Genomic DNA, 66,713 nt, shown 5'->3' on the forward strand with positions numbered 1-66,713 from the left:
AAGTGGGATAAAACACCCAGAAGCCACAAAGCCCCCAGCAATAGGGGCTGTACTACCCACAGGCTGGGGAAGAAAAATAGGGAGAAAAATGGAGGAACTTTAAATAAAGGACAATGAAATTAAACATGGTAGTGGATACTTTATTTTGTTGGATTTCAATCATCAAGTTTTGGGGTTATTTCCTCACGGTCCTCCTGCCCTTCCTCCTCCTCCCCCATTTTCCCATGATGTTGATTAACTGTTTTATTCCGTTTCCCATTTTTTCTTGTCCGAGTATCCAGGCCTTTTTTCTTTTTCCAGACATGATCCTTGGCACTTGTCTTTGAAGGACAAAAAGTTTTCCACGTGTTAGAGAAAGGTAAGATCTGGCAGGACTCCTGACAACATTGCTGGTGTTGACTCCTTCCTTTAGCTCGGGCATTCTCAACCAGCTGTCCTGCTTTGGGCAAATATCTGTCTCTCGCAAAACCCAGAACAGTTCATAAAGGCCTCTTGTCAGATTGGCAGGCATATGAATGGGAAACACCATATAAACAGTGAAAAAAAAAAAACCACATCTTTTCAAGTTGTTGGATTTTCTCCTTCATGGTCTTAAAAAAAAAAACAGTAACTAGACATCTTCCATTTAATAAACCAATGCACATACAATAGAAATGGGAAAATGATATTTATCCTTATAATGCTTCTCAAAAAACATTACTCAGGCCAGAGTTCATCTCAGCTACACTGAGAAGCGACCATCATTCAGTCAATAAATGACCTCATTTGTTTTCACAGTCCTAAAAAACAGGTTTGTTTGCTACGCTTGACATCACATGAAGATGCCAGCCTTTATACACATTTATAAAAGTAGAATATGTAAAGTATGATACAGTGGTACAAAGTTTTACAAATTAATACGGTAGAATATATAAATTACAATGAAATAGAGGAAGGTTGTGGTTCTGTCTTGGGGTGGTTCTTTTAGCAGTCATATCGCTGTAAAGAAAATGAGATAGGCATTAGGTCACCAGCAGGCTGAACGAGACGACGATGCCATTTTCGTCCTAAAATTTCCTGTTTGAAGCAGACATAAAACAGGCTGATGTCAACTTCAGCTGAGAGCCTAGACAATGCCCATGAAATGTTTCCTAAACAAAGGACACCCATTGTCCTCTCTGAGGAAAAGCTGCAGGAAAGGGCTATGAAAACGCAGCTTACCGGTGTTGAGTTGGCTCTGAATGTGTTTGGGGTAGGTTTTTAATCTTAGGGATTTTAGAGATAATGCCACGGGAGTTTCACCCAGGAGTGGGCTCAATGGAGGTAACTTTCCCGATTCAATGCTACCAAGTTACAGACTTGACTCATCTACACTAAAAAACCTTGCCCTTTGAAAGTGTCTTTTGTCTGAGGAATAAAGGTAGCAGATCTGCACTGGCATTTCTGGGAAGAAGACATCCCTATTGTGAATTTCGGATGGGAAACACAGTAGGACTATTTGCTCACCCCCCGACTCCCCCTACCCCCCACTCTCCTCACCCCACCCCCCAGCTCAGAGAGGAGGGTCACTCTGACAAACCACTGGCAGCAGCTGTGGTCACTGACATATTATGTCTCTTTCCAAAAATGCACAAGGGCTGATGTCCAGCGGGGCCTCATCTAATTTAAACTCTGCTTTGTACGAAATTCAAGGTTGAAGATAGGTTACATTAAAGTAATTCTGAGAGGATTCTTCTCTGCCTCTCCCCAACAATATTGCCTGGAAACAACTCCACACTGAAAGTTTCCCACTGTGTTGTTTTCTTGGAAATATGGCAAGCTCCCAAAGGAAATTTTTAATCTTGCTGTACTCGCCTGATAAGGAAAACTAGATTTTTATTTTAACTTCCCCTCAAAAATTTTAGAAAGTTTCCACTTATTTACAGCAAGGTTTTTCAGGGTAGCAGTGGACTTTCAGTTTTCATTAGGTTTTGTCTTATTTTAAGAGAAAGAGACCTTGAACCAGGGGAGTAAATGATTAGGAAAATAGAAATTAAGTTTCTGTTCACCTAATTCCGTTTTACAGAATAATGCATAAAACAAACAAGCTGGACTTCCATCAATTCATTAATACATGAGTTTTCTTTTTTAGGAAGATATAGAAACAAGAACTTTCCCTGCTACTAACAAATGCATACTTCTCTCTGTAATCATTTCCTCAGGAAACAAGTGCTTCCTGGTTTTCTTTCACCTTGAAAGGCTTTTGACAAGCTGCTATTCAAAGGTTACTAGTGATTCTCTGTGCTTAGCTGTCCCGGCATTTTTGTGATGCCTTTTTAGGAAGGAATTGTAAGAGATGCAACAGAACAGCAAGTATTGCATACAGGCTGAGAGCAGGGGTTGTGGCATAAGATGACCCAGGGTCCGAAGCCTGCTCCTTCCTGACTAAAGGATTGTAGACATATTGCTTAATCCCTGACTCATAGTGGCATCTGAAATGTGAGTGTAGCTGAGCGCCTAGTGCAAGGGACGTTGATTACTATTTGTGTACGCTAGTTGGGAACATGAGAGCAAACACAGTTGTATCTCTTTGGCTGGAGCCCGTGAAAGGGGTAGTGAGTTTGCTCTTGAAGGAACACTTTGTTTATGGACACCATTTTTCTTATATACACTTAGCCAACTACAAAAAAACAAGATAACCCAGGGACTATGACACTCAAGGAAGCTTATTACCCAGAGCAAAACCATATGCTGTAAATGCTTTTGCTACAAAGATGGTATAAGGACAAATGCTGGTAAGTTGAGCAGCTTTTAATTTTGCCTTTTTTTCTTTCTGATGAAAACAATGGCATATTATAGTCATTGAATACCCCAGGACCAGGCTGTGACATTTTCACACAGTTTCTTACCTGTTGGCGAGAGCAGCAATAACCACATACTCCTCCCATCACTCCGTTTATTACTTGAATGAGACACAAGATGAATTCAATTCCACCGAGGGCCAAAAGGATAGAAAACAGAGAGACATTCCATTCAACAACATGGCTGGGTTCAATGCACTGGGACCATGTGGAGGTATCCAGAAGGTACCTGCGGATAAAAAAAAGAAACTTCTGTCCCATGACCACACCTAATGGGATGTCTCATAAGCTACTTTCTGTGTGGTGCTTTTTCGTTCAGAGAAAAAAGAAATGAATTAATTCATTGACCTGTATCAAATTTTTCTAGTCCAAGTCATTTCACAAAGTGAGGAATTTAGCCCAGGTCATGTTGCAATGAGAAACACAAAATTCAGCAAATATTGGGCATTCACTGTGAGTTAGACACTAAGCCCGGGCTGGGGGTATAATGGTGAACATGGCATGGGCTTTGCCTTGGAAATGCAGAGACTCTAAGAGTGGAAACAAGATGCAATCGCATTGTGACAGGTATACTGATCAAATAAACCAAGTTTGAGGAAGGACACATAACCTAACCCAGGAGAGTACCTGCTTATATAACTATTCCACAGGTCTGAGCTCCATGAAAATAGGAAGCAGAACTTTCATCATTGTATATATAACCCCTAGACCAGTATCTGGCAAGTAGGTACTCAACACTTTTAAAAGTAATTGAGGGGTGCCTGGGTGGCTCAGTGGGTTAAGCCTCTGCCTATTGCTCAGGTCATGGTCTCAGGGTCCTGGGATGGAGCCCCGCATCTGGCTCTTTGCTCAGCAGGGAGCCTGTTTCCCCCCTCTCTCTCTCTGCCTGCCTCTCTGCCTACTTGTGATCTCTCTCTCTCTCTGTCAAATAAATAAAACCTTAAAAAAATAATAAAATAAAAGTAATTGAATGATAAATAATCTGAATCACTTTGAGAATTACTAGCAAACCATGCTGAAATCACATATGACTGACCATACACACACATAAGTCATATACATATATACGTGACTTAGGAGATTTCCTAAATACCTGAATATTCTTGCAGTCTGAAAAACTTCAATCTCTGATTATTCTCTTAGAATCTCAGCCTTTGCTACATCATAAAGCATGTGGATCCTTAATGAAATAGGATTCAATCATGTGGGAAAATCTGCAATTGACTTAATTCCACAAAGAGGTCTGGTATAAAACTCTTTTCTTATCAGTTTTTCTAAAACAGCAGAACAAAGGGACTTGGAATTAGAGACCTAACTTTGAAAGGCTCATTGAGCCCATCAGAAATTCAATTTGTTGATTTAAAAAAAGAATTCTGTCCTTATGACCCTGTCTTTCTGCCTATCAGTGGAGAAAAGAATTTGTCATTTTAGGACACAACGTAAAAAAATTCTTGAGCCCCACTTGCCAATTGAGCAATTAAACACCGGCTTGTGACCACTAGTTATTTCCCATACTGATCTCCTTGGACAGGTTGAAGTGAGGAATGATATAGAAGCAGAAGGTTTTTTACAGAAGCTGGGGTGGGCCAGGGGAGGGGCATACGCTCAAACAGCTGTAAAAATGTTTAGTGATACTTGCCCTTCTCCTCGCTTTCCAGCAACATTCATCATGATCAATTTTACAGGTGGATTTGTACAGTAGTTTGTATGCCTGTGCATATGTGAATAACCAATTTCTACTAATACATTCAGTAGGCTCTGAACAAAGTTGAATCATGATCAATAACCATTTTGACCACCGAAATTTCAAACCCCTCTAAGTGCTCTTAGAGCTCTAAGTGCTAATTTTCCTTCTGAGGCTACCTTGGCTGTATTCATTGTAAGTTAGGAGATAGTATTAACAGCTAACAAAGGCCATGGTCAGATTGTGTCAGTTTCTGTGACAAATACTTTATGTTTATTATCTCATTAATCCTCCTGACAACTACCCCTGGTTTTATTTGACAAATGAAGTAACTGAAAACACAGAGCTCAGTCCACTTTATCCTGGTTGCTGAGGGAAAAATGTAGAGCTGGGACGGAATCCAGGTCCATGGAATTCCATATTCATGATTTATGAACTCCCTATATGCTACACAATTCATGGGAGATAAACAGTCTTGATGATATAAAGGCAATCGAAATTCATTATTCATATTACTTTCACTCATGAATCTCATAACTAAGCTTTTCAAAATTCAAAGAAGGATGTCATTCATTCGTCATCATGTACATCAGTTTCTATCAGCTATTTCTGATCTTTCCTCAATAATGGATAAGATAGAAGCATCAACATAAAATAAAAGACCTTAAATTATCCTGATGTTAAAGTCGTGTATCAGACCTGTCTCCTACAGGCTGATCACTTTAAATAAAGAGTTTGTTGTATGTAGTTATTATCTTATATGTGAGTGTATGTATGGGAGTTCTATGATCTACCCTGGACTTTGGTTAAATTCATATGCTTTCCATCCATATTATGTAATGATTCCATAATATTTTTTTATAAAACAGTAAAATCAGCTAATCATTCTGGTATAGTGGACATACTGTATGAGCACAAACTCTATAGCCAGGCTGCATGGGTTCAAATCCTGACTGTCCATGTCCTTCCCAGCATTGTGACTTTGAATAAGTTCCTGCAACTCTCTATGCCTCCTTTACCTCATCTGTAAAATGGAAGCAATAGTGGAAGTCAACACATCCCTATTAAATTTATCCCTAAATTTATGATGAGGGCTGAATCAGGGAATCCATTAAAAAGCACGGAGAGCTTCTCCGGGTCGGGGATCCACGCTCTGACACCACCTGGTGCCTGAGTCAGTGCGAAGACACTTGGCTGAGTGGACAGACGCTGGGCTGACCACTGCCCGTCTAACCTGCTGGGTTTGCCACTGTACCAGGCGGCGGTGAGAACGCGTGGCCCGACGGGAAACCATTACTCACTGTCCATCGGTGTTGGCAAAGGTGTAGTTCCACTGGCCCGAAGAAGTAAGACACTGTGGTCCTTCCGCCAAGCCCAGGGCTGCCACGATGACACAGTAGCCAGATCCCGCGATTCCGATCAGAGCAGCCAGGACAGAAGAAAACATCTGGCGAGAGCAGAAAGGGAGGAAGTGAGCCCACAAGGCCCCAGCCGCCTCCCAAGGACTGTTTCCACCCTGGGAGCTGGAACACCTACCGCGCATCTCTTGCCGCAGTTGTCGTGGCCACAGCAGCCGCAGCAGTCGTCCTCTTCCAGCCCGATGAACACAAATGCCGGCAGGAACATCTGGTTGGAAAACAGGGAAACAAAGTTCACCGCCTTCCCCCCAAATCGAAGCCTGTCATAAGAGTCCAGCTAAGCATCTTTTGCTAGAATATATTTCTTTCTGACAGTAGTGGATGGCTTTGGGTTCGCTTGCCCGAGGCTCTCAAAGAATGTAAAACCAGAAGGAGCACAAAAGCCCTCTAAGTGGAGTGCTTGCTTGTTTGCCTGTAATGTGTCTTTAGGGTGAGCGTGCAGGACAGGAGAGCTCAAATAGTAACCTATGAAAGAGTTTCTTCTACAAGAGTTCCTAGCACTGTCCCTCAGCTCTGGATGAAACTCTTAAACTCTGTCTTCAAATCTGATTTTTTTCCCCCTTGCAAAACTTAGATGATACTAACAGTCTTTCATAGAATAACTGAAATTTTTCATAAATTGGAGAGATGAAGACACCATATAGTAAGTATGAACTGCTTCTTTGATGATACTATTTTACAATTGTGGCTTCACAATAAAGCTCTTTAAATAAAGTATGAAGTACTCTGAATTTGAGATCAAAAGAAGCTTAAACAGGTGCGATGTTACATGAAGGACAAATGATTATGTGAACATGATAATAAAGCTTCATAATAATGTATTCATTTTAAATGTTATAATGTCTTTTCCTGGCTAAGAAAAATATTCTGTGTGGTACTAGCGATTCCATAAAATGTCTTTCTAGAACTCTCAATCCCAGCATTTAAAGTGGCAAACTTGAGTTTGTCCACATTCTTTCCATGCTGTGGTTGAAGTTAATACTTTCAGCTCCCAGGTTGGCAGGCAAATTCCTCTCACTTCAATTAAAAACAAACCTTGGAAAAAACAACACATTCCACTGTGAGCTTCAGACCCTGATCTGCTGCTAACTGTAGGATTTTTCCTAGAAACCACACCCAGGATTACATAAAGGAGAAAATTTATAGTTCTTTCTGAATAGCAATGCACTCATAACTCATGATTTTTTTTCTGCCATAGATGCCTGAGAATAAACAGCAGAGAATTTGGATCCAAAACTGTTGATTTAGACAGAGAACCAGCGGCGTCCTCCACCCCACCAGAGTAAATGTTAAATGCCCACCCCGTCCAGTACTAGAAACTCTATAGTGTCTCAGATCTGATTTAAAAGCTAATATCTGTTTTCTAACTGTAAAGTAAGAGAGGATAGCAAAAAGTTAGTCCACTGTTAGTTGAAAGAGGAATTTGTAAACCGTCTAACAAAATTAATACACCAGACCTATCGCAACTTTGGTGTGATCTGCTTTCCAAAAAGAAGAACAAACAGAAATAACTGGATTTGGAAGGAGGCACTGTAGAAACATTTCCATGAGAACCCCTCATTAGCAGAAGAGAATAGTTTAAGCTTCTAATAATTCTGAACAACTTACCAGCAAGCCCCCTCCCACGATGCCGGAAAAGAACCACACGAAGCGGCTGAGATGGTTTTCAGAGGCATATTTTGTCTCCCCATTGGGAAAGTAAAGCACTATATTAGCCACAATGCAGAGGATGGCCAGCCACACCAGGGAATGTCCAATGCATCGTGCACATCTGCCGTAGCACATGGTGGCAGAGAGTCTGGGAGGCTTTCCCCCTTCCCTCTGCAGCTCAGCGAGGGCCCGAGTCAGAGGAGAGTGTGCCTGTCTGGGGAGAAAGCAGAAGCAGTTCTCAGCCCATTCCTGAACCTCTTAAATACTCTGAGTTCTTAGTCACTGGGTGGGTGAGGTACTTTGCTTTCATTGGTCCTGATCGCAGGCTCCCGTTGGGGTTGGTGAGGGGGGGAAGGCAGGGGGAATGTCCCGCCCTTCCGATGAAATCCTTGAGACAAGCGAAACCAGGGTAGGACGTGAGAAACAGCCTCAGTCATAGGCAAGGAAAAAAATGATTAATCTTCACCAAGACATTCACTGTGCTATTCCTTCACAGGACAAAGAGCTGACAGGAGCGTCTGATACGACTTTCCAGTAACTGTCAAGTGTCCGCAGCTGACAGAGCCGGTGGAGGCTTTGCGAGGCAGTGAGCTGGGATCCTTCCCCACACAGCTCTCTGGACAGCTTCCAGTTGGATGGCTCCGTGTCCACTTCCACTTTTACCCTGGCTTAATTCCAGACCTGGGGCTCTCCTGAGCCCTGAGCTTGTCTCCTTGTCTGTGAAAGACTAGGGGGCCGCCAGCCATGCCCCCACAGATTTGAGGAGGCTGTTGGGAACATTCCTGAGCCATCTTCTTTCCTCTGCCTACTGCGTGCTCTGCAGGACGGCTCCAACTGTCCAGCTTTCCCTGAGAGCTGCCTCTAACACAAATCTGGCACCAAAACAAAGGTGGCATTGGTCCACACAAAGGGCTCGGGCACCTTTTTATTCCTGAGGATTGCTCTCAGGCAAAGGGATCCCGGGAAGGGCCAAGGGAGGCCTAAAGCATGGGGAAAGGTTAAAAAGAAAAAGAAATTAAAAAAAAAAAAAAAAAGGAAAGGAAAGAAAAAGAGAAAGGAACAGAAGAGAAAGGGACTTGGCAAGCAGAGCAGAGGTGGGGGGCTAGACAGAAACTGGAAAGAGTGGGGATGCACAGTTGTTGGTCAGGACTCAGGGTCTCCCCGTGGTCCACCAGCCAGCCCCTGAGCCCGCTGTTGAAGGCGGAGGAAGGGTGTTACGCAGACTTTCTTACACAGCTGTCTTGCATCCTTGCAGAAGGAGGGGTCAGACTCTGAAGAAGTTCAGCCCTTGAATAGCAGGTTGTGCAGGTCAGATGGCTGGGGGAGGATGGAGTGACAGGTGGGGCCAGGACTAGAGGGGCCCTGTCCCCGGGACAGAAGAGGGAGTGAAGAGGCAAAAGGCCCAGATGGGGGGGGTGTTAGTTCCGAAGAGGAAGGTGAGCAAGGCGGGGGGATCTGGGAGCTCAGGCTGAGGCCAGAGGCTGAAGGATTTGGGCCAAAACTGGAGGGCAGGACACATTCCAAATGTGAGGAGGCTCGCTGGGGTTAGTCACAGAATCGGGACTGGGAGGAACATACTAACAAAGGTGGGACCATGATCCAGACTGGCCTGAGGAAAGAGGTGGATTGAAAAGAAAGCACAGGCGGGGAAGGCTGGAACCACCTGCCTGCTCAGGTATAGGAAGACAGATTTTTTTTTTTTTTAAGATTTTATTTATCTGACAGAGAGAGATCACAAGTGGGCAGACAGGCAAGCAGAGAGAGAGAGAGAGGAGGAAGCAGGCTCCCCGCAGAGCAGAGAGCCCGATGTGGGACTCGATCCCAGGACCCTGAGATCATGACCTGAGCTGAAGGCAGAGGCCCAACCACTGAGCCACCCAGGTGCCCCTAGGAAGACAGATTTTTACAAGAAACGTCACTCCGTTACCACCATGTACCTTCTGTCCTGGCTTTAGGTCCTCATGGAGCGAAGAGTCCACGTATCAGGGCCTGGGGTGGTATCCAGGTGAGTGCCTAGGCCCTTTGTTAAGGCATCATCATTGCAAACCTCCATTCTGCTGATCTCTCACACCTGGGGCCAAAATGGGGCAAGCAACCCTGTCACGACTTTGCTCCTATGTGCTTAATCGCTTCCCCCTCACCCCTACGGTCAGCAGGGTGTGAAGGAAAGAGTGAGGGGCAGGCAAAAAGTGTGGAGTGACAGCCCACCTCTGCTGTTTTCCTGTCTGGAGGCTCAGGCAAGTCATCACATTCGTGGGACCCTGTTTTCTACTCTATACAACACGGGGCAGGACTAGATCAGCTGTTCTTGAGATTTTGAGGTTATGGACCCTCTCCCCACAACCCAAAAATATACAGGTATGCAAGCACACACTCTTCATTCCATTTCAGGGGTTCCAGGGGTTCCCTGAAGCCCGTTAGTGATTTGCTTGCACACTCTGCCAGGTGGGCCCTGTCTGGAGACCATCTGCATCGCAGGTGCAGATACTTGGTCTGCTCTCAACACAGTAAATACGAATCATGGGGGACGAGGCCCCGTCATCTGAATTTCCTTACGAACATTCCAAATGAGTCTTGTGTTTCGCTCAGGTTGGGGATCACCAGCCTGGTCCTCGGGACAAGTAAATATCATGTGTAGTAGATGTTCCCCAAGGCCACTCCCACCTCCAGTGGTTCCTCAGCTCCGGGCAGAAATACAGAGTGTGCATGGATCATAGAGGACACATTACACATCCGTGTCAGTCCCTTGCAGGCTTGAGCTGACCAAATTCACTTGTAACATGGAGTCCGTCCACCGTGCCCAGACTCCTGTCATTCTACACAGTATCTTCTGCTTCTGCCCCAAATCAGGGTCCTTTTTGGGTTAGGTTCCTGGTTTAAGACCAGATATGTTTTTTAGGACAATTGTTTAACCCCTTGGCTCTCATCCTAGGCAGACTTTGCCCTACAGGCCTTTCTCCTGGCTGTGAACGCTCAGCCTCCTGGGCAGAGCTGTGATCTCCATGGACACTTTCTGGGCTCCATCCCATTCTCCAAACCCTCCCCAGCCCTGCCCCAACTTCTGCTTCCCCCACTCCCATCGTCTTTGTTCTAAGCATTATCTTCTCTCAGAGCTTCCTGCTGCAGGGTTCTGCTCATACATCCGCTCAAAGAGGCCATCTCCAAAGACCCCATCTAATAGTGGGAGGCCCCCTACCCCAGCTACTCTTCATCACATCAACTTGTTCTATAATCATCCCAGACTTTATCATCCCTGAAATGTTGCCGTATATTCATTCACTCGTTTCCTTTTCTGTTGTCTGTCTCCCCTCCTTTGAGTGGGGAACCCCTTTGGCCTTGTCCACCCTTGCTTCCTGTGGCCTGGAACAATGCCTGCTACATGGTAGAGAGTCAGTAAATGTTTGCTGAAAAACTAACTGAATAAATAAATGAACTGATGCATTCTTAAGCCTATTCTTACCAGGCTGATGCTCCAGACCCTCCACCTTCAATCCTGTTATGCTCCTTTGTGAGCCTCACTAAAAACCCCCTTTAGCTGTTCATACCATTGCTCCCAGGTCCTGCCACTGCTGGACTGGTTGGGGCAAGTTATTAACCCTTCTGTGTCTCAGTTTCTCTCCTTCTTTTCCAGCAAGATTTCTTGAGCTCCTACTATGTTTTCTAAGTTCTGGGTATATACATAGCAGTCAACAAAACAGACAAAAGTCCCTGCCCTTAAAGCGAGTTCGTTCTATCAGAAAGCAAGAGACAAGTACAACATAATATTAAATAAATAAAATACCGGGGAGCCTGGGTGGCTCAGTTGTTAAGCATCTGCCTTCAACTCAGGTCATGATCCCAGGGTCCTGGGATCGAGCCCCACATTGGGCTCCCTGCTCAGCGGGAAGCCTGCTTCTCCCTCTCCCACTCCCCCTGCTTGTGTTCCCTCTCTCGCTGTCTCTCTCTCTCTGTCAAATGAATAAATAAAATCTTAATAAATAAATAAAATACCTTGTGCATCAGTGATAAGTTCAGGAAAGGGGACTAGGTGAGGGAGGGAGACAGCCTCCTGAAACAGGATAATAATAGAACCTACATCACAGAGTTGATGCACAAAGTGAGTTGATGTGTGCAAAGCATGGAACACCTGGCATTTAGCGATCACTCAATAAATGCTACTTATTATTACTTACTCTTTTCATTAGCCCACTGTCCCAGGCAAGACGTCTCTACTCCCTTTATGATATAGCTACTTCTCTGGGATCCCATCACTCCAATATGTATTGGATCCCTTTGTTGTCCTTTGTGATTGATTTTTAGATACTGGAGTTCCCACAGTGTTATTAAAAGTTCACTTTTACCTACCTTGTTCCCTCTGAAATCAGCCTCAATGCACGAATGAATACCTTGGAAAGAGTGGTCTTTACTTTGCCACAGGACTGCCGGTCTCAGAACACTGGACACTGGTTCTCAGCCCCATGTTTTGGGTATGCTGTCCCACTGCCAGAAAGGCCCTGTTCTTCCTTCTCACCATGGTGCACCCCACCTGGCTTTGTTCCCTCCGCTGAACTCATCACTTTTTCCATGACACCTTCTATCGTACCCTGCCTGCCTCCTTCCTAGACCTGCTCATCACTCCTACGCTGTCCTTTTACACACACCCCTCCAGCACCAATCAACCACGATACACTGATGTGTATCTTTATCACCTTTCAATAATAAGTGCTAAATTTTATTCAAATAAATAGGGGAGTTGAATATGTTCTGTTCTAAGGTTATTTGCTTTGAAGCAAAGCTAAAATGTCTTATGGAAAGTTAAGCAAAATTGGCACTTGTTACATTAAACATTTTTTTGTAAGATTTTACTTATTGATTTGAGAGAGAGAGATCATAAGCAGGGGGAAGAAAGAGGGAGAAGCAGACTTCCTAATGATCAGAGAGTCAATGATGGACCCAGTCCCAGGACCATGGGACAATGACCCAAGCCAAAGGCAGATGTCCAATCGAGTTACCCAGGCACCTGTTACATTTAAGTTTTAAAGTGTTCAGTTTTGGGGTACCTGGTGGCTCAGTGGGTTAAGCCTCTGCCTTTGGCTCAGATCATGATCTCAGGGTCCTGGGATGGAGTCCCGCATCGGGCTCTCTGCTTGTCAGGGAGCCTGCTTCCTCCTCTCTCTCTCTGCCTGCCTCTCTGCCTACTTGTGATCTCTGACTGCCAAATAAATAAATAAAATCTTAAAAAAAAATAAAGTGTTCAGTTTTACCTGTCATTCACATGAGCAGCTGGTATGACTTCTTATGGTGAGCTCTCCTGACCATTTGATAAGTAGAATGTGGCTTCAAGAATAATCCCAAGGGAAATTCCTTTTGATCATATCAAGTACCATAGACACAGGGGTTTTAATGTTGGAAGAAACCTCAAGAGAGTGAATGGTTCTGCTCTTGAATCTTTATAGCCATATTATAGTTAAATCCACGAGGGTTAAAAACTCTTCCCAATATCATCTAGCTATGATATGGGGCAGTGGAAATGAGTTACTTTTAAGAACTAATGTCAATAGTCTATGATTCTGTGTAGTTGAGGTATTCTAAGAGGAAGATTTAAACCCCAACATCCTGCCCTTGGTTGCTTTCTTCCACACGTGTTTTGCCTTCTTCATTGAGAAAGCACTAGTCTCTCACTGGTTTGAACATGAAAAATATAATGATTCATACATGGTATCTATACTCATTAGAGCTTTTTTGATTACAGTTGACTCTTCAACAACAAAGGGGTTGGGGTGCTGAAATTGAAAATTCACATATTACTTTTGATTCTTCAAAATGCTAGTAGCCTACTGTTAAGGAACAGCTTACCGATAATATAAACAGTAGACTAACACATATTTTGGGTATTATATGTATTCTATACTGTATTCTTATAATAAAGTAATCTAGAGAAAAGAAAACGTTCTTAAGAAAATCATAAGGAAGACGGGGTGCCTGGGTGGCTCAGTGGGTTAAAGCCTCTGCCTTAGGCTCAGGTCATGATCTCAGGGTCCTGGGATCAAGCCCCACATCAGCCTCCCTGCTCAGCAGGGAGCCTGCTTCCTCCTCTCTCTCTTTGCCTGCCTCGCCATCTACTTGTGATCTCTGTCAAATAAATAAATAAAATCTTAAAAAAAAAGAAAATCATAAGGAAGAGAAAATACATTTACAGAGTTGTACTGTATTTGTCAACACAGTCCGAGTTAAGTGGATCTATGCAGTTCAAACCCTGGTGTTCAAGGGCCAACTGTATAAGTAGCAGAAGCCAGTTCCAGCTACATTAACAAAGGGCATTAATTATAAACTAAAAGGTACAGATGTAGATGGGGTAATAGCACACATGGACAGGGGAACCAAACTCTGTAGGAAATCTAGAATGTCTTCAGTCTCCATCTTGCCTCTTTTTGACTCTTCTATCCTTAACTGCATTCTTCCTGATGTGGGCTCATTTCTCTCTTTCACAGTTCACACAGAAGAATATGGCTCTTACAGTTCCCAAGTTGACATATTTCTCTGATCAAAATACCCATCAACCTCAGATTCTGAACGGTGGGAGTTACCCTGGACAAGGCTGGGGCGTGCCCAATATGTGGGGACTGAATAAACATGGTTGCTGGGAGCCATCTCTGCCCCCAAGCATCATCAAGGAAAGGTGAGCATAGGACCAGGCAGAGATGCTGGGAGCTGTACTTCATTTGAAACTGTAATCAGGGTGTACGACTGTTGCAACAGAAAGGCAGAGAGAAGGAACAGTGTTGAGCCATTGTAGCTACAATCTCCTGGCTTTCTCCCCATCTTTGCGTCAATCTCAATTCTTGGTTTATTCTTGGTTTAAAAATAAGCTTCTTGGGGCGCCTGGGTGGCTCAGTGGGTTAAAGCTTCTGCCTTCAGCTCAGGTCATGGTCCCAGGGTCCTGGGATCAAGCCCCGCATCAGGCTCTCTGCTCAGCGGGGAGCCTCTTCCTCCTCTCTCTCTGCCTGCCTCTCTGCCTCCTTGTGAGCTCTCTGTCAAATAAATAAATAAATAAAATCTTCAAATAAGCTTCTTGGCCCAAGATTGAACCAGTTTACCTTCACCCTCATGGACCTTTCTCCCTGATTCCCCATCCCCATCTGATAGTTGCAGTTCAGTGTTTCACAGCAGTCCTGTTACCCCCTCACCAAGGTCTCATTGCCATGTCCAAACAAGGCAGCTCCTGAGATGCCAGCCCCATGGTCTGAAGCTCAGGATGTGGGTCTGGCTGCTCAGAAGGGCTGGCCCGCTCCCTTGAGGGATAGGTGAGCTGAGGGCATCCAGAACATGCCGGTAACAGCCAGCACACAAATATGAACACTCAAAAATGAATGTTTTCTAGTTTGAGTATCTTTTCCTTGGGTTTTGTAATAAAGCCAGGCATATGAGATGGTGGAGGGCCTGAAAAAATTATCCGAGTCTCAATGGAGAGTGGCCTTTGGGTTTCTCAAACCACACACACTGATTCACCCCTGGGGAAACAGGGAATCTCTGGGGGTGGAGACAGGAATCTGCACTTTAAGAAAGTTCTCTAAGTGATTCTATCGCATAGCCAGAGTAGAAATCCACTGAAGGAGGTGGTCCAAGGAGGACACTGAGATCTAGAGGGATTCACTTCAGTTCGGAAGAAAAGCCACAGATTAAATGAAAACAAAACCAAAAATGAATGAAAAATTAAAACTAATCCGTCTGCTTCTGTATTTTGAACCTGATCCACCAAGTGGTTCTCTTTATCATTCTTTTGCTTCCCTGGATCCCAGATGCCTTTAGGGAGAATGACAAAACTGTTGTGCAGTTTCTGTACATTTAGGGGAAGGTGGAGAGGACAATTAAATAGTGTGCAGAATAGACACGTGTCAGTCCTTCCCACGTCATAATTGAACTTTACAGCTCTCCTGTGTGGAGCTGTCTCCAGGTGAGGAAACAGAGACTCAGATGGGTTAAGTATGCAGGCTAAAGTCACAAGGCTTGTGAGTGACATGCTCTGGATTCCTAGTCAGGTCTCTCTGACTCAGAAACTCATGCTCTTCCTTCACACATCTGGCTTACTTATATGACTTACTTATACTTATAAGTAATCTGGATTACTTATACGACTTCTGGCTTACTTATACTCACCAATGAAAAATCACCAAATTAAAGGACTGCCTTTTTTTTTTTTTTTAAATCTACTTATTTATTTGATAGAGAGGGAAAGAGAGCAGGGGAAGGGGCAGAGGGAGAGGAAGAGACAATGTCAAGCAGACACCATGCTGATTGTGGAGACTGACCCGGGGCTCAATCTCACAAGCAGAAATCAAAAGTCAGACACTTAACCGACGGAGCCACCCAGGCGCCCCTAAAGGACTTTTTATTCGACATTTTCAAACAACAAAATTCCAAGATATTAATCATTTGGGTTCTGCTTTAACTGGATAAATGATTTAAATTTAACCTGGTGTTTTTCAAATGAGAAGATGTTAAATTGTCAGAACTCTGGTGGATGGCACAGTACAAAGACTATGGCAGTATTCAATAAACTTAGATTTAATGTAGCAAAATCATACTGTCAACAATCAAGATATGAGCACAATTAGAAGGAAAAAATAGAGGCACCTGGGTGGCTCAGTGGGTTAAGCCTCTGCCTTCAGCTCAGGTCATGATCTCCGGGTCCTGGGATTTAGCCCCACATCAGGCTCTCTGCTCAGTGGGAAGCCTGCTTCCCCCTCTCTCTCTGCCTGCCTCTCTGCTTACCTGAGATCTCTCTCTCTCTTTCTCTTTGTCAAACAAATAAAATCCCTTTAAAAAAAAAAAGGAAAAAATAGTAACTAATTTTTCCCACATTTAGTATAGGAAAGAAATACTAAAGCTTATTTTCATTTCCTTTACTCCAGTCTAATGTGCAAAAGGATTTCCTTACCTGGCCTTGGAATTTATATAAAAAATATGTTTGCCTTTCTTCAGAAAGGTTAGGGCAAAACTCTCCCCCTTGTCTCTCATGCCAATTAAAATTCAATTCCATGGGGCTTCTATCAGTCTGGAGTCGAAGATCACACAAAAACAAGAAGTGAAGGCAGTTGACTTAGAGCGGAATTTCAGATATCACTTTCCAGGGATCCCTGGTGACAGAAGAGCTTTTGTGTGTGTGTGTGTGTGTGTGTGTGTGTGTGTGTGTGTGTGTGTGTGTGTTTGAGTTCCGAATAAAAAAATCTTCCTGCTGTACATTTGTTTGGTCGTCTCTATGACTTCAACACTCTTAGAGACTCAGACTGAAGCATACGGGGCAGTGTGAGCGTTCTCCAAGTAACCATTCCAAGCTGGTGAGTTAATACTCCACCTAGACCTTGTGGCCTTGCCACTCTCAGTCAAACTGGTTTTTGTGGCTGTCAGTCAAAGTCCAACATGGCACTTTTCCCACTGATACTGAATGAGCTGAAAACTCGGGTTACAGTTGATTTTGCCTTAGGGAATTTTACTGAGAAGGGCATTACAGCAGTGGAGCAACTGAGACCCTGTGTGTGCCCGTGTGAGACTGAGAGACAGACAGACAGACAGCAAGGAAACGTGATAGGTTTGAGTTGGCTACAAGGTTTGCTTCTGGTCAGGGTGGCTGGTTGACCTTCCTTCTACTTCTCTGTTCATAGTCTCTGCCTGGCATTGATGGAGGAGAATGGAAGCATTACTGTCCGTGTAAGCATTACCCTCGCATCTAATATAAACACCATGTCTCAAATTTCCTCCCCAGAAAGGGAGTTGAGATTCTAACTAGCTGAATCATCTAGTGACAACGCCTTTCATTGTGTTAGGTCACAAAAAACACAGTAGTAGCCTACTCTGGGAACCCTGATGGGAAATCCGTCCCATTTTTCATGTTAAATCATTAGTCTGGCCTGTTGCAAATGACTGAAAGATTCTACAGAGTCATGAGTTTTCAACAAAGTAATTTGGAAATTACTTTGTCAGACCTAGAAGATGAGGAAAAAAAACTTGAGCAAGAATTGCGAAGGGACTGAAATACCAATTGGAAGCGTAAAAATTAGGTAGAATATAGCTAATGCTTTTACTCCTGCCCCGTGGGAACCAAATAAGCTTCTCTGGTGAGAGACTTTAGAATAGCTGTCTCTATGAGTCATTAAATCAGGAATTTGGATAGAATGGGAGTTGTAAGTTGTCCAGGGAATGTTATTAAAAGCAAGCTGGGGATGTGGAGTCCCTGCTTTGCCTTATAGCTGCTTTTGCAGACAGCTCTCTCTCGGGCAGCGCTCACTCCCCCGCAAGGGACTACCAGGGAAAACTCACTGCAGGGCCTTGTCTTTCTAGAGCGCCCTCCTCTTCCACTTGCCTGACTGCCTATCCAGTGCTCCTGGTATGTTCTGTGATGACATGATGATCAGAATCCCAGATATAGCGTGATATCCAGGTTTGGCACCAGTTTTGTGTGTTTCTTTCTTTCTTTCTTTCTTTTTTTTTTTTTTACTAATTAGAAAAAAGAACATGAACATAAACAAGTGGAAAGCATTTTTTTTTTAAATATAGGGATAACGTCTCACGATATATTAAAAATAATTTAAAAATTATCATGGGGATGGGGCACCTGGGTGGCTCAGTGGGTTAAAGCCTCTGCCTTCAGCTCGGGTCATGATCTCAGGGTCCTGGGATCAAGCCCCGCATCGGGCTCTCTGCTCAGCAAGGAGCCCGCTTCCTCCCCTCTCTCTCTCTCTGCCTACTTGTCATCTGTCTGTCAAATAAATAAAATCTTAAAAAAAAATTATCATGGGGAATTTTTAAGGACCTCTGACAAGCTCATTTTTTATTTATGTTCTGAAAATGACATAAATCAGGATTTCCCTCTCATTTTCATTCTTCTGAGTTTCTGATCAACATGAGGATCATTCATTCCACAAATATTAACTGAATAATATCTCTGTGCCCTGCATGAGTCTAAGAACATTACCTGTATATCTCACTAAATTCTCACAGCAATGTTTTGAAGTAGGTATATACATACCATCATATAGGTGATCAAATGATAAGAGTTTAAACGACCTTCCCAAGGCCTCACACCTTGTGCATGGTGGCTAGGATTTGGATTCAGGCAGTCTGAGTCCAGCCACTCTCTTACTCATTATGCCATATTGCCTCCAACCTCGGGGCCTTGGTCAGATGAGAGCAAGTATTACGACAAGCATTGATACCCTTGTACATAAAATACACGTAGGGCCCAGATATTGGTTTCTAAATGCCATTCTCCAATAAAAGGAACCAAGACTCTTTGAAGAAATGGCTGATTCTAGAACTGAAGCAAGGAAAACACAAGATAATTCTGGAATATCTTGTTGTGCTAGTGTTCTATGTTCTTGTATGCGATGGTTGGTCAGGCATGGCCACAAAGACACAGAAGTTTGGGGAAACAAAATAGATGATGCTCACAGCCCTAGAAAAAGGAGGAGCAGGGCCACCTGGAAAAAACACCAGCATGGCGAGGAGGCAAAAGGGGCAGGAGTGGGGAAAGAGGCCAGGCCACCTCAGTTGAAACTTCAAGGGCAAATCAAAGCAGGACAGTCTAACCAATTTAAGATTAGCTAGTTTGAATCATTTCAGTGAGCTCTCAGCTACAGGGATGGTCCCTCGTTGTCTGGCATTTGGCCCTGGGGTGATCCAGGCAAAGTGATACTGCTTCATGCGTTCCTGGGCCTGAGAAAGGAGCTCTAACTCTGAATGGGCTAGTCTGCATATCAAAGACATGCTCGAGGCTGGGCCTTTGCTATCTCCCAGTATGACCACTTAGCCTCCCAGTATGAACCTCCTAGTATGAATTCTTTTTATTTAGTATTTCAGGTTAGCATTTTGTTTTACACTTCAGGCCACGAAGTTATTATCCTTACTGATGCTCTGGATGCTGTCTTTCTCAGTCAGCTGGGTCCTGCATTCTTTGGCGATGACCTACTAGCCTTTGGTAACTTCTTGCTATCTGGTATAACATCAGGCTCATTTTATACATTTCCTACTCTAGACCTGGAACCAGTTATTTCTCTCAGGAGCTCTGGATCTTAGAGAAAAGGTATTTCAAAATCACAATTTGGCTCAAGGAAGGATCCCCAGTATCATTGTTCTTAAAATTTCAAGGCTGGAAGGACATTGGAAAAAACTATTTATTTGTCAGAGAGCAAGCGAGCACAAGCAGGGGGAGCAGCAGGCAGAGGGGGAAGCAGGCTCCCTGCTAAGCAAGGAGCCTGATGAGGGACTCCAGGCCAGGACTCTGGGATCATGACTGAGCCAAAGGCAGACACTTAACTGACTGAACCACCCAGGTGCCCCAGAAAAAGAGGTTCTTTTACTGTTCTTTGTATATGCTTCTGTGTTATTTGAATTTTCATCACGTATATTCATTCTTATCATTTATTTGTTGCATACAAATAATACATAATTCCGGCATTGAAAAAAGTCAAAGTAAAAATTATTTTACCCCCTTTCCATGCCCCTCTCCTTGCCAGAGATAACAGCAGTTATCAAATTGCTGTGACTTCTTTCAGATTTGTCCTGGACACGTTGTCACCTAAGTAAGACTAGTGCCCTAACGATTCCAGATGCTATTTTAATCTATTTAGATGTCTCAAAGAAACAATAATCTGAGGTAAAAACACAGTGGAGAGCAAAGTAAACCTTCACCGGCACCAGCAAGTAGGGCCTCCGTGTTTAACTCTAGGGGGCGCTGTTCACATCGCTGTCTGTGATTCACGCCCCAACAAACCTGCCAACAAACCAACGAAACAATAAGCAAAGGACCTGAACAGACAGGAAATGTCTCTTAAATATATGGGAAAAAATGCGCAAGTGTGCTTTTAATAAGACAAATACAAAAGAAAGCTACAGCAGGACATTATTTTTTCATCTCTTAGATTGGCAAATGCTCGCTAACACACCCTCGTTCGACGCTGGTTAAGTGCCTGTATTTCTGGCAACTTGACAATAGGCATTCAATGACAAATGTATTAGTATATGCTAATTTAAAACACTTCTGGAATTTTCAACTATATACAAACATATCTTAATATTTAGGAAATGATATCTGCATAAGTCAGGGCTTCTTAATAAGAGCTGCAGAGGAAAATCTAGGGGATTCAACAAACAGGATGGAGGAAAAACTGTGTTTTTGTTTTCATTAAAATCTAACTGAAGTTTGTCATTTCCTTTAATAATGAAAGTAGGCAAGAAACCGCAATAGTATCAGCCTGCGCCTCTGTTACTAGTAAAAATCAGACCTTCTATTACAGATATTCTGAAATATCATTTATGTTCATTCATACTTTGAAATTAGAGTAGTTATTAGTACCACTGCTAGATCTTGTTACTTAAGTCATTAATAAATAAGTGCATTTATTTTTAAACAAAAAAATTTTGATAACTATATTTCAGTATAATTGGATTTCATTTAATCTGAAGGATTTTATTTTATACACTTGAAAGAGAGCTTTACAGTGAAAAGAGATTCACAGGCTTTATCAGACTGCCAAAGGGGTGCCTGGTGCAAAATAAGTTAAGAATAGAGTAGTTCAGGGACGCCTGGGTGGCTCAGTTGGTTAAGCAGCTGCCTTCGGCTCAGGTCATGATCCCAGCGTCCTGGGATCGAGTCCCACATCGGGCTCCTTGCTTGGCGGGGAGCCTGCTTCTCCCTCTGCCTCTGCCTGCCATTCTGTCTGCCTGTGCTCGCTCGCTCTCCTCTCTCTCTGACAAATAAATAAAATCTTAAAAAAAAAAAAAGAATAGAGTAGTTCATTGCATCATGTATATAATCATGGCAAATAATGGGAAGCCTCCAAAAGTGTGAACTAGCTAAAGAATATTTGTATATTGCTACAATGGAATACTCTGCAGCTTCCAAAAAAGAATGAGGAGTCTACCTAATAAAATGAAAAGATATCCCAAATATTGTAAAGACATAAAGCAGCACACCGAAGAATTTGTGTACTGCACTACCGACTTGTATTAAAAGTGAGGCAGAAAGTTATATAATATGAATGCCTATCTGCTTGTATGTATAAAATACCTCTGGAAGATAAACGAGCAGCTGGTGATATTGGTGGCCTCAGGGATGAAACCTGGGTGGCTGGGGACCTGGAACATTAGAGAGACTTTTTTCCTGATAAACCTCAGTATATTTAATTTTTGAGCCTTGTAAATGTATAATCTATTCAAAAATTAAGTAAAACCTAGCATTTAAAATTCCTTGCTAGACTCTGTCAAGGGAATTGCTACAGAGCCATGAGAATACTTCTCAAAGTCCAGTTCCCACCCGTCTTTGGAACCACACCCAGCCTGACCTGGAGCAAAGCCCTAAGGGCTCTTTCATTTCAACCCCATCCTCCGCCCAAACCCCCAATAAAACATTTCCAAGACTTCCTTGGCTCTTGCCTTTCCTTACACCTTCAACATTTTCTCTTCCAGAAATAATATCTAGCCTATTGCAATTCAAAGCAGACACTACAGTCTTGGCCCTACTTTTGTTGCATGGCAAACACTCATGAAGTAAGCTGGCACTGCCGGGATTATTCCTAATGGGCAGCAAAGGGAAGTACATGAATATTCACCAGTGATACATTTTTAGTCTCCAATATTTTTTTTTAAAGATTTTATTTATTTATTTGACAGAGAGAGATCACAAGTAGGCAGAGAGGCAGGCAGAGTGAGAGAGGGGAAGCAGGCTTGCCGCTGAGCAGAGAGCCGGATGTGGGGCTCGATCCCAGGATCCTGGGATCTGAAGGCAGAGGCTTTAATCCACTGAGCCACCCAGGCGCCCCTTCAATATTATTTTTTTAAAGATTTATGTATTTGAGAGAGAGAGAGAGAGAATGAAAGAAAGAGCACGAGCAGGGGGACAGAGGGAGAGGGAGAAGGAGGCTTCCTGCTGAGCAGGAAGCCCGACTTGGGGCTCGATCCCAGGACCCTAGGATCATGACTGGAGCTGAAGACAGATGCTTAATGGACTGAACCCCAGGCGCCCCTAGTCTCCAATATTATTTGTTCATGTTTTCATAATACGTTTATTTTTAAATGAAGTCAAACACACTGAATGGGGTAGATTCTTAGTGTTGTTAGAAGTGAAGCCTAGTTACTACTATTTGTAAGACAGCATAAATATTATGGAATGAGATCACTAAAATATTTCATCTTCCCAAAACTTCTCTCATGAATTTCCTACTGTTTTTGAAATGAAGCCAATTTTCAGGACAATACACTGGTGACCATGCTTGTCTAGTACGTCTTTGGCAATATAGGGTATATTTATACTACCAGAGTAAAATATTTTGAAGAAAACATTAATGCTGAGTCCAAGTAACAATGCTAGCATGAGTACTGATTGCCAAAATCATGCAAGTTACAAAACAATTGTGCTTATAAGTATTTGTTTAGAGCATTATGACAACAAATGTTAATTTTCTTGAGATTTGGCTCAGCAGAGGGAAGCCAGCATTAGTCTTTGGAAACCATTTTGTTTAGAAGCAGACTTGAGGCTCTTTGCAGGATAAACAAAACTGTAGCAGAGTCTGGCCACAAGAACTTGAACAAATCGTTTAAAATTACAACATAACCTTATTATTTTTATGGTGGACTCTGGGAAAATATTTGAGGTCTCAACAGAAACCTCCGGCTTGTTTTTGAGTCAGAAATGTGTTTTCCTTGGAGTCATGAACAGGATAAAGAAAACTGGGACAGTTGCCAAGGCTCTGTGTTTTTGAGCTCTTCCAAACTGCAAAGAGAAAGAGTGGTTGGACTGCTAGCGGATTGGGGTCAGGGCTGGGGTGGACTTTGGGAGGAGGAAGATAAAACTTTCTCTTACTTCTGAAGACTGGTGTAGTAAGGTGAGGTTGTTAAGAAAGGGATAAGGGTATTTCCAGCTCCCTTTTTGCCCTGTGACAACACCCAGTACAAAAATTTCTCCAGACTGTGTTCCCCAGAGGACAGCATGGAGGTTAGGGCTTTGGAACTGAAGCCACACAAGCTACCTATTTGAAGATGGATGGTTTTCTTCAGTCTCATTAGAGATTCTGAGGCCCCAAGGGTCTCTGTGGGTCTGTGTGCAGTAGAGGAAGGGACCACCGTGATGGGCATCTCTGGTCTTCCTGATCACACTGCCTGACCAGTGCCTTGGAAACTGATGAGTCACAGCAGATGGAGTATTTGATAAGGACTCTGCAGGCTATGGCATCTCAAATACCAGGAGAGCCTTGCATGAACCCCAGGAGAATGAGAGAGAATTCCCAAACATGATCGAGGTTGAATTTCTTCTGCCATCATGTAGGTGGAAGTACAGAACCAATTTCTCTAATTTAGAGAAATGTAGCATTTATAGAAGGTAAATATCAGGCTCAGATCATGGCAGAGTGACATTCATGCTTGCTACATTGACAGTATTTATCCACAGTTAAGTATAAATCTCACCTCCCCTGTACTACCACTACTCCCATGCAAACACGGCACCTGCATGCATACATGCGTGCACACACACTCCTATTAAACATCTTACAAGTGAGATGACCTGGGACCAGCTTGCCTCTCCACCCTTTCTCACCCACCCTTCAGTCTTCATGTTACCTGCCACATTAGTCTTGTTTGTTGGTTTCATTAACTTAGTCATTCAATTGATTCCACAGAAAAATCTTGAGTGCCTGTTATTGACCTGTAACTCAAAGACAGAATTCTAGTCCCAAGACATTCATTGTCTGTAGCATAATGTTTAATACAGAGTGGGAAGGTATGGGTAGGAGGAATGAGAGCAGTTCCCACCCCTAGAAGATGGGCAGAGGAGTTTAATGGTACAGAGGGGCAGGTAACCCAACCTGGAATGAGAGGAGGGGTCAGAGTAAGTTTTTGCAAGAAATGATGACTTAGCCAAACTTGAGGTTGCAGAGAGTAAATGAGAACAAAATAACATTCATGGGAGATGAACCAGCTGGGGCAAATGTTTGGGGTCATGAGAAATAGGGTGTATTTTATGAGCCACAGAGTTGGGCCCTGTAAGAATATAAGCTGTAAGGGGAGCAGCCACACATTTGTTCTGCCTATTACTGTTTCTAAACATTATGCTCTACATGCTTCTCTTAATGATGATCTAATTTGTCACAGATTCTGCCCAGTTGGAATACAGGTCAGAAGAAATAGCAAGCCAAGCAAAATAGTCTCTAGTAGCAAAGAAGAGATGGACACTATTAAGAGAGTTCTACGAGAAAAATCATATGGAAGTTGTGAGTTCCTTCTGATATATATGAATCATCAAAATAGGCTAGTCGAACGCTTAGAACTTTTCACTTCTGTGTCTAGATTAAGAATTGTAATATAGTGGTTTCCTGAGAATAGTATATATTAGGAGATGTTACCGCAACAAATATCTTCCTGTATGTGAACCGATTTAACATAAAATTTAGTGCTTGCCAACTGAAATAAAATTATTTAATAGTTTCATGCATGATTGGATTACCTCCGGTGGAGAGGATACAGAAAGGTTAGTTCATGGCATGGTTTTCCACAAGAAGACAAATGTGGTTTTCAGACTCAATGCAGAAAGCCTTGTTCAAGGTAAGACCTTGTCCTTGGCTAATTCCTTTATGCAGGTTTTCTTTCCCCTTCTACTTTACTCTCCATCTTAAACCATCTCTCCTCCTTTTGGGAAACGTCCCGTGAATCAAACTCACTGTGTTTTTAGCAGTGTGCTCATTCACCGAGGCGGTTCAGTTGGGTAAAGCATCAGTCTCTTGGTTCCAGCTCAGGTCATGATCTCAGAGTCATGAGACTGAGCCCTGAGTTAAGCTCTGTGGTGAGTATGGAGCCTGCTTAAGATTCTCTCTCTCCCTCTGCTCCCCTCTAACCTCTAGCCTGCACTCTCTCTCTCTACCTCTTTTTCAGTAAATGAATAAATAAATAAATCTACTTTTATAATTCTGGAGACTGCTAGAGGTTCAAGAAAATAATGAAAAAAAAAAAAATTTTTCCTTTACCCAAGCCCATGGACTTCTGAACTCTATCCCTGGACCCTGACAAAGAACACTTGTTTTACCCTGGGATCAACACATTGACTCCACTGTTACTGTTTATATAGATATCACCCCAATAAGACCCATCCCTCCATGAGAAAACAAGGGGCACCTTCATTCCCAGTTTGGAGATATAAGAAGGAAGTGGAGATCTACTATTGCCTTGTTCCTTAAGTTGTAAACTCATTCTACACTCCTTCCTTTATTCTTTATTATGTCAGACTTTATTTTAAAAAGATAAAAATGAAAGGGCACCTGGGTGGTTCAGTCAGTGAAGCATCTGTCTTTGGCTCAGGTGTTGATCCTGGAGTCCTGGGATCCAGTCCAGCATCGGGCTCCTTGCTCAGCGGGGAGTCTGCTTCTCCCTCTGCCTCTCACCCTGTTTGTGGTCTCTCTCTCTCTCACTCTCACTCTCTCTCGCTTTTATTAAATAAATAAAAAATCTTTTTAAAAAAGTAAGCTTTGTCCAGAGACAGCCCAGAAAAAGCAAACAGCCACATACCTTCCAGAGGACTCGGACCCCAGCTTCATCTCCTGCATGACCTTGGTAAGTGTCTTAACTCACTCACCATAAAAATAGGCACAATAATACCAACCTAGCCATTATGGTGATGGTCAAAAGTGACACCATCTTTGAAATGTTTTGTAAGCTCTGATGAGCTGTGCGAACATGACAGAAGTCCACCCTACATTTATAGAGGACGGGGTCTCCTCTATGTCTTTTTCTCGCCATTGTACAAGACACTGGGGCCAGAGAAAGGCAAGTCACTGACAACACATCCAGGAAGAAGTGTCCCTGGCTGGAACCTGGTACAGAGCCTGAGAAAAGTACAGTTTTCTCTTCATGGGGAGCAAGTCAGAGTTTCTTTCCCAGCCTGACTACTAGCCTCCGTGAGAACAGCAAAAGTTCCCCAGGTTTGCTTTAACTGAAACATATCATCCATCCACCCACAAATAGTGATGAAAGGATGTTAGAAATGGCTTTGAGGTGCCAACTAATTGGAATTGTATAGCAATCCAGGAATATAATGGTCCTTCTGTTTTGGAATAAATATTTAAAACTACAAATATTTGTGGGTGTTAATTGCTAAGTCCCAGTGCACATTCCTTGCTCTTCAACCCATATGCAACCGAACTCTACTGACACTGAAAACATATCCCATTTTATGCAAATAGTTATTATTTGAAGATTTATATGTGTCTTTTAAAGAAACATGCTGATATATTTTATTTTATTTTATTTTATTTTTACTTCTTTTCAGCGTAACAGAATTCATTGTTCATGCACCACACCCAGTGCTCCATGCAATACATGCCCTCCATAATACCCACCACCTGGCTCCCCCAACCTCCCACCCCCTGCCCCTTCAAAACCCTCAGATTCTTTTTCAGAGTCCATAGTCTCTCATGTATTTTAAATGAAATGAGCTCGGCCACTCGTTAATAGTTAATCAAAGGGGTGCCTGGGTGGCTCAGTGGGTTAAGCCTCTGCCTTCAGCTTAGGTCATGATCTCAGGGTCCTGGGATCGAGCTCCACATCAGGCTCTCTCTTCAGCAGGGATCCTGCTTCCCCCTTCCCCCCTGCCTGTCTCTCTGCCTATTTGTGATCTCACTCTGTCAAATAAATAAAGTCTTTAAAAAAATAGTTATTGAAGTCACATGATGAGTGCATGAGGTTTTCTCCTACTATTGTATCTTTGTGTATGTTTGAATTTTTCCATCACAAAAATAGTTAGAAGCTTTACCTGTCCAAAATAGAAAACAAAGGTATTCCATGCTTATGTTAAATAAATGCAAACAAATTAACGTAAATTAGTATATCCGCATATTTATATTCTTTCAGGTTCATCTGGAGCGATGAGTGCTATGCATCTTAGTTTGTCCTAAAATGCCTTTTACTGATAGCGATGCCATTATGTAACAGAAGATAACAATAAACATTACATCTGGCAGAAAGACACTTAAAACATGATTTTTTTTTCCCCCTCTACGCACCTTTTTCAGCTAGATTGATTTGCCTGCCAATGAGAATATCCTCTAGTTGTATCTGCTCAAATATTTGCTGGTCTTTCATAGTTAAAAGCCTAGGTTAACTATTTATTTAAAAAACGTATGTGGGGGGCACCTGGGTGGCTCAGCAGGTTAAACCCTCTGCCTTCAGCTCGGGTCATGATCCCAGGGTCCTGGGATCGAGCCCCACATCGGGCTCTCTGCTCAGCGGGGAGCCTGCTTCCCTCCTCTCTCTCTGCCTGCCTCTCTGTCTACTTGTGATCTCTCTCTGTCAAATAAATAAAAAAAAAAATATGTGGGTAATCAAGAAGGTGATTGATTGAAGGGCCTTGTGTCAAAAATACATGGCATATATTGGAAGTAGAAGTAAAATCATAATAGAGATGCTGTATTATTTACTGAGTATTTGAGGGAATCATCATCTCTTCAATACAGGAGGCAAATATGGCAGCCTCAGTGCCATAAAGAAACTTTCGATAGCCAGTTACAAGTGAATCACAATCTGAGATAAAGTATCTTTATGTAAATAAATCACCGCTTTATCTTATAGCTAAGCCATGGATCCATCTGGAAGAGAGTCATCTCATATTTAAAAAAAAAAAAAACAAACCTCTGGAGGTTGTTCCCTTTCTATTTTCCTCAGGATCACCAAAATTTTACATTAGGACAAATATATCTCATTTAGGAGTGGTTGTTAAGATCAAAAGGAAGTGACTTAGCAGAGAGAGTCAATTATCGTATGGTTTCACTTATTTGTGGAGCATAACAAATAGCATGGAGGACAAGGGGAGATGGAGAGGAGAAGGGAGTTGAGGGAAATTGGAAGGGGAGGTGAACCATGAGAGACTATGGACTCTGAAAAACGATCTGAGAATTTTGAAGGGGTGGGGGGGTGGGAGGTTGGGGGCACCAGGTGGTGGGTATTGTAGAGGGCACGGATTGCATGGAGCACTGGGTGTGGTGCAAAAATAATGAATACTGTTATGCTGAAAAAATAAAAAAATAAAAAAATTTAAAAAAAAGGAAGTGACTTAATTTCTGCATGTTGTTTTTTAAGTCGTAAGAAAGGAATACTTACTTCTGTCATTTTTATAAGTCTCTCTATGAATGGTATTTATGAATTTTGTTCTTTATTTCCATGAAAACTAGTCTTAAATATTATTGTGGTATGCGATACAATAAAAACTAAACAATGGGGGCGCCTGGCTGCCTCAGTCTGTTAAGCCTCTGCCTTCAGCTCAGGTCATGATCTCAGGGTCCTGGGATCAAGACCCATGTCAGACTCCTTGCTCTGTGAGGAGCCTGCTTCTCCCTCTGCCTGCTACTCCCCCTGCTTGTACTATCTCTCTCTGTTAAATAAATAGGTAAAATCTTAAAAAAAAAAAAAAAAACTAAACAATGAATACCATGTTAACTCTTCTTCCACTCTGTGTCAAAACACTCACCTTTTGATCAGAGCATTGGTGACCGGCTCCCTGTGTAAACAGTGCCTCTTCTCTGAGAATGGAGAAAAGTCTTTCTGCACCCCAGGATGTGATTCATGACAGAAACAGACAAGCTGGGGTGCCTGGGTGGCTCTGTCTGTTAAACGTCTGCCTTTGGCTCAGGTCATGAACCCAGGGTCCTGGGATCAAGTCCTTTATCAGGATCCCTGCTGCTTCTCCCTCTGCCGCTCCCTCTGCTTGTTCTGCCTGCAGCTGTCCCAGCTTCTGCTCGCTCTCACTCGCTCTCTCTGACAAATAAATAAAATCTTTTTAAAAAGAAAAATTGTTAGACAACCTCTCTTCATCCTGCTCAGGGTCTAATGGGGGCAAACTGGGTCAAAGGTAGTCGCCCCAGTTTTAACTTCTGTAAGAAAACACAATGAGTCAGAGAGAAATCACAATGTCTATATCTTTATCAAACGCTGGCTTGATTCTGCTCTGAACATTTTGTCCAGTTTATCCCATAAAAAGTGTCCAAGAAATAAGTCAGTTTTGCCATTATCTAAATAGTTCAATCACATGTGCATAGTATTCAAGGTATGTTTGCTTGATTGCCTACAGCGACATTTTGCTCAGTGCAAAAAAAAGTGAAGGAAGAACACAAAAGGAGAATGGTGGGCATACTCCTTACTATTAACACCTCCATTTATGTACCTTTTGGTCTTATATCCCTTCTAAATTCATAACCAAGATGTCGAGAAAAGGAGTATACGATTGTTACACTTACCGACCAGAATTGAGCTATTTTGTTTGATGCTCAAAAGAGAGTTGTGATATGGGCAGAGCAGGTATTATTGTCACCATTTTACAGCTGGGAAAATTCAGAATCAGAGAAGTCATATGCCAGGCCCAGGATCACAGAAAATTGGCAAGTCTAGAAGCAAACCTATGGTTCCTAGATCCTAACACTCTTTGCCTCCTAGCATGCCAGAGTTTTTAAGATAGATATGAATGATGATTGACCTTAAGTCATTTATTTGCCTTCAGAAAGTGACTTTCTCTCCTGACCCATAGCTGCCTGGCACCAGCCCTCTGCTCGAGCTCTTGGAGTCGTGACTGACTGGAGGAGAACAGGTGGCAGCTTGGCCACCTGCCATGCAGAAAGACTAGATCTCTTCTTTTTGTAGAGGGTTTCCAGGCTCAGCTTTGCAGGCATTCTAAAGCGGAAAGAAAAACAAATCCATCTCTAAAGCAAATGGAAAAATAAACACCAAAGTCAGTATTTTGTGTTCCAAATGAAAGTGTCATTCTAAAGATAATTAGTTGTTATTTTTAGAAAAAGAGATTACAATTTCAGGTCTATGTCCCCAAATTATGGCCTCATCCACTAGGGACGCTGATGGAGAAGCAAGTAGAGATTGTTCAAAGTCTATAGTTCCTATATGAGTAGGTAATGCTTAAATAAGTGATCAGTTCCCATTATACAAATCAATGTTTAGCCAAGTCCAAACATGCTGCTGGCAAGAGTTTTGAGTCAACACTGATATCTAAGGTAAACACGGGCCGACTAACACACACTGGTACTTTAATGAAAATAAATTGTGAAATAGCTCCTTGCCAAGAGAGGTTCTTGGGCTCTTCCCTGGGTAACTGTTGATTAGTCAGAAGAGTATTAAGTTCCCTAAACACTTGTTTAAAATTAATTCATTCAACACACTTTCCCTTTGAGCACTTATTCTCAAGAACTGTGAAGAGTACAAGATTTTACCTTGCTTTCATATTAGCAAGTTAGCTTGACATAGCTTAGAAGCTGGAAGAAAGTCCTGGGTCAGAGACAAAGGACTTCATTAATCACAGCAGTTTCAGTAACCAGTGTCTGCATTTGAGCTGCTCTAAGCTCAGGGAAACCAGGTCTTTTGTACTGAACAGTAAGTATGTCTGCTCAAGGCTGTTGAAGGAAACACGCTTGACAACGCCTCTTCTCCAAAGATGTGTGGAAATTTGAGAAATCCATGGAAAACTGTTTCCTGACACTTATTCTTTACAGACACTGTGATAGAGGCAAAAGGTACGAAGATGAAAAGAAACAAAGTACTATCTTGATCCTGATGAATCTATTATCGCAATAATATCAACCATAAAGTTGAACTCTCAAATTCTGTTCATAGCAAATGTGGGAAGTACAGTTTGCTCAGTATCCCTCCCTAACTTGATTCTTATGATCAGGAAGAGTGGTAGAAGATCCACAAGGCAGAAATCTTGTTCTTCAGTTCCCAAACAACTTGTTTGCTAGTCGTGTCAAAGCCATGAGCGCCGCCAAAATGGAACCAACATGTTGCAATTGCATTTCCAAAGCATCCAGTCTGTAGCATAATGACTCAAATGACATAAAGCTAAAGGTCATTGGCGGGGGAAGTAGATAGCAGTGTTTAAAGAAAGAAGTGCAAGCTGATAGAAAAAATATTATGAGGGAAACCTCTCTTAATTGCACTGGCAGAACTTTGTTAAAAAATAAATTAGAGTCAAGCCACACTAAAATAGTTGGTTCTAGCAAATGAATCAGTGACGAATGACCTTTAAAGTGCATTTTAGAGGTGAGTTTTTCTACGAGGACTTGAGTATTACCACCAGAACGTATTGAAAGGAGAAGTTGTAAAATTCCTCTGAGAATATACAATCTGTGCCTCTGAAAAAGACATAAACATTTTATCCAAATCGTTTCAATTTTTGTGGATTGTTTATAATGGCACTGCTCATTAAGATGATCCGGCTCCCTTTATTCCGACTTGGTTTTTACCAGGCACTTTTTCATAGTCATTTAACTTCCCAGACAAAGACTTCCCCAGAAATAAGAGAAAATATTGTCTTGAGTACATTAAAATTCCAGACCTCCTAATAGCTCTATTTTTTCCCACTTCAAATTAGTTAATTGGCAACCTGTTTTTAGCAACCAGGCTCTTGTAAGTTTAGTTAGTATAAACCAGTCCCCTCAGACACTGATTTCCCCTGAGCAATATGAAAATAACTAACGGGGTTTTTGAAAATTCAAACACACCATCAAGAAATACTTATGTTCGTCAATGGGCTCATCCTGCATCCCCACTGATGAATAATACAATTATTCTGGAAAACTCTGAATGATGAACCAAATAGCTTTTCCCCCTTTGACATCTTTTCAATGTAATAATCATTCTATTTGTCCTTTTCCTTAGACTTCTCCATAAAAGTTAAAATTTAAGAACTCTTTGAATATCTATCTGTAGTCTTTAGTACACAGCACCATTTCCTATGCTTGAGTATTAACTGTCAAACTGATACTATTTTCTTAGACTACCTACAACAATGAAAATCTCCAAATCATTGTATAGCATTATGTCTGTAATTCTTTGATCTCAGAAATATTTCCTCTAAGCTACATATATATATATAAAATATATGTTTATGTATATGTGTGTGTGTTATATATACATGTGTTTGTGTGTTTGATCTTGAGACATAGTAGAATAATATTGGATAAAAAAGGCCTAAATGCATGAAAACACAATGTGCATTTAGATGACAGATCTATTTAGTTATAATGCTACAATGATCTCCAAATTAGTTTATCATTCCAAAATATTTGAATTCCCTAACACTGAAGAAATTACAGGAAATTGTTCAATTTCCTAGGGCCTTGGGCACTTCTCCTATGATTATTGCCTCCAGTATACTTTGATTGTGGGTAAAGAACCGTGAGGGAGGCATTTTGTCACCTCTTTAGATGTACCCAATATTCTGAAGCTTTTAGGAAGAACATATTATAAAAATCATGAAATTTAACCACTGCAAAAAAATAAAACCAACTCAGTAATAAACATCATTTGTAATTTCTACTGTGTCTGAAGGAGTTACTCTGCTACATGTGGTGTGGGGGTGAGGTGAGTTCAGTGGGCAGAGAGGCGAGAGGCCCTGGTGAGACACTTTCAGGAGAGCCTACCCAGCCGATGCCTATACTCCGGCACAGCAAAATTTTCAGAGCAAAATTTCCTGGGATGTGTAAGGAGGAAAGAAGCAAAAATATAACAGAGCCAGGGGTGCCTGGGTGGCTCAGTTGGTTAGGCAACTGCCTTCAGCTCAGGTCATGATTCTGGAGTCCTGGGATCGAGTCCCACATCGGGCTCCCTGCTCAGCAGGGAGTCTGCTTCTCCCACTGAACTCTCTCCTCTCATGCTCTCTCTCATGCTCTCTCTTTCTCAAATAATTAAATAAAAAAAATCTTTAAAAAAAAAATATAACGGAGCCAAATGTGTTTCTCTATTCTTTGCCGTTGGTCCCTCTCAGTCCGCGAGGGTGTACATTTTCCCAGTTGTCATACCCGGAGTCATGAGAGAAGGTAGACAGCAGACCACTCAGCAGAATTGAAAAGCCATAAGCCAATCCATTGAAATAGAGAGAGTTGCCGACTTTTTACTTGGAGACAGAGGAGATATGTCCATGAAGGGAGGGGATCTGCCACCTACCCCAGATGGGATTTCCAAAAGTTGCACTTTTTAAGACAAAAATTGCACATTTTAAAAGGTTTAACATTTCGAAGGAGTGACTTTCAACAGCGTTTGCGAAGGGTGTGATGAAAAGAGGAGACAGGCAGGAGCGTGAAGGCAGGAGCCTGAGACCATGGGAAAGAGCAGCCCCTTCCTGGGCTGTCTGTGTTTGCTCCTGCCAACCAGTATCAGCCTGTGCTTGCCAGCCAGCCACCACCCCAGGTTGTAGCCTCTCAGGTTAGGGGCTGGTTATTACCATGAGCCAGGACTAGAGCAAGGGATCTTAAAAAAATAAATATATAAAATAAAAGTACATGTCTACCAATGAGAATTTTCGCTACCATTCCCCTGTCTTGACTCGGTTACTTACCTTGGTGTTTTCACCCACAAAATGGAGTTTTTAACACCAAACTCAAGGAGTATTATAAAAATTAAATAAGATAAGGTTTGTGTCTTAGTTTGGGTCCCCAGAGAGACCTGAATCAGGGGGTTGGATGTACGTCGTTTATTTGGAAGGTGAAGGGAGTACTCAGGGAGGAGGGAAGCGAAGCCAGAAAAGACAGCGGCCCCAATACGTGGGTCAGCAAGCAGCTGCCCCTGGGCGCCGCCAGAGCTTAGTATGTCTCTAATAATCATGTAAAAAAGGAAAAATGGCAAACTGACTGGGTGACACAGGGTGAATTCTACAAAGATTCATGGAAGAGGAATTCTCTCTTTTAAACCGGTTGTCATGTGGGTCCCATAGCTCAGGATCTGTCTTTTTGTTTTATTTAACTGCAAGCTATCTAACACAAGTAGAACAAATAGCAAATACTAATGTGTCAATTCTGACATCTTATTGACATAATGGATTATTGACCCCAGGGGGGCTGAGCAATGCTCCTGGTTTTCGTTGCCAGCCCTAACCAGATTACCATCTGTACTCTGCGTGTTCATTTACCCAGACCTGACGGACCTTCATCCTTGTATTGACCTCCCTTTCTGTGAAGACTTTAAAACAATAGTTTAGTTATCTTTTAGTATATTAAAGCTAGAGTATTATGATTAGTTTGTAATAAGAAAAAATAAATTAGGCCAGGAGTCAAGATGGCGGAGAAGTAGCAGGCTGAGACTACTTCAGGTAGCGGAGATCAGCTAGATAGCTCATCTAAAGATTACAAACGCCTACAAATCCAATGGGAGATCGAAGAGAAGAAGAACAGCAATTCTAGAAACAGAAAATCAACCACTTTCTGAAAGCATATTTTCCTGGGGTTGTTGCCACCCTTTTAGTATTTTACTTGCTCCTTCATATACTCTTATCTAGACAAAATGACAAGGCGGAAAAATTCACCACAAAAAAAAGAACAAGAGTCAGTACCAAAGGCTAGGGACCTAAACAATACAGACATTGGTAATATGTCAGATCTAGAGTTCAGAATGACGATTCTCAAGGTTCTAGCCGGGCTCGAAAAAGGCATGGAAGATATTAAAGAAAAAATAAATTAGTTAAAACTACAGGATCACTTGTTTCCTTACAGATTGGCAAATGTTAAAAAAACGTGGATGAGGGGCACCTGAGTGGCTCATTGGTGAAGCATCTGCCTTCAGCTCAGGTCATGATCCCAGGGTCCTAGGATCCAGTGCAGCATCAGGGTCCCTGCTCAGCGAGGAATTTGCTTCCCCCTCTCCCTCTGCCTGCTGCTCCCCCTGCTTGTGCTCTCTCTCTCTCTGTCTGTATCAAATAAATAAATAAAATTTTTAAAAAATCACGGATGATCAAATGTATTTTGAGGTATGCTCATCACAAAAACATTAGTGGTAGCAAAGATTGGAAGTAACCTAAATACCCATCGCTAGGAGAGAAGTTACATCAGTGATAGTACATTCAGACAATGAAACATTGGGCAACGGCAAAGAGTTAAGGAAGATACTCTATGTAATGATATTAAAGGGAAATTTTCATGATAAGTTGTTATTAAAGGTACAAAATTATTTATTATGATAGAGTTTATATAAAAAAGAAGAGGAAGTATATACATGTGCGAATATATGTGTGTATTTGTTCATGCAAAGTGAACAAGTAATCTTAATGAGAAAAGAAGGAAAGATGGAAGGAAGGGAAGGAGAAAGGAAGCGGGGGGAGGGAAAATCATTCTTATTCCCACCACTCAAAGAAAATCATCACTAACATTCTGGGTTAATATTTTGGCATATTAATATTACCATCCAGTCTTTTTTCTCCGCATGAATATTTTTTTGCCTTTTTAAATTAAGGGGAAAAGGGGCGTCTGGGTGGCTCAGTGGGTTAAGTCTCTGCCTTTGGCTCAGGTAATGATCCCAGGGTCCTGGGATTGAGCTCTCTGCTCAGCAGGGAGCCTGCTTCCCCCTCTCTCCCTGCCTGCCTCTCTGCCCACCTGTGATCTCTGTCTGTCAAATAAATTAATTAATTAATTGGCACGTGCGTTCCTCAGGTTCACGTTGCAGTAGCCATGGACGCTTTGGATCGAGTTGTAAAGCCCAAAATGAAAAGAGCCAAGAGATTCCTTAAGAAGAGAGAACCAAAACTCAGTGAAAATATTAAAAATGCTATGCTGATTAAAGGGGGAAATGCAAATTCCGGTGACACAAGTACTTAAAGATGTGTATGCCCTGAAAAAAATCGTATGGCGTTCTCTATAAAAAGAAAAACATTACAAGACCATTTGAGGATCAGATGTCATTGGAATTCTTTTCAAAGAATTCAGATTGCTCTGTATTTATGTTTGGCTCCCATAATAAGAAGCGGCCAAATAATCTAGCAATAGGTCGTATGTATGACCACCATGTGCTGGATATGATTGAATTAGGTATCGAGAAATTTGTCTCTCTAAAAGATATTAAGAATAGTAAATGTCCCGAGGGAACAAAACCCATGTTAATATTTGCTGGTGATGATTTTGATGTAACAGAAGACTACAGAAGGCTAAAAAGTCTTCTTATTGATTTCTTCAGAGGCCCCGCAGTACCAGATATCTGCCTGGCTGGTTTAGAGTATGTTCTGCACTTCACTGCACTGAATGGGAAGATGTATTTTCGGAGCTGTAAGTTGCTGTTGAAGAAATCTGGTTGCAGAACACCAAGGATTGAATTGGAAGAGATGGGACCCTCATTGGATCTGGTTCTGAGGAGGAAACATCTGGCATCAGATGCTCTTTATAAATTATCTATGAAAATGCCAAAAGCCCTCAAGCCAAAGAAGAAGAAAAATGTCTCCCATGATACTTTTGGTACAACTTATGGAAGGATTCATACGCAGAAGCAACACCTGAGCAAACTACAAACCAGGAAAATGAAGGGGTTGAAGAAGCGACCTGCAGAAAGGATAACAGGAGACCAGGAGAAAAAAATCAAAGAGAATTAAAAAAAACTGATGGAACTTAGCCAATGACTATAATGTTATTGTAGTCTGTTTACTTAAAAGAATTATCAATCATCAGTCATTTGTAAGTTTCTTATAAGATGTTATTAAATGTTTTTATAGTATGGTAAAAAGTTAATTAATTAATTAGTTAATTAATTAATGGGGGAAAACGGCATCATATTGTACATATGTTTGTATCCTCTGGTCTGTTCTCTTAATATGCTGGTTTTTGGTGTCATTAAATATTTTTCTACAATATGATGTTTAATGCTATTTTGTACTCCAGAGCATGGATACCCTATAAACTATCCAATTCCTCCCTCAAATGTTAAGCACTGAAGCACGCAAAGTTGTTGCTGAGAGCTGAAAGCACATGTACTATAATCATGCAACTGATTTTTTGTGTGTGACTTGAGGTACTAGTTTTTTATCCTCTGGTTACACACCTTATTCATAGAGTAACACAGTTCTACTACTTTCTAACAACCCGGGCACCTCCTTTAGCCAGAATCGTACATGGAATCTTTTATTTGTAAAGAAGCCTTTTGCAGAAGGAGTGAGTAGCTGGAAAACAACTCAGTGCCTTAAAACTATTTTGCAAATGACTTACTCATGATTCTGACATGAATTGGAACTAAGAGAATTAGCATACTTTACAACTAAACTGAAGGGGGTATCTTTTTAAAACAAAAGATAAGGAGATGTTCATCTTATTTTACAGAAGTCGTAATAGAGTTAGAGTCAATTTTTCCAGAAACCAGAACATTTGCAGAGCAGAAATCCTGGGAGGAATGGAGCATGTTTATCAAATAATGCAAATAAATTCATCAGTGGTTTGTGGCTTATGAAAACATGACAAATGCTTGCATTTAACAAAACCACCTGTTTGAGAACCACAGTTCCATACAAGGTCAGGTTTATGAAGGTATAAAGGTGAAAGGAAGTTTATAGACTTAAGTTCCCACTTTCCTGTAGTGTCTAAACCCTGAGCGCTTGGAGGGAGGCTAAGGTCCTGGGCACGTCTCAGCAAGTGGGACTTGAGCATAGCAAACCCAGCCCTTCTTTTTGCAGACTTGGAGGGTGAGGAGGTGCTGCTCTCCCATGAGCAGAGTGGTGCCCTTGGGGCTAGCTTCTTAAATGTATAATAGAAATCACTGAAAATTAAACATTTTTAGAAACTTGATATTGTGATGGACATTTTCATATATACTACATTTGACCCAACTGTTTGTAAATCTTTTGATACGTATTTTGCACCTTAAATGCAATATTAACATATGCTATTTATTAATTCATTATTCACTAACATATGTTATTCATTCATTCAACAAATCTTTACTCAGAGCTTGGTGCCAGACAGCCTTTTCAGCTCTGAGGATACAAAGATGAACAGTCTTACAGTCTCATGGTAGGAGCTATTAATAAAATAAATGAGCCAAAAGAAACCAACTGCAACAAAAAGCAACAAGTGCTATGAAGAAGACAGAAATGGGCTGAGATTGAGAAAAACCAAGGTTGACCTCCTCTAGGTAGGCAGCCAGGAAGGAATGTTCCAGAAAGGTGATGCTTAAGCCGAGATCATGCACAGGAAGACATGGATCCAAGCTGGGGACTGTGGGAGGAAGGGCATATGAGCAGAGGGAGCAGCCTCCCGGAGCTCTGAGGACAGAAAAGACTTGGCATTTCTGAGGAACTGAAAGAAGTCAAGCATGGCAGAGCATGGTGATGCAGGAAGAGAAAAAGATGAGGCTGAGGGACCAGGGGTGGAGGGTCTTACATGAGACCTTATGCGCCAAGTAGAAACCAGAAATTTTTTTCAGAGTGTGAGGCCAAGCATAGTAATAAAGTAATAATACTGGGGCGCCCAGGTGGCTCAGTCAGTTAAGTGTCTGTGTTCGGCTCAAGTCAAGATCCCAGGGTCCTGGGATCGAGCCCCACTTAGGGCTCCCTGCTCAGCGGGAAGCCTGCTTTTCCCTCTCCCTGCTGCTCCCTTTGCTTGTACTCTCTGTCAAATTAATAAATGAAATTTAAGAAAAAAATTTAAAAAATAAAACAATAATGCTTTACTAAAGGTCCTGTTCCAGAAGTGAAATAAACTCAAAAGTCAACGAAATTTCTCTCTCTGACCTTCTCCTCGCTCATGCTCTCTCTATCTCTCTCTCAAATAAATAAATAAAATCTTAAAAAAAAAAAAAAAAAAAAAGGGACGCCTGGGTGGCTCAGTTGGTTGGACGACTGCCTTCGGCTCAGGTCATGATCCTGGAGTCCCGGGATCGAGTCCCGCATCGGGCTCCCGGCTCTGCGGGGAGTCCGCTTCTCTCTCTGACCTTCTCCTCGCTCATGCTCTCTCTGTCTCTCTCTCAAATAAATAAATAAAATCTTTAAAAAAAAAAGTCAACGAATTGTTTTACTTTAAGAATAAAGACAGAGGAGGGTTTATCTAATGATGACTCAGAAAGATGACAACATCATGTAGCCAAATCCAACTAGAAACCATTGGTCATTCTAGGGAGATTGCACGTCCCAGTTCGCTCAGGAGAGTTCCAGTTTTCACCTACATTCTCAGCATTCCCTTGGTATAGCATTTGTCTCAAATACTTCTTTTTTTCATGAAGTGTTTTTATTAGTAGCAGTGTTGAGATGAGCCGGAATGGGTTGGGCAGACGGCCACTTTGTATTTCCAGCTTCTGCCATAGTCTCATTGAATAGCATATGGGTTGCTTGGGCGATGTTGAATTTTCACTTAAACATATGGTAAAATCTGAAAGAAACCACCAATAACCCAATTCCCTTTTCCCAACTTTCCAGAAGCAATGTAGCTGATGCTTCCTCTTCCCAGCCTCCATGCAGGGCTCTCACGGATAAAATGAAGTATAGCATCGTAAGCTGCTGGGGACAAATAACTCCTTCTGGGGTCAGGTGATGGCAAGAGAAATATCCTGTGTTGCCGAGCCTGCCAGCCACTTGGTGTATCAGCTTGTGACATTCTATGTAGATGTACAAAGTCTCCAAGTCACCAAGTCACCAGATTAATGGAAAACATGTCTAACTTTGGATTAGGTATGGACAGATCACATGCAGGAAATAGAACGTAAGCGGCCCTGTCTAGAACTCTGTGTCCTGTGAACGCCATGGTGCCTTTACCTTTTACGGGATGGTTTAAGTCCACAACTGTTTGTTTTATTGTTCGGCAATGCTTTTGTTTTTTTAATTTTTGAGTAAATCCTTTCAATAGCAATGACCTCAAGGAAATGAGTTGAATGGAAACAGAAGCACAAAATTTCCACTTCACGAGAAAGTTAGTTAAGAAAGTGAAACTTGCACAAAACATGAACATCTACCATCAATTATGGACAACAGTGGTAGCACTGGCCACTCGAAAGTAAGGAGATATAAATCCTCTGAAAAGTCATCAGATTCTACTTCACAAGTTAATAGTTCATTTAAGAAGATGGGAATTGAATACAACAGTCGAACAGGTGCAACTTGAGAAGGTTTATTTGCACAACCCCTTTGGAAACATGTCTTTTGATTTGGATCAAATCCTCTTTCTATTTTAATTTGGCACTTCTTTAATTTCAAGTTTCTTCATGTACATATGCTTGTAAAGTGAGAGCTGAAAAGGGTTCCGCTCCATTAGTATACAAAGAACTTGACAAACTGGGGCAACTGGGTGGCTCAGCTGGTTAAGCGGCTGCCTTTGACTCAGGTCATGATCCGGGGGTCCTGGAATCAAGCCCCACATTGGGCTCCGTGCTCGGTGGGGAGTCTGCTTCTCCCTCTCACTCTGCTGCTCCTCTTCCCCCCAGAACCCCCTGGTTGTGCTCTCTCACTCTTGCTCTCTCTCAAATCAATCAATCAATCAATCAATAAAATCTTTAAAACAAAACGAAGAACTTGCCAAACTACTAAATGATGCCAATTTTATATCAATGTCATCAGGTGACTGACATAAAAATCCAGTGAACTCTAGTAGTTGAAGGTTTTCATACAATATTTCCTGGAATCAAAGTAGAACTTCTAGCATTTTGTTTTGTTGGAAGTGAAACATCTGAAATTCAGTTCAGAGTTCAATTTAGGATTAAATTATTTGTTTTTGTAGGCACAATATGTTTACAAATTTTGGTGGTAAGTGCCAAAACCAATGCACTTACTAAATTGAAATCGCAGAGCAGAAATGTACTGGAATTGATTGACAGGCACATGATTTGTAAATGCATTCAAACAAGCTGCGATATTCTAGCAGTTGTAACAGAAGCTGTGTTGTCAACATTTACAAATATTTTTACGAAGACACAGACAAAATAACTGAACTACATAATACACAGAGACACTGATGTTGAAGCAAGGAAATACTTGAGTATGGCAGTATGTGAATTTACTTTTTGCTGTCTAACATTAATTAGATTCTAGAACCCTGGAGTCTTTCAAGCACAAATTTCTAACTCAACAAACTGAGCGCATGTGCCCTGTAATGGTATTGAATACTTTTTGTAAATATATCCTTTAGATTTTGGTTTGATTGTATTTTTCTCAAAATCAGTTGAAACTCTTTAAAGATTTGTTTGTTTGTTTATTTATTTCACAGAGAGAGAGAGAGAGAGCGTGTGAGCACACAAGTAGGGGGAGTGGGAGAGGGAGAAACAGAGTCCCCAGGGAGCAGGGAGCCCTTACTGAGGGCTCAATCCCAGAATCCTGAGATTGTGACCTGAGCCACAACCAGACAGTTAACCGGTTAACCGACTGAGCCACTCGGGGGCCCCTGAAAGGCTTTAATCAATGTGTTCAATGAGTGGAGCACTCCAAAACTTCAGCTTTTATGTTCTAGCAAATTGCAACTATTGAGCTTGTAAACAAAGAAGCTGGCAAACAAGAAGATCTTGAAATTAAGTGGGGAGCAACTGAACAAAATAAACAATGAGAACTTGAATGTTTTACAAAGTTTAATTTTAAAATTCCATGACTGTACCTTGGACTATTTTGACTTATATGAAGAAATGTTGGATGGACCTATTATTTTTAATTGCCTAAGTGTGTATTCTGTACCATAATAGAATGAAACAGAAAATGTATGTATTTCTGCAGAATCTATATTTGTTAAAACACTTTTGAATAGAACTACTTTATACTTATAAAGTAAATTACTTAAGTAAACTACTTACAAAATTGTTTTGAATTTTCAAAAAAATTCAAGATTTTTTTGAATCTGTAATTCAAAAAAAAATTTGAGACTGTGTAGAGCTTTAATTATTTTTAGCAATCTCTTTTCTTCTTTTTTGCTTTTCTCTTCTATTCTTAAAAATGTCCCGGTCTGTATGATAAGTTATATAGTCACCATAATCAGGGCAGTGTCTCCTTGCAGGAATGAGTGTCAGGCACAGGGACTGAAATTTCTGGGTGACCAAGCCTGTGGGAGCCCCTCAATGGACGTTAGGCCTCAGGAGCACAAAGGCTCAGCTCCTACTTGCTCTCAGGTCTTCTGCATTTAAAACATCCCCCCTGTTAAACTTTCCCATGATGCATGGCTCTTTCACAAGAGGAGCTTGAGGAATACTGGTCAACTTCTGTCTCTGCAGGGCTGACTCTCAACCTACAGTAGATGTAGATCACGCACCCCAGGTCCCTCATTAATTAAAGAGCAGATGGTAGGCAGATCTGCCTCCCTGTGTCAGATCTCCCATGCAAGTAAGGAGAATGAGAGAAAGTATGCCAATGAAAAGCAGGCAGGAATCCCACAAAACTCTGCTTTGAAAGTATCAACAAAAAAAGGTTTTTGAAAAAGGCCAAATATAAGAAAAAAAAAAAAAAACAGTAATCGTGGGAGTGCATTGCTGATCCTTGCTGAAAGTTTCTGAGCTGAGTTTGGAAGTGATTAAGGAGAATGAGGGAAACAAAATTTCCCTCATAAGCCATTTGATTCTTCAGAAGGTCTTGCTTCACAAGTCACGTATGACTCCAGTGTTTTCTCAACGACAAGAAGTCAGAAAGTCTTCTTCCACAGAGTGGAAGGGTACGTCCCGCTCCACCCTGAAATAGCAGAGTTCAAAGGTTCATAGCACTTTGCATTTCTCACGGTTTCTGTCTCTCAAAAGTGGAAACTCGGATAGATGAGTCATGATCCCTATGAAGGAAAACAAAAATTAGCTAAAGTTAAATGTTCCAGAAGGTCAGATAAATCACATATAAATCCTATGTTTAAAGGAAAGGAGAGGTCAAATACACCCTTCATCCCGTCATTCCTACAAAATGACTCCAACTTGCTTTAAAATATGACTTTGGAGACACTCTTTTTCTATGCTTTCCATAACATGGCCTTCCGCACTTTTGTGTCCTCCTAATTCTTCATCGTGAACTCTCACTGTTGTCATCTGGCCTCCTCACAGTCTGTCCTCCCTCATGCCCTACTTCTCTTTCCTTGACTGGAGGTTCTGCTCCTGATGACTTTAGTTCCACCTGATTACTACCCTTCCTCCAAATATTAACTCCAGACCACCATAATGTTTTCTCAATCTACACCAGCTCATAAGGATTTTTCATTTTTGAAAATTTATCGCACTTTCTAACAGGTCAGTTCACCTCTGGTGGTCCTCATTTCTTTATCTGCAAACAGTGACACCATCTTCTTCTTCATGTGATTTTTGAAGAAGGAATCAGATGATAAAGACACCTGTGACTAGCCATGCTATGTCAGCCAATACCTTTGCATTGGGGAAAGACTGATATTGTGGAGGGTCAGAAGGATATTGTGGAGAGAATTTTCTGGCTCTGCCAGTATTGGGTTCTAACATCATTTAACCCCCTGATCTTATAACATAGGAATAAGAATTCCTGTCTCATAAAGTTGTGTGCAAACCAATGAAGAGAATGTAGGCGGAGGTCCTCCTGGCCCTCATACGCTCAGTTGGCTTTTCCCCCTCATTGCCTCAGAGGTTATTCATTCACCAGCTCATTCCCGAAGCATTTGCTAAGGGCTTGGGATTCAACTGTGAAAAGGACATAAACAGTTTCCTCTCCCTTGACCTGACAATGGTGATGCTGTGAGGGAGACGCATGATGCCCATAAGAAGAGCCTCCGAACCAGACCTAGGAGGTCAGGGAAGCTGGAAACTGAGGGAGCAAAGGAAAGCTGTGTGTTCCAGGTAGAGGCACACTCCAATTACTGAGTTTTTATACCAGTAGCTTTTAACTTTTGCAAGCTTCACAATCAGCTCTTGTGAGTCTGTACGAGGCAGCTCCAGCACGCTGCTGCTTGTAGGGGAAGAGAAGGTCACCTTGGGTTGATGGAACCATCCCCAAATATTTCCCTATTGGAGAAGCATGTTAAGCATGTTAATGGGTTTCAGTAAAGGGGTATCAGCATTTAGCTAGCAGACAAGCACCTGCTGACTTCACTCTGCATAAGGAGAAATGCCTAATTCTTATCGATCACAGTTTGAATCTCAACACCAAGCAGATTTTAAAATGACCCAGTCAAATACTGCAAGAAGCTTGTATTAGACATTCATTATTTTAAATTCATGGTAAAAAATCCTGGGAATTCTTCCCTTTTAGTGGCTCTGCCCACCCTTTACACAAGTTCAGCAGATACTTGTATAATCCACTGTTCGCTAAAGTTACAGACTTTGTGTCTGGGAAAGAAAAACAAAAATGTATATGACTAAATCAAGTGACAAAATTGGCTAGAGTCAGTGTCCCTAAAGATCCACGCCATTCAATTATGTATATACAAGTTATACTAATGAATATATATTTTTATTATATATTATATGGTTGTATAAAATAAATGTAATCATATTTATATACCTAAAATTAAATTTTATATTTTTGAAGTAATATAGTCACATGATACACACTTAAAAATACAAGAGGGCTTGGGCGCCTGGCTGTTTCGGTCAGTAGAGCATGTGACTCTTAATCTCAGGGTTGTAAATTTAAGCCCCATACTGGGTATAGAGATTACTTAAAAATAAAATCTTAAGAAAAAAAAATACAAGAGGGTATATGATGAGAAGCCTGAGTCCTGCTCCTGCCATTTCTGACCCTTCCCTGGTGGTAACCGACAATAACAGATTTTTGTTGTGTTTCCAGATATATATGGGACTACAGATACGTATGTATATTCTTCACTCCCCACTTTTAAAACCCAGGTTAACTGTGTTTTAACAAGCCCTCCAGGAGATCCTATTGCACACCAAAATTTGAGAACCACTGACCTGACAGGACCTTATTTCCTTGGGTTTTTCGGTCCTAAAAGGTGGATATCTTTGCCCAAATTTCTTGAAACAAGAGTTATAAAGCCTAGTCCTGAGCTGGAAATGGGGCTCAGATACAGATGACAGGACAAATCAAGGGGGTTTCAATGGACCACCCCACTCTTACTCACTTAGTACGGTTGTCCGAACAGGTGGGCAGCCACGTGTGAGAGCAGAACCTGAGGTCAGTCATGTACCTAGAAGACAGATGGCTTGACAGTAACACATCCATCCTGATTCATAGGACTCCTGTGAAGTGAGCTGTGGAGTTGGGGCCAAGCTGTGGAGTCTGTGGAGTCTGGGGCCAAGCTCAGAAAGGGAGAGTGGGAACAGTAAGGTCAGGATACCCACCGGGCCTGAGAGCTAAGGTTCAGAGCGGTGCTTGTTCCTGAAGAGGGGGATTGTGCTGAACCTCTCATGAGAATGAGAGACAGCCTGTCTGATGACCACTCCCCATGACACCCCATCGCTCCCCTACTGGGGTTCCAGTTAAGACTAGACCAGTTTCAGGCTGGAAATGAATTCAGGCCTGAATTAAGACAGTAGTGGCAGGGATGGAAAGAAGTCACCTGTAGGTAATATTGGTATGAGATGTGGAAGGAAAGGGGGGAATATAAAGAAATTTCCCCTGCTTCTCTGCTGAGAATGAAATGAGGAGACTGACAGACATACAAAATTCCCAGCCCCTTCCCTGAGATTCTGATGCAGTGAGTCTGGGGTGGGACCCGGGAAACCTGGATATGTTATTCTCACTGTTGGAAAAGGACCTCTAAGTCTGGCTTGGAGGGTTGGATAGGAGGAATGTAATTCACTGAATTCAGTTTTAGGTGATGTTGAGTTTAAAATGCCTTTGGAACAATACAATAATTGTGACTAAATCTATCGAGTACTTACTCTATACCAGCTCTTTATGTGGACCATTTAACCCACACAACATCCTAATGAGAGAATTAACTATCATCATACTCATTTTATAAATGAGTACACTGAGTTATAGAGACATTAAACCATTTGCTATTATTTACACAGGTAATAAAGGGCAGATCTGGGTTTTAAACCCAGGCACACCTTATTCCAAAGTCTTTGTTCTTTGCTCTAGTGCCTGCTGTATGTATTAAACCCTGAAACAATGATTTGAAATGAAAATTGGTTTTAGACTGCTCAAGGAGGGCCTGCAGAGAGAGGAGATGGTCAAAGATGGAGCTGTGTTCCTGTTTTAAGAGATGGACAATGGATGAAGAGGTCTTGAGAGTCAGAGAGGTTCAAAGAGAACCAGGAGAGATGAGAGTTTTATAAACTAAGCAAGTTGAGTTGCCTGAGAAGTAAATTTAAATACCTCAGAGAGCTCCCGTAGACAAATTATCCACTGAATGTGGCAAAGGGGAGTAATTTTTGACCTGGCCCAGGAAGGTCGGGGAGAGGCTCCAGCCGTGTCTCTGCAGACTGAGGACAAAGAAAGGAGAAAAGGAAGACAGTGAGGGAAGACCAACTTTCCAAGAGGCTCGGCTCTGACAAAATAAATCTAGAAAGATCTGCACAAAATGTTAACTGTGCTCATCTCTGAGTAGCAGGATTATAGGTAACTTTCATCTCCTGCCTTCATTTCATCTTTCTCAGGCTGCAGAATGCACTTTATAAAGCCTCATCTTAACTGAGAGGAGCAGGGCTCCAGAAGGAGCAAGTTGTGGAGAGCAGGTCTGCCTCACAGAGCCCATGATGGGTGTGTAAAGGAGAAAAACTGTGGTCCTCCTCTCCCAGGGGCAGACAGACCACGGAAACTGAAAAGAATATGCAGTCTTTCAAAAAAGTTTTTTAAAAAAAGATTGTTGCATGTATTGACTATACTTTTGTTTTAAGATTGTATTTATTTATTCATGAGAGAGAGAAAAAGAGGGGGAGTGGCAGGCAGAGGGAGAAGCAGGCTCCATGCAGAACAAGGACCCTGATGTCAAACTCGATCCCAGGACCCTGGGATCATGAACTGAGCCGAAGGCAGACACTTAACCGACTGAGTCACCCAGACGCACTGGAAAATAATTTAAGAAGAAAAAAGTATTTGGGATTCAAGAGCAGAAAGGACATAGAGTCATGGGTAGAGGGTCTTGCAAGAGTTTTTCAGGTCAGGGCTCCAGACCCAGGGAAGGGAGCCTGGGAAGATCCTTGTTGGATCAAGATGTCTCAAATGTATTTAGGCTGAGAAAATGGGCCTGGGACAGAGAGGAAGCCAAGCTCCAGGGCACAATAGTATCTCTTTGTCACTCCATGACTTGTGGGTAATCCCTCTCCCCTTTTCAGCTTCTACTTCCGGTCTGGTTTCCACATATTTATGTAAAGTGTTTTCAGTATAAAACTGATCTTTTTGTAACGTGAACTTTTTCACTTAATATTATAGTGTTTAATTATGTCCTTAAATATTGTTTTAAATAATATGTTAGTACCTAATAATCCCTTAGTTGCTACATTTGGGGGCTCCTGAAACATATCTTCAGATTACTTTTTAGAAGAATTATATCAGTTCCTTTCCCACCAGGAATATATCAGTCCCATTTCGCCATACTCTTACAAGCTGTGGTGTTAGCAATTTTTTCATCGTTGCCAATCTGATAGGGAAAATAGGGTGTGGCATTATTTCTTTTAATTTGCATTTCTTTGGTTATCTTCAAGGTTAGCCATTTTTATGAGTTTATTAGTCATATATATTTCCACTCTGAAATATTCATGTCCTTTTTTCCTTTGTTTGTTATGGCAATCTGCTTTTATTAACTTGAAATAAATTTTAAAATATTAAACAAATTAATATTTACTTGTCCTCTTGAGCATATGTTTTTAATTAAAATTTTTTTCTTCTGGGAATGGCCAAACCTCTATGTTTATTATGATATTATACCTGCATGTCACAGATATTGAAAAGTGATGAATGATAATATTTGTAAATATTTTTATGTGTTCTTCTTTGTTGACTACATGTTTTAAATGCCAGCAGCCATCATCATCATCATCATTTCACATTCTGGTATTTACTCCAGGTATTCTTTTCCTTATTTCTCACTTGAGCTGAATACTTTCTACTGTCATCATTGTATGGCATTTCACAAATGCCAATAGAAAGTGGGTTTCTTTACGGAATGCCAAGGGTTGAGAAGTGAGCAGCAGATGAGCTGTGTGGCTTTTCTATGAAATATCTAATTCTTTCATGAATTAAAATGGGAAGAAAAGCAATATTTTGTAATGATTAAGAGTGGCTTTGGGGGCGCCTGGGTGGCTCAGTTGGTTAAGTGTCTGCCTTCAGCTCAGGTCATGATCCCAGTGTCCTGGGATTGAGCCCTGCATTGGGGTCCCTGCTCAGTGAGGAGCCTGCTTCTCTCTCTCCCTCTGCCCCTTCCTCTGCTTGTGTTTTCTCTCTTTCTCTCTGTCAAATAAATAAAATCTAAAAAAAAAAAAAAAAAAGAGTGGCTTCGGGCTTTGGAGTCAGAAAGTCCATGTTTCCTGGCTATTAGCTGGCAGTGTACCCATGGGTCATGACTCCTCTCTGACTTGCAGTTTCTTACTCTGTGAAATGGGAATGCTCAGTCTTACAGGATTTTCATGGGAGTTCACTGAAAGGAGGTATGCAAAGTGTTCAGTCCCAGGCCTGACACACGGCAAGCACCCCGTAAACGGCTCCAGTTCCTGGGATTATCGGATGCAGTGTTACTGCAGAAAGTATCTCCTCGTGGGATATTATGCTGTGATTCGGCTTTTCCAGCCTCTTTAGCAAATCCTCACAACCATGAGTCCTCCTGATTTCTATTCTTGTAGACTAAACTTGAATCCCTTTATGGAACAGTGATAAAATGCTACAAAGAGAACCAGAAAGCAGTAATTATTTTCTGGTCACCAGCCTAGTGACAGTTTTTCTGATAAAGGACCTGGATAAAGTGATTAGCTTTCCACTTAACAACAGAAACAGAAAGGTATTTCTGTGATCAAATAAAATAGTGTTTGCATGATGAACGCCCAAATATTCAAAGATACCAAGGAACTCAGATGTAGGTGGGTATATGAAGAAGTGAAAACAAAACAGCACAGTTGCTTTCACCTGTGCACGAGGTGGAGAAGAACCATCTGGAACGGATCCCCATAGCAACTGCTGATGGGTGGAAGAGCGCTTGTCCCACATAGAAACCCAGCGTTAGGTGTCTCGCGGCACGCTGTGGTTGTTTAAAACACTGAAAGGAACAACCAGATTTTGATTCGTGAGCTTGATTTGGATTCTCTCAATGAATTGAAACAGTACTAATAGGAGTTAAAAACAAAATTTATTCTCTCCTTTCTCAACTTTTTACCAAGAGAGAACGTCCTGGCCAGGCGTATATTTTCAGAATCTAGAAAATGGAACTAGGAGGTACCATCAAGATCTTCCTGCAGAAACAGAAGTCATCCCTCAACTGTAGTGCAGTTCCTGGTGGTTCACATACAAATGGGGCTCATCTTTACCCTTTAATGAAACTCTCATCTCGCCTTGATGGTCTTGTTTCGGAGGCCTCTTTGATAGTGCTCAGTACTTCCTTGTCCCTCGCTTGACTCCCACATTTAAACATTCACAATTGCTTATTTGTGTCATACCCACACATCGTCTGCCCCCTTTCCAGGAACGTAAGTTCCATGAAGGCAAAGCACACATCAGCACCATAAAACCTAGCACTCAGCTTGGGGTCCGGCTCAATGCAGGTGCTCAGGGACCTTCTTGACTGAGATACCTCTAAGGTAAGCTAACAGTTCAAATCAATGGTCTCCATACTGACTCTCCTCTCTTCATGCTGGCTCCCCTTTGGATCTGATGAGGACACATTCTTGACATTTCTCTGGACGTACTCAGCTCAGGCCCTTATCAGTTCTCCATGAGTCTCCTGACTCTGTCTCATGAGGTTTCTGGGAGGGTCAATGGAACTGAGCCCTAGGGAGTAATGTGGTTATACCTTCTCTCCCTACTCCATACTAGAATTTTCTCACAAAGTGAGTAAATACATAGCTAAACTAGGGTATCTTCATACTTTCAGTTGTTCAACAAAGATAAAACAAGCTCATTGACAAATTGAAATGAAAATTTAAGTGGCATCTTTGTGGTATTCACCTAAACTAGAGCCTGAGAGTGTTTGTCTCTCTCTGCACCCTTCCTTTTCTCTCCACTTCTTCAGGGCCTCCAGAGAAAGCACTTGCTTCAAAGATAGCCCTTGTCCCCGAAGCCCCCTGTGAATACGAGGGTTTTCCATTAATCTGCACCACTCAGCCTCAGGTCAGCACACCTGGGCTTTGGAGACCTCACTGGGGGACATAACTTTATTGTTTTCCAGATAACAAAACTATACAAGCTCATGGCCACACAGAAATATGGTAGCACAGGAAAAACACAGAAAAACGCCATTCAGGCAAGTATGAACACTGAAAACTTTTTTTCCCTTTTCATGGGAAAAGTTAACAGCACCAACATCAGAATGCCAGAGCATATCTTTCCAGGAGCTTTTTTCCCTATGTACTTATTTATCTCTCTAAGCACAGAAATAATGATTGATTTTCAAAAAGAAACGTCTTTAATCTGTCACACACATTTACTTTTTTTAAAAAAGGCAAAATTTTTGTTAGAGTAGAAGGAGAAGGATGGTTTGTTGCTTCGGTTCATAGCTAGAACCCAGTACTTAGAACAGTGCTTGGCTCAATAATTATTTGTATGAATGAATGAAAATAACATTCCTCAAACAAGAAAACTACTCTATGTTGAGAATGTCCATTTGTCCATGTATCTTTTTTCTTTGTCTAACATTTCCCTTTGTGCAAACTTTGGGCAATTCTTCCAAACAAAGTATTGACTGCCTGCTCAGGGAAGGTTTTTAAAGTGCTTTGGAGCCTTTATGCTGAGCACATCCAGGGTCTTTAGCCAAGGTTTATGGTGTTTAACTGAAAAAGCTAAGCCAGTGATGAGTCCAGATCTTGGTTTATTCAGAAATGAACAAAATCTTTGTGCATCTGGCCCAGTCAGGATATAAAGGAATAAAAAGCTGTCCATTTGAATTCCCAAAGGCTTAGCCTTACAGAGTTGCTTGGTGTGGTCTATTTTTAAAGCTTGCGTGTGGAGTGGCGTGGGAGATGGGGGTAGAGACCTAAATGACATCGTGTGTCTCCTGCCAGCATCTGTATAGAATTTCTACCAAGGACTGTTTCATCTGAATCTAATTGTGAAGCACAATCAGACAAACCCAGATTCAGGGCCATTCTGGCCTAGATTCAAAAAAATGAGCCAGAATGCCTAGGTGAACCACCAGGAATTGCAGCAGAATTTAGAAATGATATGTTTTCTATTGCCTCCTATTTCCATTGTCTAGATTGTGAAAGTGAGCTAGCCAGGAAGTAGACTCTTCAGTTCTGGAGATTAAATTAATTTAATATAGAGCATGGCAAAATCCCACTCATTACCTAATTAACAGGAACATCTCTCCTTGAGCAAAATTTGTTGACCACATTATCTTAGACCAGAAGCCCTAAGAGAATGCAGCTGCCCCTAGGACATATATTGCTGAGCTAATGAGATAAAAACCAGACTCACACTGTGCAATTTGAAGTTCCCTCTTTTTCACTCCTAATCATTTCATCTCTCCCCAGCACATATTACCTGACAAAGTACTAGCATTTTGAAGTTCTTCTCTACTCTGCCAGCACCACTATGCAAAGTGGTCCCATCAAATAAAGGTGATTTCTGTGTGGGGACATTTGAGATGTGCTTTTCTCATAAGACAAAAGAGGCCCCCACTGATTCTAAAATATTTTTACCATCAGAAGTCTAGAAATGAGCAGGAGGCACCTTTCCTAAATTAAGCTTCTCATCCTACTATTGCCTTTGGAAAGTTAAAAATCTGCCATTCCCTTTTAACACTCAGAAATACAACCAAGGAGGGGTATCTGAGTGGCTCAGTGGGTTAAGCCTCTGCTTCAACTCAAATCACAAACTCAGAGTCCTGGGATGGAGCTCCGCATCGGGCTCTCTATTCAGCAGGGAGCCTGTTTATCCCTCTCCACTCCCCCTGCTTGTGCTCTCTTGCTATGTCTCTGTCAAATAAATAAATAAAATCTTCTTTTAAAAAAAGATAGAGGGGCGCCTGGGTGGCTCAGTGGCTTAAGCCTCTTCCTTGGGCTCAGGTCATGATCTCAGGGTCTTGGGATCGAGTTCCGCATCGGGCTCTCTGCTCGGCAGGGAGCCTGCTTCCCTCTCACTTTATCTGCCTACCTGTCTAACTACTTGTGATCTCTCTCTGTCAAATAAATAAATAAAATCTTTTTTAAAAATTAAATAAATTTTTAAAAAGTAAATAAGAAACTTAGAAAAAAGAAAGAAAGAAAGAAAGAAAGAAAGAAAGAAAGAAAGAAAGAAAGAAAGAAAAAAGAAAAAAGAAAGAAAGAAAACCAAGGAGTTAAAGTTAATCACAGTTTGGTTGGCTGAATTAGATTTCTATTACTTTAATGCGTTAATGGACTCAATCCATAATTATTGATTTCCTGCTATATTGGGGAGTTCTAGAAGACACAGGAAGAGGGTGGAGGTCACTGATGGGGGTGGGAGGTCATTAACCAGCTAGTGTGTAATTACCTAATCAGCTACTTCATTTGAATTGAAAGAAGGGCTACGAAAGAGGAATACATTGTGCCATGAGAGCACATGACAGAGTCTAACCGCGTCTGGGGAGGGCAGCAATACCTCCCCGAACAAGCAGCACTGACCTGGGTTCTGAGGTAGGAGTAGGAGTTGACCTAAAGGAGGGTGATGGGCAGGAGAGGGTATTTCTTGAGCGAAGCCCAAAGTAGTGGTTCCCCAAGTGTTTGGGGCCCCTGGCAAGCTGAGTTAAGCAGAGGCAGATGATCCAAAACCCTGCAGGTGGTTGGGGCGCCTGGGTGGCTCAGTGGGTTAAGCCGCTGCCTTCGGCTCAGGTCATGATCTCAGAGTCTTGGGATCGAGCCCCGCATCGGGCTCTCTGCTCAGCGGGGAGCCTGCTTCCTCCTCTCTCTCTGCCTGCCTCTCTGCCTGCTTGTGATCTCTCTGTCAAATGAATAAATAAAATCTTTAAAAAAAAAAACAAAAAAAAAAACCCTGCAGGTGGGTTCAAATTCTTGGTATTAATCCTGACAGTGATGGGATGCCGCCAGAGTACAGCGGTGAGGGGCATTCACAGAATAGGGAAACTGGGAGTATTTAGAAATCACTTTCATGCTTAAAACTTTCTATGCCATTCAGATTACTTCATCAGGATATATTCCTAAATGGATAATTATTTAGGTCAGAAGATGTGAAACGGTTTTTTATTGTTGTTTTTGCTTTTTATTATGGAAATTTTTACACACATAAAGAATGGAGAAAATAGCAAAACGAATCCCCCTGTCACCATTTCCCAGCTTCAACAATGACTACTATATAACCAGTTTCTCGTTTTTCATTACACTCCTATGCAAATATATCCACTATCCTGTGGATAATTTTGAAACAAATTCTAGACATCATCTCATCTGTAAACCCCTCAACATGTATTCTAAAATATAAAAAGGCTTTCTGTTTTTTACCTTAACTGTAACACCATAATTACATCTAATAATAGTAATAATTCTTTAATATGACCAAGTATTCATATAGAGTGGCTTCAAGATTTTGAAAGCTTTGGATACACATTGTTAATCTGCATCCCGGAAAGTTTAAACAAATTATATATTCGGGGCACCTGGGTGGCTCAGTTGGTTAAGTGTCTGCCTTTGGCTCAGGTCATGATCTCAGGGCCCTGGAATCAAGAGCCCCACATCAGGCTCCCTGCTCAGGGGGGAGTCAGCTTCTCCCTCTCTCTCTCCCTCTGCCCCTCCCCCACACTCATACACTCACGTGCATGTGCACATTCACTCTCTCTCGAATAAATAAATAAAGTCTTTTAAGAAAATAAAAAATAAACCAGTCATTTTGAGACTCTTCACTATACCTTCATCAAGAGTATATTTTAAAAAAATAGTGTTCTTATTCTTACCTTCACCAATTTAATAAATGAAGAATGATGTCTTGTGGATATTTAAATTTGCATTTCTTTTATTACCAGTGTCACTGAACATTTTTTCGTAAGCTGATGAATTACTCATCCTTCCTCTTTTGTGCACCATTCATTCCTGGACTTTGAACACTCAGCCACAGGAATCTTAATGCTTTTCTGAGATACTGGCATGATCCTTTGTTAGAAGTATTTTTCCCATGTGCTGCTTGATGGAATCTTAGCACTATCAGGAACCTTAGAATGTCCTTGAAAGAAAAAAGTACAGAACTCTGAAGTTGAAAATCCTCCCGGAGTCATCCAGACCCATGCCCACCGTGTACTTCGGTAGTTTGCCTGAAACCGATCTGGTTTCTGTTTAAGCCTTTCGAGTAATGGAAACTTCACTGTTTCAGGAGCAACAGCCCTGAATATGGGCTGTGATGATTGGAAAATGTCTTCTGTTGACCTCAAGACTTTACACTGAACTTAGTAAGTTCTACCTAGTTCTATCAGGCGAAGCTGCTCAAAATGTCTTTCCCAACAGATGACATCCCTTTAATCTTTCATGACAGTATTGTTCCCTAAATTCTCCAAGCCAGCATCCCAGTTGCTTCAACCACTCACTTACTGTCATTTCTAAGCTCATCATTATTTTGACAATTCTCTCCTAAACGTACCCAGACCTAATGTTCCTGACGAAATGTCTCTCTCTAACTCCTTATTTCCCATCTACAAAATGTCTTGCAGCACAGAAGGGACAATACTATATGATTCTTGTGCTGTTGCTCTGTAAAACTGATTATAATTTAGTATTCTTAAAAATTCTTTAAAATAGTCTCTGATGTCAGTCAGACTTACATGAAACTGAGACTTTAGCATTAGAAGGAGACCATTATAAGTCATCTTATTTCCTCATATATATTATTCTGATATTTTCTATTTAATTAAAGTAACAAATTCCAAAGTTGTTCAGGCACCAGACAAATCCAAGGTCCCAATTTATACCGTGTGTATGTTCTTGTGGTAAGGTATTATTGCCAGTATATATTTTCCTAACCTTTGAGGATCCTACAAAAATTAGATTGTGAAATATCTTGTAGTGCTTAGTGATTTTTTAAGTCTTTATTTAAATTCCAGTGTAGTTAACATACAGTGTCATATTAGTTTCAGGTGTACAATAGAGTGATTCAACATTTCCATATATGACCTGGTACTGCCTAATGATTTTTTTTTTAAAAAATCATAGAATGTTGGCTATAGAAAACTCCTTTAGAGATCATCTAGTCCAGCCTTCCCTTCCCAGCTTTCCAGAGAAACAAGCTGATGTTCAAGAAGGCTAAGAGATTTTCCCACGGACACACAGGGGGTTGGGAACAGATTTTTTAAGTAGAAAGAAGTCAGTCAACCACACTTCTCCATGAATCTCTGTAGGCATCTGAAATAAATTGGTCAGTGTGATATGGGAACACAGGAGGACACCCCATGGTTCTCAGAAGGCTTTCCTAGTCAAAGATATTATAGGCAGTGGAATCTGCCAAAATAGCTAAGGTAAGACAACAAGGATAGAGCTCATAAAAAAGGCCACTTTGGGATATTAATAATGAGGAATCTAGACAGCACTTTGTGACAGATTGTATTTTCCAAAGACTACTGCAACAATAAATCCTTAAGGAATCCTTATCCCATAAATCCACAGATTTGTGAGGAAGAATAATCTATTGTTTTAGGCCATGGAAATTTGGAGTAGCTTCATACAAAGCAATAGATACCTGAGACATGCTTTCTAAACCACTCTCAATTTTTATTTGTCCTTTTTATAAGCAATAGATATGATTCATTAACAGAAATGCTAGTGAAAGACACATAAAAGTATTCTTGATTCCTTAGTGATCATTTTTGAAACCACTGCCCTTCTTTCCTAATATCCAGTTCCTTCAATGATATATTTGGTTTATATGTTATATTGCCAGAATCCTTTAAGCAAGACTCTATGATTCCCAGTTCACAAATGAGGTGCTCTTGACTAAAAGCTAAGAAATTCTGCAAGTAAGTAACAGAGTCAGATTCAGACCCATAGCTCTCTAACCAAAGCTGGAGTTCTGATCATGTTCAAATTAGCAAAAGGATATTTGGTCTGAGGGAAGCCCTGGCTTGGGTTGGGTATTAAACAATTTGAGACAAGCAGTGTTGAGTCTGTTACTACTGAGTGGCAATAAGAATAATTATCTGATAGGGTTATTGTGAGGACTAATCAGTGTAACACATATGAAGCAGTGAGCGCAGTACGTGTCTATGTGGAAGGCTTCCAAATAATCCCTCCGGTTTGTGTACACACCAGCCACTCCTCACCCCAAGTCGTGCGGTCTATTTCCCCTCCCCTTGAATTGGAGCTCACCTGGGGACTCTATGTTTCTAGTTTCTAACATTTGCATGAAGGCATTTTTTTTAACTGGTGGGACATCAGTGGCATGTTTAGTTATTGCTGTGAAAACTATTAATTTGGCTGACACACTTTTTAAAAAATTCTCCATAATTACTGGACTCAAAATGTTTTTCCCCCTATTAAGAATAATACGAAATTGACACACAAATTTGTAGTGAACCTACTGAGAGTCCATGATTGAGAGGACCTTCAGCAAGTACTACAATCAACCAAAATTTTCAGTGTGCCTTGCTTCAGATGGACAGACGGTCGTGAAAATGATATTCTGGGACTTCTAAGTCCAGGCCATAAGACAACTGGCAGTTTCTACTTTTTTGCTATTAGAATGATTCTCCTTGGGCTGCCATGCTAAGACAAAGCCCAACTTGGCCACACAGAGACCTGAGACACCCTGGTCAAGAGCCTCACTGAGCCTAGACCCCGCCAGTCAGCCTGCTGAAGGCAACCACGTGGGAAATTCCCGGCGGGCCCAGCAGAATGACTACCCATCCAATAGTCAAATCATGAGAAATAATAACTCATGTTGTTTGAAACTCTGTATTTGAGGTGGCTTGCTACTCAGCAGTAGATAACTGAAATGTTTTCACATACTAATGTTCAATAAATGTGACTGTTCTGTATTACTATTATTCAGAAGTTGGCATCAAAGATAATGGTATTAATTTAGACAAAATTGGCAAAAGAAAAAAGTTGGCTGCATGGGAAATGGGAACAAGAAATAAAATTGTCTTTAATCCTTCATGAATTTTCAGTTTTTTTTAAAGATTTTATTTATTTATTTGACAGACAGAGATGGTAAGTAGGCAGAGAGGCAGGCAGAGAGAGAGGAGGAAGCAGGCTCCCTGCTGAGCAGAGAGCCCGATGCGGGACTCGATCCCAGGACCCTGGGATCATGACCTGAGCTGAAGGCAGAGGCTTTAACCCACTGAGCCACCCAGGTGCCCCATGAATTTTCATTTTTAAAGTGTAAAATAAGGGGTGCCCTGGTTGGTTAAGCATCTGACTCTTAGTTTCGGCTCAGGTCATGATCTCGAGGGTCTCACTCAACGGGGTGTCTGCTTGAAGATTCTCTCCCTCTACCCCTCCCCCTGCTCATGCTCTCTCTCTCTCTCTCTCTCTCTCAAATAAATAAATAAAGCTTTAAAAAAATAAAATAATAAAATATAAAATAAGAACTTCAGTTCATTCCATCCTGGGAAATCCTTATTGCTGTGATTGCTGAAATTCCCAAGATGGAATCTGAACCCCTTCATTTATTTCTTATTCAACCTGGAATCATGCCTCCATCAAATAGTTTATAAATATATGCCTCATCACATTCTTGCTTTTCTTCCTGACTCCCAGCTTTGTGTAACTGCTGTCTAAACAGACACCGCAGCCAAAGTTTATCAGATTTACAGGTCCAAACCTCCTTCCTGGGTGATATAGCATCTTCTCTAGGCAGAAATAGGAAGATTCCACTCTCTTCCACTTCCCCTCCACCCCCATGCATCTGGAGCTTTGCCTTCCTTCATCTATTTTAAACAAAATAAAGATGTTAGTGAAGACGTGTCTCCACTAAAAATGATTTGCTTTTCTACTGCCAACCAGCACTGAGCCCCTTGGGAGACATTTTAATTTGTTTTCTCAACAAGGGCATCTTGTTTCTCTGAGGAAATACTTGGGGTGGGGGGAGAAGGGCTTATGATCTCAAGTAAGAATTTTTTTTAATCCCAAACTGGAGGGGTTAGGAAGAATTTTTTTTTTTTTTAAGATTTTATTTATTTGACAGAGAGAGAGATCGCAAGTAGTCAGAGAGGCAGGCACAGAGAGAGAGGGGAGAAGCAGGCTTCCCGCGGAGCAGACAGCCCGATGTGGGGCTCGATCCCAGGACCCTGAGATCATGACCCGAGCCGAAGGCAGAGGCTTTAACCCACTGAACCACCCAGGTGCCCCGGTTAGGAAGAATTTTTAAAATTTTTTAAATTTTAAATTTATTTTTTAAATTTAAAAAATTTTTAAATCCAGACTTTCAGGAGAAATGGCATACAGACACAGCTAGTCTCATCCCTCCTAAATCCTCACTTACATGGCAGTGAAGGCTTTTGCTTTTTTAAGGCCTGTGCCCACAAGGATGTAGAGAACCAGAGAAGAGACAAAGGGAACAAAAGCAGGAAAACTCTGAAGCAGGATGAGGGGCAGAGAGGAGAAAACTGAACCCCGAGGGTCTTAGTTTCCTAGGGCTGCGGTAACATGGTGCCAGAAAGTGGGTGGCTTGGAAGACAGAAATTTATTTCTCACAGCTCTGAAGGCCCGAAGTCCAACATGGGACCCTGCCTGGGCAGGGTGGGTTCCTTCTGAGGGCTGTAAAGGAGAATCTGTTCCATGCCTCTCCCCCAGCTTCTGGCCGTTTGCTGGTAATCTCGGTGTTTCTTGGCTGGTGGAAGCATCACCCAATCTCTGCCTTCGTCTTCACATGATATTTTCCCTGTGTCCATGTCCCTAAGTACAAAAAGTTCCTTTTTTTTTAAATTTTTTTTAAATTTTATCCCTTTCTTTCTTTTTCTTTTTTTTTAAGAAAACTTGAATTTTATTTTATTTTTTTTTTCAGTGTTCCAGAATTCATTGTGCAGCACACCCAGTGCTCCATGCAATACATGCCTTCCTTAATACCCACCACCAGGCTCACCCCACCTCCCCACCCCCCTCTCCAAAACCCTCAGTTTGTCTCTCAGGTCCACAGTCTCTCCTGGTTTGTCTCCCCCTCCAATTTCCTCCAACTCACTTCTCTCCATCTCCCAATGTCCTCCATGTTATTCCTTACACTCCACAAGTAAGTGAAACCATATGATAATTGACTTTCTCTGCTTGACGTATTTCACTCAGCATAATCTCCCCCAGTCCCATCCATGTTGATACAAAAGTTGGGTATTGGGGCGCCTGGGTGGCTCAGTGGGTTAAGCCGCTGCCTTCGGCTCAGGTCATGATCCTAAGTCCTGGGTTCAAGCCCCGCATCGGGCTTTCTGCTCAGCAGGGAGCCTGCTTCCTCCTCTCTCTCTGCCTGCCTCTCTGCCTGCTTGTGATTTCTCTCTGTCAAATAAATAAAATCTTTAAAAAAAAAAAAAAAGTTGGGTATTCATCCTTTCTGAGGACACCAGCCATATCAGATTAGGGCCGACTCTAATGACCTCATCTTAATGAATTACATCTACAAAGACCCCATTTCTAAATAAAGTCACATTGTGAGATACAAGAGGAAGGACTTCAACCTAGAAAATTTGGGAGGACACAATTCCACCCGTAATACTGACTCAGCCAATTTACAACACAGAATCTCTCAAATTCCCACAAACATGTGCCACCAGCTATCTCCCTAGATGGGGCAAAGGGGCAAGACTGAAATAAGAAAGATGGGAGATTGAATTGACCCCACTTCAGCTGGAGGTTAATTCTCTGGAGCCGAGCTGTCCACCAGGGTAGCCACTAGCCAGATGTAGCTAATTGAATTTAAATTTTAACTAACTAAAATGATCTAGAACCAAAAAATGTAAACATCCTCAGTTCCACAAGCCACATTTCAGGTGCTCAGACTCATGCAGCTGGTGACTCTCCTAAGAGCTGGTACAGAATGTTTCCATCATCATAGAAAGTGCAATTGGATGGCACTGTTCTGGAGAAAACAAAACCGAGGTTGTCTGGACTGGGGGACTGTGAGGCTCAGTTCAACTGAGTTAATGTGTTCACAGAGGCACACATTAAAAAGAAGGAAGGGGATAGAGTGAAATCTGGGCCGTGGGCTGCTACGAAGTCCCCCACCCCACAAGCCCTCTTCTTACCTTGATGTATTATTTTAGAATTCCAAACTATATTTGACCATTAGGAGCTCCAGTACAAGCCTATGTGCTCTACAGGAGACTCACCAGAAGTGATGAGGTGTCTGATATTTTATTCCCATTACAGATGGTTTGCAGTTGGGGTGGGCCCATTGTAGACATGACTGGTTATTCTGTTGCAGTGCAAAGTATTGTGATGACAGGACTGTAACATTATAGTGAAGATGGTGCAGAGATATCCCTGGTGCCTCCACGTGCCCTAAGAGTGGCCCTCATTGCCCGGGTTTATCCCTCATGACAAGAGTTAGCTGTGGGGTGCTCAGTCAGTTAAGCGTCCAACTCTTGGTTTTGGCTCAGGTCATGATCTCAGGGTCCTGGGATCAAGCCCCATGTTGAGATCCACACTCAGCGCACTCTCCTTCCCTCCCCTCTGCTCTTCTCCCCGCCTCAAATAAATAAATAAAATCTTTTTTAAAAACATTATTTATTTATTTATTTGATGAGAGAGAGCGCACAAGCAGGGGAAGCAGCAGAGGGAGAGGGAGAAGCAGTCTCCTGCTGAGCAGAGAACCCGACATGGGGCTCCATCCCAGGACCCAGGATCATGACTTGAGCCAAAGGCAGACATTTAACCAACTAAGCCACCCAGGCTCCCCAGTAAATAAAACCTTTAAAAAAAAAAAAGTGTTAGCTGTAAAACTTCCCTGTAACAGAATTCATAAAGCTGCATATATAAAGAACATTGCAAGCTCTAAGGCATTTTTCTTTCTAAGTACATGTGAATTTGTTTGGCACTGGCTTTGGTATCATGATGTCTATGTCATTAACTCTTACAGGCATTGGTTTCTACAACAAGAAATTAAATGATTGCTAATGAAACATTTTAAAATGCTATTTAGAAGGAAAGATTGTTTCCTGATTTTTTTCTTACATCAGGATGTGGCTTCTAGAAAATTTGATTTTCTTTAGCTTAAACATATCTCCTTTTTTATTAAAATTTTCTTTGAGATAATTATAGATTTGTATACAGTTGTAAGAAATAACAGAGAAATCCTGCACACCTTTTATTCAGTTGGAAATATCTGTTTAAATGTTTTGGGATTGTAGTTCTTTCTAAGTAGGTAATGAAATTATTTTCTTCTGACATGTAATATTGATGCCTTATGTATACATGAATAATGCAGGCAACTTCATCAATTACTTACAGTCTCCAGCCCTCTCTTTCTGGTATTTGAAAGGAACAAGTTGTACTAATTCATTCATAAGGTTTCATCCAGTTCTGATATTCTAATAGAATCTGAGACCAAGATCTTCGACAAGCCACAGCCACCACTCTTTCTGTAACAGTCCACAAGCTAAGAATGATTTCTACATTTTTAAATGGTTAAAAAAAATGAAAAAAAAAAAACTTTTTGTGACATGTGAAAATTACACAGAATTCAAATTTCAGTGTTTAAATTAAGCTTTACTGGAACATAGCCGTGCTCATTCATTTATATATTATCTATGGTTGCTTTCATGTTACAATAACTATGACAGAGACATGTCCCACAAGGCCTAAAATATTTAACGGCTCCTTGCAGAAAGAGTTCATTGACTCCTTCTTTAAACCATTCATGCCCTGGGGTGCCTGGGTGGCTCAGTTGGTTAAGCATCTGCGTTCAGCTCAGGTCATGATCTCAAGGTCCTGGGATCGAGCGCCGTATCAAGACTTTCCCGCTCAGTGGGACATCTGCTTTTCCCTCTTTTCCCCTTGCTTCTGCTCCCTCTGTCTCTCAAATACAAAAATAAAATCATAAAAAGGAAAAACCATTCATACCCTTTAACCCAGGAATGCCACTTCTAGAAACTTATCCCAAAGAAAAAGCAGAGATGTCTAAACTGGGAGATGTATTACATAAAATAGGTTAACCTCACCTGAGGGAAGTATGAAGTCATTAAAGACATTGTTTTATAAAACAACTTAATGAAATGGGAAATGCTCACAATATGTTCGTTGTTCAACTGAAAATACAGATTTCAAAAAAACATGCTCCTGACACAAATTTTTTGAGGGGGGGGGAAACAACCTTGCCATATATTTATTTGGCTAGAAAAAAAAAAAAAAGGCTCTCAGTGTCTATTTTCTTCTTCATTGTATTCTGCATTTTATGTTTCTACAATGAACATATTTTACTTTATTCCATCTGAAAATGTTTAAGTTCTATCCTATATTGTTTACTACTACTTCTAGCTGAATAGTCACACACGTTCTTAGCAGAGAATTAACATGTCTCTGTATAGTTGGCCAAAAATCATCAGAATGCAAAGAATGGGAAAATCTGAGCAAGACAGAATTGAAATTCTAACTTCTTGCATCATATAGTACTTTGTAAATATAATTAATAGTGCTGATTCTGTGGTGGTTTTAAATTCACTTTAAAATGAAGTTCAGTTCTGAGATACAATTTTATATCCATCGGACTGACAAAATCTTAAAAATCTGAGTACTGGTGGGTAAACAAGAATTTTCATATACTTATGATGGGGGTATAAATTAAATCAGCCACTTTAGATAACAATTTGCCAGTTTTTAGTAAGATTTAAATTGCACATATCTTAGTCCCCAGCATACCCATTTCTAACTATATACTCTAGAAAAGTTCTCTTATGTGTGCAAAAGGATAAAAGATCAGGGCAAAATTGTTTATAAAGACAATTTTTTAAAAAAAAGAGAGAAATTAGATGTATTACATATTTCTGAAGTTAAGGAAATGCATTAATAAAATGTGTTTTATTCATGTGGTAATCTCATACAGCAGTTAAAATGAATGAACCCTATTATACCATCATGATAAGTAATATTAAAAAAAGGAAGTGCAACTGGGTATTTACCCTAAAGATACAAACATAGTGATCCGAAGGGGCACATGCACCCAATGTCCAAAATAGCCAAACTATGGAAAGAACCTAGATGTCCACCAACAGATGAATAGATAAAGAAGATGTGGTATATATATACAATGGAATACTATGCAGCCATCAAAAGAAACGAAATCTTGCCTTTTGCGATGACATGGATGGAACTAGAGTGTATTATGCTGAGCGAAATAAGTCAATCGGAGAAAGACAATTATCATATGATCTCCCTGATATGAGGAAGTCGAGAGGCAACGTGGGGGGGTTGGAGGGTAGGAAAGGAATAAATGAAACAAGATGGGATTGGGAGGGAGACAAACCATAAGAGACTCTTTTTTTTTTTTAAAGATTTTATTTATTTATTTGACAGAGAGATCACAAGCAGGCAGAGAGGCAGGCAGAGAGAGAGGAGGAAGCAGGCTCCCTGCTGAGCAGAGAGCCCAATGCGGGGCTCGATCCCAGGACTCTGAGATCCCAGGACTCTGAGCGGCTTACCCCACTGAGCCACCCAGGCGCCCCATAAGAGACTCTTAATCTCACAAAACAAACTGAAGGTTGCCGGAGGTAGGAGGGTAGGGGGAGGGTAGTTGGGTTATGGACATTGGGGAGAGTATGTGTTATGGTGAGTGAAGTGTGTAAACCTGGCAATTCACAGACCTGTACCCCTGGGGCTAATAATACATTATATGTTAGTTAAAAAAATTAAAATAAAAAAAAGAAGTGCAAAGAGACATGTATAGTATAATATTTATCTAAAGTGTTAAAAATCAGAAGATTGTTGGGGTGCATGGGTGGCTCAGTTGGTTAAGTGCCTGCCTTTGGCTCAGATCATGATCTTAAGGCCCTAGGATCAAGCCCCACATTGGGCTCATTGCTCAGTGGGAAACCTGTTTCTCCCTTTCCCTCTGCCTGCCACTCCCCCTATTTGTGTTCTCTCAATCTCTCTGTCAAAAAAAAAACAAAAAACCAAACTTTAAAAAAATCAGAAAATTGTATATAATGTTCTTTATTATATATAAAAACAGAAAAAAAATTGAAAACATAGACCTAAAAGATACATACCATATCAGCATTCACTCTGGGAAAGGAAGAAGGGAATTAGGAGTACAGAAAAGTTCAAGGGGAAGCAATTGCATTCATGAAATTTTAATTTATTTCTAAAACAAACAAGGAACTTAAACATATACAACGTAATGTGGATTTCTGGTTTTGTTGGACATCTGCTTGTATTTTATACGGTTTGCGTTTTTTCCCCTTAATACTGCTCTAACAGCTCAAGGAAGTGAAGATGGGTAAAATTCACAGACTATTACAGTAGGAAAGTGAAAGGATCTCTAAAAGGAGATAGTACTGAGTGATCTCACAATTTATTACAACTGTTTTGAATTCTATCTATACAGATGTCCTTCTGAGGCCTTATCTCTAGACGTTATTACTCCAGGAAGTCATGTGCCTACTATGGTTTTACAGTAGAGCCTGAGCTGTCTCCACCAAACCCATAATACTTCCAAGTTCAATGACATTTGCTGTGATACACATTGCCACCCTTAAGATAAACAGAGAAGAGGACAGGATGTTTTGTTTTGAAACACAAAGACTATGTCTCACAAGTAAAACAAGAATCTCAAAGGTTACTGGGAAAAAAGAGGAAGAAAGAAAAAAAGAAGGAGGTAATTGTTGGTTATGAGAAAGTTAATTCGTAGATTCTTTCCTCATAGCAATTATTAATTAATATCAGCTTTTAAAACATGTGTAATTCATCTACATTTTATCAAATTCTGTTTGTAAAATTTTAAATGACTATCTATACACTTTTTTAAAAAAATCATATATAGCTGAGTAGATAAGAGTATAAGTGTTAGGGGTCACTGGGTGGCTCAGTGGGTTAAGCACCTGACTCTTGGTTTCAGCTCAAGTCATGATCTCAGGGTTGTGAGATAGAGCCCCACATTGGATTCTGCCCTCAGAGGGGAGTCTGCTTGAGATTCTGTCTCTCCCTTTCCCTTTGTCCCTCCCTCCACTCTCTCTCTCTAAAATAATAAATAAATAAATCTTTTTTTCCTTTTTTTTAAAGAATACAACTGTTAGATCTAGAATACCTGGGTTTGAATCCAGATTATGCCATTTACTATTTATGTGAGTTTAGGGAAGTGATTTAGCCTTTTTTTAGGTAACATAGTTATTTTAGCTATTTAGCTTTCTAGTTTTATATCTATAAAATGGGAATAATAATAGTATTTACTCCACAATGTATTTACAATTATTAAATGGGTTACTACATATAAAATTTTAAAAACAGAAATAAAAATGCTCAACAAATGTTGGCATTTTGTATATTCCTTCAGTATGTTTAATAGATGGCTAATTGACAGTATGATATTTCCCAAATGCTATGCACTTAATAGGCATTCAGTAATACTAATGGTAACAAACATGAAACAACCCAAACTTAGACATGAAATCCATAAGTCACTACAAAACCATTATTCGCCAGTAGGTGGCTTTATATATACTCTTGCATATTAAGGCCCCCATCATTCTTGGCACTTGATGTCACAAAAGAGCACAGCTGTAACACTCTGCATCTATGATGCTGCAGAGCAAGATGATGGTTTCCCTGAGCCATGGCTTTCAGGAGGCACATGGTCCTGCAAAAACAAAGTGGCTGTCCCAGTATAGACAACAATAAAATGGTAGAGACTTCATAAAACTGAACTTCCTGTTTAGCCTTCCCATCTCTGAACCTAACCATCTCAACTCTTTCTATCTTTTCTTATAGATGTTGTTGAGATATTTAATTTTTCCATCAGTTCTTCCTAGTCCCTCATATGTACTCTATCTTGTAACAGGCTTCTACACAGGAGAGGAGAGCTGGCTACTTTCCAGTGCATGAGTCACACATAGTTGCCTCATTATAGATCAAATTATAGCACTTCCAAAATAACAATGCTGCAGTATCTCAAAGGTTCCAGGTCTGGTACACAGATTTTTCACTCTAGAAATTATGACTTATTATTAGTTGGGATGAAGGTATATATGACTAGCTCACAGTCAGTGGCCTACACTACATATAATTGAAACCTGTCCCATACAATAAATTTTCTGAAGGCACTGAAAATACATGGTAGCAATGCTTTATGCTTGTTTTGATGAGTGTAACCATAGTTTCCCCACATTTTGATGTTCTATGGATGTTTCTTTGGAAGGAACAGAGAATAAATGTGATAGGAAGATTCCACTACTAAAAAATAGAAAGCCCCCTCCAAAAACAATCGTCACATCTTAAAGTTTTAATGTGTCTACTTTGATTCTGTTCAAAAGCACATTCAAACTTCTCAACCAG

The 66,713-nt window shown here is 41.2% G+C and overlaps 2 protein-coding genes and 1 pseudogene across 2 annotated transcripts; 1 reads left to right on the forward strand and 2 right to left on the reverse strand.

Annotated features, from left to right (window-relative positions):
* The window catches only part of LOC125098022 (peptidyl-prolyl cis-trans isomerase A-like), a 2,771-nt pseudogene extending 2,553 nt beyond the window's left edge, over positions 1-218 (reverse strand).
* On the reverse strand, positions 120-7,812 carry TM4SF1 (transmembrane 4 L six family member 1). The gene is made up of 5 exons (XM_047727560.1): positions 7,530-7,812; positions 6,040-6,129; positions 5,805-5,950; positions 2,868-3,048; positions 120-978 (listed from the first exon to the last, which is right to left on the reverse strand). The coding sequence occupies exons 1-5, from the start codon at positions 7,704-7,706 to the stop codon at positions 964-966; spliced, it is 609 nt and encodes a 202-aa protein (XP_047583516.1). The 5' UTR covers positions 7,707-7,812; the 3' UTR covers positions 120-963.
* A 28,182-nt stretch (positions 7,813-35,994) lies between these two features.
* LOC125079329 (ribosome production factor 2 homolog) lies at positions 35,995-37,056 on the forward strand. The gene is given in 3 exon segments (XM_047692893.1): positions 35,995-36,150; positions 36,152-36,185; positions 36,187-37,056. Coding segments are annotated over 3 exon segments (909 nt in total). The 5' UTR covers positions 35,995-36,022; the 3' UTR covers positions 36,934-37,056.
* The last annotated feature ends 29,657 nt before the right edge of the window (positions 37,057-66,713 follow it).

This window comes from Lutra lutra, chromosome 1 (genome assembly GCF_902655055.1).
Source record: "Lutra lutra chromosome 1, mLutLut1.2, whole genome shotgun sequence".
Lineage (NCBI taxonomy): Eukaryota > Metazoa > Chordata > Mammalia > Carnivora > Mustelidae > Lutra > Lutra lutra.

What these genes read in the sequence shown, in the direction of transcription:
- TM4SF1 (XM_047727560.1), bottom strand. Translation starts at nt 7,706, where the DNA reads ATGTGCTACGGCAGATGTGCACGATGCATTGGACATTCCCTGGTGTGG. An exon ending in TCGTGGGAGGGGGCTTGCTG is followed by an intron (nt 6,130 to 7,529) that starts GTAAGTTGTTCA and finishes TTTTCCAACCAG; the next exon opens with ATGTTCCTGCCGGCATTTGT. An exon ending in TTTGCCAACACCGATGGACA is followed by an intron (nt 3,049 to 5,804) that starts GTGAGTAATGGT and finishes TTTTATCCGCAG; the next exon opens with GTACCTTCTGGATACCTCCA.